The following is a 72,089-nucleotide window of genomic DNA, read 5'->3' as shown; positions in this document are numbered from 1 at the left end:
CACAACTTTAGTAAGAAATATGCAAATCTGGAAAAAAAGTGTTTATTACATGTCTGATTTTGTCTCTTTCCTACCCTTCCTTCAAGATGGCCTTATCTAGTTCTATCTTTAATTTCTGTACATTTTTTCATCTTTAGCTTAAAAATACCATAGAATTCCAGAGTGTACATAATTTTATTACTACTAGGAGTCAAATTATTTGACAAATTCAAATCCAAACTCCTTAACCTGGAGATAGAGCCGGCCACAGTTTTATTCCAAACTATCAACACATTTTTTCCAGTTCCTTATATGCTTGATTCCAATTGAGCAAAACTACATCTGTTCCCAAAACTGTAGCCTTTTTTTTTTCAGCATCTGGAAAGCTCATACTGTTCTCTTCACAAAATGCATTTCCTCTGGCATCACCCCACATCCACACATACACCACCCATCCTTCAAAGCCAATGACAATGCCATGACTCTAAGTAGAAGAAAACAACACTTTATGTGCTTTTTTTCTTTACATGTGTCACTTTTTGCCCAGTGTTTTCTGGAATTATTTTCATTTTAACTAACGTTTTAAACAGCGAATTCCCATAGTTCAAAGTCAAAACGTAGTTTTCAAGATACAGTGAACAAGCTCTCCCTCCAGCCAGCCTGTTCATTCCTCCATCAACCCGTGATTTTTTTCCTTATGATCCCTTTCAGGGAGGTTTTATGTATGTACAAGGAGACACATGTTTACTTTCCCCACCTTTCACACAACTAGTGTCGTACTGTATACTGTGCTCTGCATTTGCGTTTTTCACTTAATACATTTACCCTTGAACCACACACACTGACAAAGCACATACTGTTTATCAAGAACTGTTCTGGGCACTGGAAAAACTGAAATAAATGAAAAGAATTCCACTCTCATGGAGCTAGTATTCTAATGAGGGAGACAGACAAGGAACAAGACACATATGATATACAGTACGTTAGATGTTAAGTGCTAAATTTAACATAACAGTAATAATAAAGCAGATAAGGGAAAATAAGTATTACAGGGGTCACATTTTAGATAAGGTGACAAATAAAGGCCTCACTGAAAATGTACTTTTTAAATACCATCCTAAAGGCAGTTAGGGTACTAAGCATGTGCTCTCTGGGGAAACAGCAATTCAGACAGAGGGAACAAAGGCAAAGGGCTGAAGCAGGATTGTGCCTGGTGGGTTCTAGGAATAGTACAGAGCTTACTGTGGCTGTAGCAGAGGAAACAAGTGACCTACTAGTATTTTTATTCACGTGTTGCTTATTTTCAAGCCTAAAAGCTTGTATACTTTAGTACAATTAGTATCCATGGTTCACCTTAGTTTCCTTTAGAACATAACTCAAAGCTTTATAAATATTAAGTGCTCAAGATGTGCCTAAAGATAAGTGGATATATGAATGAATGAACTAATGAATGAATGAATGATGCATAATCTAACACCAGTGATATTTACTAGATTTAGGGCCTTTGCACTTGCCACTTTCCCAGCCTGGAATGCTGTTCTCCCACATAACTATGAGACCACTGCCCTGAGTTCTTTCAGGTTCTTGCTCATCTGTTGCTTCTCAGTGGGGCCTCACTGGATATTTTATCGATAATTAACCAAACAACAGAAATAAGCAAAGAAAGACCAAAAGGCTGACTAATAGCTCTGCTGATGCTTCTGAACCAGACAACCTTGGCATCGCTACACAATTTTCTAGCAAGCTGATCTGGAAGCAGAAGGTACACTACAAAACAGACACAGCACAAACAACTCCCTATCCTTCCACCATGAAGGTCATGTAGATGTGTCTCATCAGTTATGAGGAACTTTAGAATATTGATTAGGTGGTGAGTTTATGTCTGTAATATACTGACAGGCATGATCCAGTTTTCTCAAACACAAACCTGCCATCCCATGACAAATCAATGAGCTTGGGGTATTTTTCAGTGTGACTTCAGGAGATCTAAATACAAAATGTTTCATTTGTCTCTTACATGCCATATACATATATTTTCAGCCCCTCTAATGAGACTTGTATCTATTAAACTGATATCAACTAGGTCTCTCCCTCAAAAAAATTTCAGAAAGAGAAACAACTGTTGGATTTAACAACCAAAAAGGTGATAGGCAAAGAATGTAAGTCTTAATAAAACCTCAATTCCAGGGTTCTTGCGCTAGGTCCCCACTGAAAGCAAAGTTAGCTCTCATTTGCTGAATCACTGCCAAATCTGACTCTGTTTTTATCTTATTGAAATGGAGGCTTCATGAAAGAAAGCTTTAAATTCTGAAAGTTGTTTTCCCTGCAATGTGCATTAAGCAAACTTGTACAATAAGCACATCTGGTCCCATTCAGCATGCTGTGAGGAGAATCTATACCTTATCTCAATGTCCCAACATTAAAACTTTTGAGATGCTCCTGTTTCACTAAACACATCCAAGGACAGCTCATGTCAATATTTCCAAACCCTTTAAACCATCATGTTATCCTAGGATGCACATTGTATTGTTTTTCTTGTGGTTTCTCATCAGGGCATACAAGAGGCCTGAAAACGCTGTTCCACTTTCTTCAGTATGTCTCAAGTAGAGCACACCATTATTCAACAGATGCTACAAAAGCATGCACTGATCTCCAAGGTATTTAGTACATAGAAGAAAGCCAAAATTTCGCCTGTAGTCATACGTTTTTAAATCCTTAGTTTACATAGCTGTTTACAGGCTCCTCCATTTGACTGCCCTGAAAAGTGTATTTCTCAACAGTAAATCTACTACAAGAAAAATCATGGGCTAGAAATGTACATGGAATAGTTCTCTATACACGCTAATATTACAGCATATTCGTACCTTTTTGAGATCTAATTTGTGACTAAAAGTTATTTTCTTTTTTTAATTACTTTTTATTGGAGTATAATTGATTTACAACGTTGTGCTAGTTTCTGCTGTACAGCAAAGTGAATCAGTTATAAATATACATATATCCACTCTTTTTTAGATTCTATTCCCATATAGGTCATTACAGAATATTCAGTATAGTTCCCTGTGCTATACAGTAGGTTCTTATTAGTTATCTATTCTATTTATAGTAGTGTGTATATGTCGATCCCAATCTCCCAATTTATCCCTCCCCCTACCTTTCCCCCTTGGTAACCATAAGTTTGTTTCTTACATCTGTGACTCTATTTCTGTTTTGTAAGTAGGTTCATTTATACCATTTTTTAAGAATTAGATCTAAAAAATAGATTTAGATATTTTCAATATCTTCTGTATTTATATTGTCAAATATACAGCATGTGCTAAAATTACTTACCTTTATTTGATTTTTATTCATTGCAAGTTCTTAGTCCTAAAAGAGTGAAATAAGTGTTGTAAATTTGAAAGAAATGTTTTAAGTGACTATACAGGTGTACAAGTTATTAAAAACAGGAAGATAATTTCATTTGGAAAGAAAGTTGAAACAATCAGACATATAAGGAAACAAAATCTATGCCTTTATGAAGGGATAAATTAAAATTTTTGAGAAGAGTAAAATAGATTTTGATTCGATGGATAATTCAGTTATAATAGCAAGAAACATTAAAATAAATTTTGAATTTTTATCTACATTTTCATTTTTCTACATTTCTTTTAAAATATTTCTACATATTTTCTCCTTATTCTTCAAACATTAGAAAGAAGTTTCAGTAACAAAATTCATTTTGTCAAAAATGAATTATGTAATTACCAAATATTCATTCAGAATTCAGAAATAATCATTGAATCGTGTGGAAGTCTTCATAAAATTTCTCCTAACACATCCAGTTATAGAATGTGGTTTTCTGATATACTCTGTTTTCATAGAACAGAGTTAAAAGGTTAATTACTAAATGAAATACAACTAAATAAACTGAGGGTAAGTATTTTATGTTCAATTTCTACAAAATAAGGTAAGCACATTTTTCCAAGGCCAATACAAGGGCATACACTCATGAAGATTCAGGTTGAAGTAACCTTTTCTATATTTACAACCTAAAGCCATTTCAGGTGAGCTGCTCGGTAGCACATTAGCCAGTATCATTTAATAGATAGGTGTTTAACCCAGGGTAGAAGGACCTTAGCAACTTCCTTCCCTTTTTATTCATTTAAGCAATATTGTTTAAGTACCCCTCAGCGCTAGTCGCTGTGCTAGCCAAGTATAGGGGCAAACCACACTGAGAGGCTCACATCTCTCAAGGAGTTGAACTTCTAGTGAGAACAGGGAGACAATGAATAAACAAATGAGATCATTGCAGGTGGTAATGAAGGCCATGAAGAAATAAAACAGTGTACTGAAATAGAGAGTTACTAGAGGGTCTCCTAGTACTTTAGATCCAGTGATCACAGAAGGTGACATCTGAAAGAAGATCTGAATAATGATAAGGAACACCACACTCCCCGCCCCCCAGAAAAAGGATACAGAGGCAAAAGCATTCTAGAAATAATAAATACTTAGTAGAAAGGGACTTGATACAAATTTAGCATGTTTGAAAAGATTAAATAAGCAACCTCCAATTTTGGCTATAAAGTTCGAATGGGTATCAGACTTAAAACTCCCATTGTAAGTAACTATAAAACTTGACAAAACTATGTAAAACAACTTTGCAGTCATTGCACAATGGACGGCACTTATGTGTGATCCTTGAGGGCATGTGGGTTGAGCTCCATCTTCGTCCTGTTTCTCGGCCAGGGACACTCTCCAAATCATAACACAGAGAAGGAGACAGGAGCGGTCTGGCTAGGCAGAGGACTTAGAGCTCTGAGTTCAGTGCTACTGAGCAGGCTGGAGTTTGTGGACCGGAAGTTGAAGCGAAAAAAGCTGCACAAAAATCTGCCTAAGAGTCCGCTTGAGTCTTAGGCTTAAATACTAAGCTATGTATGCACATGTAGACAATACTCCATAAGGCATGGCAGCCAAAATAAAACAACCACTACTGGGGTTGAGGAGCTTAAAAGAGATTCCGGAGGTTTCATAGCACTAAGACGTGGGAGTTCTGACCAGCCATGGTGGAAAATCCTTGCTGAACACATCAAACATGTAATTCAGACTCCAAAGAGGATGCACTTTTTGAATAGAGTTGCCCTCATCCTAGAGTAAATGCTATTCTCGAACTGCCATAAAATGAGCCTAAAATCAAGTCTTGACAAGTTCAAGTTAAGCCTCCAATAAATTTACTGCTATCCAGAGTAAGACCCAACAACCGTTAAACAAAGATCACACAATCAAGATTCTCAATAACATAGTATCTATAACAAAGAGCAAATGATAATAAAAAAATGAAATTATTAGACAAATGAGGCCAAAAATATAACCTAAAACTAGGGAGAAAATATCAATCCACAGAAACAATTCTAGAGATGACACAGATGTTGAAATTAGCAGATAAAGGCAATTTTAAAAATTATTATGACTATGTTCAAAGATTTAAGGGAAAAGATGAACATGCCAAGAGAAAAGATAATGGACCTCAAAAGAGAAACAGAAATTATTTTTTTTAAAAAAGAAACAAACAAATGTAAATTCTACAACTGAAAAATATCTCAAGGGGAAAATTCACTTGAGTGCAGATGGAAGACGCCAGAAGAAAAAATCAGTGAACTTGAAGGCAGATCAATAAAAACTATCCAAACTTAAGTACAGAAAGAAAAAATGAGCAGAGTGTCAGTGACATGAAAAACAATGCCAAGTAATAGTTTAACATACATGCAATTGGCATTCAGGAGCAAGAAAAAAAATGAGATAGAAAAAAAATTTAAAGAAAAAAGTGAAAATAGTCTCACACATGATTTTTAAAAATAACAATGCAGAGACATAAGCAGTCCAGTAAATCCACAACACACACACACATACATACACACACACACACACACACACACAACACATGGAAATGTTTAATTTGATGTTGTACAGTTTCAGTTTTTTATTTTTGGTTGCTGGATTTTCTTGTATTACTTTAAATAGTGTTAGAATTTTTCTGAGATGCAGTTACTTGAAATAAGCTGACTCCTTTCTAGGCTTCCTTTTATTCTTTGTTTTGAGAGTATCTGGGGTTGTCTTTAGTCTAGGGCTAATGTACTCCTAACTTCTTAGAATTTGTCTCCGGCACATGTTTAAATAATAAATGTTAACTGCTGTTATATTATTACTTACCTCCTTCAAATTAAAATAGTATGTTACTCAGATATTCCCTATTCAAATTCCAAAAAGTTCATTATCTGCCTCTGACACTCAGAGATGATAGGCTATATAGTTACTATATTTTCACGACAGGTAAGAAAAATGTTGAAGTCCTAAGGAGGATGTGAGAAGACTTTAAAAGCACATAATAACTTTAGCTGCAATTTTTAAACCCATATTCAGATAAAGTGTCCTTTAAATGTTTATTCTGCTTGCATTCTGTATTGTTAATTGGTTTATAATTTAAACCCCAATTCCAAAAATATATAGCGACTTACTTACAATTTCAGAATGCATAATAAACAGGACAGCAAAAGCAAAACTATGTGAATAAAATCTGTCGACTTTTATAAAAAGCCCTTAAACCATATCCTTGTCTTGGGTTTAGTTTATTTTTTTTTTTTTTGGTGGTTATAAAATAGATTTAAATTGTTTTGAATATAAAATTAATATATGCTGATTACATTCCGAAAATTCAGAGAAGAATTTTGAAATACAGCTAATCCTTGAACAGCACAGGTTTGAACTGTGTGAATCCACTTATGTGCATTTTTGTCAGTAGTAAATACTACAGTGCTACATGATCCGCAGTTGCTCGAATCCACAGATGCAGGGGAACCATGGATGCTGTTTGACTATGTTGCACGTGGTTTGTTGACAACACAGAGAGCTGGTGACCCTAAGTCCCCACGATGTTCAAGGCTCAACTGTAGATCTATCCAAGTGTGTTTCTTCTTTCTGTTTCTCCCTCACCTCCCTCTCTCATTCCCTCTTTTTCCTCTGTGTATGTACTTTTTTAAAAAATTGGATTATACTGCACAGAATCTCTTTTCAAGTTAAGCCAACCTATATAGAATTAATAAAGCCTCAGCAGTGAAACAGTGTCGTAAGCAGATGAATGGATAAACAAATGGTGATATATATATGAAATGGAGTATTATTCAGCCATGAAAAATATCAAAGTACTGATATATGCTATGCATGGATGAGCCTCGAAAACATTATACTAAGTGAAAGAAGCCAGACACAAGTGTCACATATTATATGATTTCTTTTATACAAAATATCTAGAATAGGCAAATGCATGGAGACAGAAGGCAAATTAGTGCTGTCAGGCGCTGGGGTAGAAGGACATGGGGATTGATTTCTCAAAGGGGATGGGGTGGGTTGTTCTGAGGCGATGGAAAAGTTTTGAAACTAGAGAGCAGTGGTGGTTACACAAATTGCAATTGTACTAAATGTCACTGAATCATGCACGTTAAAATGGTTAATTGTATGTTATTTGAATTTCACCTCGATTAAAGAAAATCCATCTATCACATCAATGGTTCTTACTTTCATTATAGTACAACACATTACTGAACAAAGATGTATTTTTAAAAATAATGGAGTTGTACACAGTCACTGAGGATTATGTCACTGACAATTAAATCCATAATCCTGGTGTTGTCACTGGGCAAAGGCTTTTCTGGTGACCCAGAGTTTACTGTACCACCTGCAGCTGCCTCTGATGAACTATAGATCCACCAAAAAGGAATGTTGCCACTCAAGAGGTCTGCAGACCAGTTTGAAGTTTTTAATACAACAAATGCAAATGTCTAAGATGTTTACCTGAAATACCTACTGTTAATGGTGGGGATTTTTTATTGTCAGATTTATTTGAAAATCACTTTTGATGTGATAACTTTCCTTTACCGCTATTTGACTCTTGAGAAACTAACTCAATCCAGGTGAGTCCGATCTTTTTCACACCCTTAGTATTCCAGCGCCAGACCTCCCAGAGCTGGTCAATACCTGCGACATACCTGTGAATCTTAATACTCCATGTCATACGTAGTGTGAGGTTAGTGGGTATGTTGGTTTATTAAATCTGAAGCAATCTTTAATGTTAGGCCTGCCCATGGAAACAGTCTGTTTTTGGTTTTCTCTTCCACTATTTACACAAATTCTGACCCATTCGAGAATTTTCAAAGCAAAAGATGAGCCTTTTATTTCCATTAGCACCTTGCACAGTGCTAACCACCTAATAGTTTCTTAATAAAAAAATAACAAATTAATTGTTGACAATATTGGTTCCATGTGCAGTAAAAATCAAGTTCATGTTACACATCTAATTTTTAGTTCCTTCAAATATATGATTCCATGGTTTTTTCTCAGAGAAAATGTTCAGAGCAGCACCAAAAAATATGAAGAGAGTAAAATTACAAATACAGACATCTTAGATTTGGTATCTTTTGTAGTAATTTTTATCCAGATATAAAATTAGACCACAATTCTGAAAAGAATCAGATAATTTCCGAAGAAAAATCTCTGCATTGTGTCAAACTATGAACATAGAAAAACCCTACTGACTTTCTACTAGATGTATACAGCAAAAGGACTCATCTCCGGGGTATAGTTAATTATTCTTTAGAAAAGGAAAAATCCATAGAAATGTAGCAAAGACCACTGTTTCCTGCTTCCATTTTAGTAGGAGTATGTCTGGGGCACATTGCCAGCCTACATTTCCCAGTCTCTCTTACAGTAAGACAAATGCCTTTGTTTGCTCAAAGGGAATGAAAGTGTAAATGGTGAGCACCACTTCAGGGTAGGGGCTTTAAGAGGGAAGGTACTTTTCAACTAGTTACAAATTTTAGTCAGGCTCTAGTAGAGGGCAGTGATGCAAGTTGGAAGAAACTTAGATTCCTAAATCACTGAGTGGAGAAAAGCCACCTTGTAACCATCAACAGCTGCCTTGGACACAAGCAAGAATTAAACTCCTATTCTGTTGAGCCATTATAGAGTTGGGGATATATTTGTTATAGCAGTTTAGTTTATAAGATGTTTTTTAAATAGCTAAGAAATAGTAACAGCAGGGATGAAAGAGAGTAACTGGGACAGACCTAAAAACTTGGGTCAAAATGCAAGCCGTTACAAAATACCATCCCATAATAAAAATGACGACTCAACAGTTTCCTCAAGCACTAACAATGAACTTACAGTTCACAAAGGCAGAGTCATCATTCTGTTAGCAATACCGATAAGGATCTGGTTTCTGCAGGCTTAGCTCACACATCATGCTAAAGCACATATGACCGCAGTGTCTCATTGCAGAGAGCTGAAGAGTTCTTGACTTTGACAAAGTAAACATTGTAAAATAAAGCACGTTGTTATTGGTAACTAAGTGTAGTTATTTTCTTTCCAAACTGCTTTGCAAAACACCTAAATGTTATTCTCTGTTAACCTTCTAGGAAAAGATATGCAAAACAAATCCGCTTTCAGCAAGCGCCCATTCAGAGGTCAAGTTATTCATTCTGATGAAAACTGCATTTATCTGAAATGATCTTCATGAGAAGAGAAAATTCTAAGAAGGCCTTTCTGAGTAGTCAAAGCTTCCTCTCAAGTAGTGCCACTTTAGTTATGTGCCATGGCAATTCACTAGTCCTAATTTCCTTCTTTGCCCTTTTCCTTCTCATGTCTCTCCTTGCAGCTATCAGTTCTTCCTTTTTTTCCCCCTTGTGTTTGCTTGCTAAGCACTTAATTGGGTGCAAATGTTAAGTACTAAGAGACAGCAAAACACTCAGACCTGGCATATTTTCCAGAGACAAGGACCAGAGATACTAAAACTACAGTCTGCCAAAACATGGGAAAGGCAGAGAGAAAGCATTGCTTCTATAATATTCGATGCCATTTGTCAAGGCTACTGTATATGGAGTTAGCGAACTGGGGGGATACTGGGCAGGAAGCCCATTAGGACACTCTCAATTCTAGGCTCCTGGCTCTGCAACAAACTCAGAGAAGCAGAATTGCTGTGTCCATCCAAGAAAAATGATTTTCAATTCTAAAGAAATACATTTCTATGAAGTTGAAAGAAGAGCTAGAGATGCTGGTATTAAGAAGAAAACATGTATTTTAAAAAACTGTTCTGGGAGAGGTACTGATTTGCAGAGACACCAAAAGTACAATGTGCAGGATTAAGAGAATTGATAAGAAATACATGTAAGTAGGTATGAGAGAGCAAGCTAATTAGAATAAAGGGCCACTGTCACCGGACAGTGGACCCTGGTTTATGATAACAAAGGATAGCAGAAAAGAGAGAGATGGACGTTGATGGGCAAATCTTGAAGGAAAGGGTGGGGTTGGAGGGAGTCATACAGGGGTTAAGTTACCTTCAGCAAAAAGCAACCCAGAGACCAGAAACGTCAGTATTTCTGCTTCAGATCTTATAGGAATATGGAAGTAATCAATTTCAGAATAATTCACAGGCTAAGTACGTGCTTGAGGACCACCTAGAGCAGATGATGATGCCCACATGTGCTATCTGGGAAGAGATAAGAAAAGCAGGAAAATTGCAACAGAAAGCACAGGGGAAAAAAAAAAAAACTCGGAGGAAGTCATAATAGAATCACTTGTTGCCTACCCTTAGTCACTAGAAGGTTGTTTGAATGATTGGAATGTTGCCAGCAAGAAGGGGCATTTTTACCTTCCATATGCCACAATCTGACTTAAATTGCCTGTTATTTTTATGTTGATTTTTTTTCCATTTAATCATCTGGCAAGAGATCTAAAAAGAAAATTTCATAGACCTTGTCTTCTCCATGTATTAGACTGTCCCAAGATTGCTTGGGTGTAGCAGACATAGGCTGAGGGTTTAGAGGTTTTGAAAAGGTATGTCACCCAAAATAATGCCTGGTACACATCACTATTACTGTGGTTATTGCCTTGTTGTAATCCCGTTTTGTTTTGCTTTTTGTTTTTTTTGTTTTTTAAGTATTTCTTGTTCTCCTACTCAACTCTGAGCTCCATGAGGTCTGGAAGGCATCTTATTATTCCCTCAGGTAGCCTGTACCTGGTACAGACTTGCAATTCAATAAATGCTTGTTAATTGGGTGAATGAAGGTATCAATCTAGTTACCCAAGGATCTTATAGAAAATTGAACAAACATTTGTGTTAAAAACGTATGAGGATTTTCACTTCCAGGGAAATGGAGGAGATGTATATTTCCTTATGCCTCTCACCAAGTACAACTAAAATACCTTTATCTTTGTTAGAGAACAAACATAGTAAAATTCTGAAAAGTAGGAAGAAGATAGACAGCCCAGAGAACTCAGAGACCCAAGGAAAGTTGTGGTGGTGATTTCCAAGGTGTTTTTCCCGCTTCATATATCCCAGACTTGGAGCTGAAGAAGCCAGATGGCTGGAAATGCCAACAAGCACAGACAAATCAAGTCCCAACATAAAGCTTGCTTTTTCAAGCCAAAGGACCAGGAAGGGACAGCCTAACAATGTAGGAAACTTTTAGACAGTAACGGTTTTACTCTAGTCAAACACCACAGGAAACTATGTCCTGATCCACACCCAGGCTGGAAAAGGCTGAGTAGGGCACTGAGATTACACTCTGGCCAGGTCATAATTGAAACCGTGCCCCACAGAGTTAACAAAGCTGATCGCTAACACAAATTCTTCAGTTCGTCTTGCAGAGCAACAGATAGAGGAACAGCTTGTTAGAACCCCTCTGCTTGTAAACTGCCTTGTATGCTTCCTTTAGTTTCGTTTTGTTTTCTCCTCTCTTTAATTGTATACCTTCCTGGCTTCACATAGCACAGTTATTTTACAGGAACGTAGAGTCAGCTCTTGTTCAGAGTGAGCTGGCTAAAGCTCCTTGGGACCACCAACCATAAAAATGGGCCAATGCAGGTGTCCAGTGAATGGCCTTCTGATGTTGAAGGGCCGGAAAACTCCACCCTCAGATCATGCTAAGTGCCTCCATTTTCGCTTATGCATGTCACCTAGATACACTTGCACAGAACTCCAATTACCTTACCTTTCCCCTTGCCTCCCATAACCTTTCCCCACGCCTAAGACCACCCTCCCTTCTTATCCTATAAACATTCCAACAGCCTCACCTTCAGGGAGGCAGATCAAAGACGTGTTCACCCATCTCCTCGCTTGGCTGCCTTGTGAATAAACTTTTCTGGGATGCAGGCTTTGGCATCTCAGCACGTGGCTTTCTGCACATGGGATAAATGGACCTGGTTCGGAAACATAACGAAGCACCGCAATTCCCCTGCCAGAGTGGCATTAAGTAAGGTTGAATAGAGAGCCTGGACTTAACATCCCCACCTAGCAGCAATAAAGTGGCCATCCCTTTCCCCGATTGGGTGGTATCAGACAAATCGAAGAAGGAGTAAGGATTTTCACCGCTGCCTAGTAGTAATGAGGCCACTCGCACCTCATCATATGCCCCTTTTGGTCAGTGGAGGCCATGTGGGGAGCAGTAACAAGACACTCCTGTCCCTACCAAGCGGCAGGGGGGTATCAGTGGAGCCTAGTGGAGAGTCTGCACTCCCAACCCCACCCAGAAGTAAAGAAGGTGGGAATGTAGAAGTGTGCAGCCACTATAGAAAACAGTCTGACCATTTCTTTATAACTCAACACACAACTACCATACGATGAAGCAATGGCACTCCTGGTCATTTATCTCATAGAAAGGGGAATTTATGTGCACATGAAATTTTTACTTTTTGCCTATTTTAGCAGCTTTATTCGTCACAACTAAAAAACTTGAAATGATCCAGACACCCCTCAGTGAGTGAATTCAACATTCTGGTTTATATCCATACCATAAAATATTACTCAATAATAAAAGGGAATGAACTACTGATACACAAAACAACGTGGGTGAATTTCCCAAAAATTATGCTTAGTGAAAAAAGCCCATTCCAAAAAGTTACATACCACATGATTCCATTCACAAAGCATTCTTGAAATGACAAACTTATGGAAATAGGCAAAGATTAGTGATTTCCATTAGTTAAGGCGCGGGTGAGGGCAGCGAGAAAATTGTGTCTACAAAAGGGCAGTGTAAGGGATCTTTGTGGTGATAAAAATGTTCTGTATTTTAAATGTATCAAAGTTACTATCTGGTCATGATACTGTACTATAGGTTTGCAAGATGTCTCACTGTGGGAAACTGAGAAAAGGACACATAGGATCTCTCTATGTTATTTCTTTGACCAGCATGTGAATCTATGATTATCCCTAAATAAAAAGTTTAATGGAAAAATTGTACTTTCTTACAGAGCAGAAACAATACATAAGGCCAAGTTAACTAGAAATGTAAGGGTCAATTTTTCATGGAGCCATTTATTCATTGTGACTTCCACAAATCTAGGTATTTCTTTTAGTACTATTTTGTCCTTCACCACACAGGATATGTCATTATGATTACTTTTGATATTTTTGCTTTACAAACACTTTAAGATTAGTTTTAATATGTTCTCACTTTTCACAAGAAAAAAAGATGAAGATTACATGTATAAAGTCTATATTAACTGGAAGTGGAGCTATAATCAAGATTTACAGCTGTGTCAGTACAGAAGCGTGACAAACAGTACAGAAGCGTGACAAACAGTACGACATAAAATGCCAAAATTCTCTTGCCGTGAGCATTAAAATCTACTGTAAATCAATTTTTCAATCCAAGATACAACAGTTTTCAACTATTAAAATCTCTAGTTTATACCACTGTCAAGTGGTCTTCTGAATGAGAACCAGTTTCTATTGAATTTTCTCATTAAGTTCATAGGGTCATGTGATTTTTTCGACAGCTCCAGTCCTGGTTTGGGAAGCAAAAGTTATTGAAATTTTTACTCCAAATCTGACTCAGACCCAATGGCTAACTTTGAACAAGATATAGTACATCTTTAGGATTTGCTTTTCCTGTCAGGTTTATAAGAATCACATGTTCAAAGTTTCTTTAGTGTCTCTTTTAACCCTTTTATCCTTCTCTTGGCCAGGCTGATGAAGAATAAACTGAAGAACTCCAGCCAGAATCATGGTCATGGTTGATGCAGAAACAACACAACAGGCATCCAGTGGGAAAATTAAGACACAGCCATCATTCAAATGGAAGATACATGCCTCCCTTTTGTAAAATCAATTTCTGTAAGGTCCCATAGAACCTGCTCACACAAAGGGACAGATAGTGCCCATTTCTTCTGGGACTTTAGGAGGACATACAAGATATTCCTGGACTAATTTTTTCATCTGTTCACTTCTTCTTCTACGGGGGGAATGGAGAGAGACAGGGGAGGGTTGGGTCTATAAAATATTACATTTTAACCCACTGTTAGGCCTCTGACAAGAACATCTCTAAGATCATCAAAACAGGGGAATTGCCTTAGTGAAGAAATGTTTCACCTTACAAAGACTCTATAAGAAGTCTCAGATGATTGCCTACTGGGACTGTTAGGAAACAGTTTAGCAGATCCCTGGAATCTACAGATGTAGACTTAGGACTTCCCATGTTTGAGCCACACTTGACTGAAGAATATTTCTGACCATGAACTACCCAAGGCTCCCATAATCATGGTCTCCACTCTGCTCTCCTTTCCCAAGGAAAGGAAAATAAGCAGAACTATTAAATGTTGGGAGCTCAAGATACTATCGGATGCCTAACAAGGGTAATCTTTTTTAAAACTAGAAGACTTGAATTAGAATCATCATTTCCAAGAACCAAACTAGACTTGGTAAGAAAAAGCTTGTAAGGATATGTATCTTCAGAAGGTAACTATGCATCAACATCTAGGGGATGGAAGGAAGTAACTCCACGTCATGTGTTCTAATCTTGGGATAGAGACCAGGGGTATATTATTGAGACTATAAAAGGTGCTAAACTTCTTTAATTTCTTCATTTGTTTTTGTAAGGGGTATATACATATATGAGCGGTTGGGTGGGGAGCGCACATGTTTCTACCACATTTAGTCAGGAAAATTGAAGTACAAATTATCATTATCTTAGAATGGTGTTTCCAAAGAGTATTTGAGGAATCATCTCATCACAATCACCTGGGGGACAAATTAGAAATCTGAGTTCCTAGGCCCTAGTCCAGATTCACTGAACAGAGCCTCTGAGGCCCAGAACCCAGGAATCTGCATTTTAAATAAGCTACTGTAGTGATTGCTCTGTACACTAAAGCTTGACAATGTCTTTGAGGTTATAACTTTTTTTAAATTTGAATTTTATTTTTACACAGTAGGTTCTTATTAGTTATCTATTTTATACATGTCAGTGTATATGTGTCAATCTCAGTCTCCCAATTCATCCCACCACCCACCCCCTCCTTTCCTCCCTTGGTGTCCATACATTTGTTCTCTACATCTGTGTCTCTATTTCTGCCTTGCAAACCGGTCACCATTTTTCTGGATTCCACATATATGTGTAAATATACGATATTTGTTTTCCTGTTTCTTACTTTACTCTGTATTACAGTCTCTAGGTCCATCCACATCTCTACAAATGACCCAATTTCGTTGCTTTTTATGGCTGAGTAATATTCCATTGTATATATGTACCACATCTTCTTTATCCATTCCTCTGTCGATGGGCATTTAGGTTGCTTCCATGACCTGGTTATTGTAAATAGTGCTGCAATGAACATTGGGGTGCATGTGTCTTTTTGAATTGTGGTTTTCTCTGGGTATATACCCAGTAGTGGGATTGCTGGGTCACATAGAAATTCTATTTTTAGTTTTTTAAGGAACCTCCATACTGTTCTCCATAGTGGCTGTATCAATTTACATTCCCACCAACAGTGCAGGAGGGTTCCCTTTTCTCCACACCCTCTCCAGCATTTGTTGTTTGCAGATTTTCTGATGATGCCCATTCTAACTGGTGTGAGGTGATACCTCATTGTAGTTTTAATTTGCATTTCTCTAATAATTAGTGATATTGAGCAGCTTTTCATGTGCCTCTTGGTCATCTGTATATCTTCTTTGAAGAAATGTTGATTTAGTTCTCTTGCCCATTCTTTGATTGGGTTGTTTGTGAGGTTACACCTTTTTTACTGATTGCACTCAAGTTTCAACCAACAACCTTTGATGGTAAATATAGTCTTTGCCTTCTAGGGAGACAGAGCTCTCGACTGATATTCTCCTACTAATACCGATTTCAAGAATATTTAAAATAAGTAGAACTACATTAAAATGTATTAAATTTACAGCCTTCACACTCAAATCTTCCATAATTCTCTGCATGATTATTGAGTAAACGTCAGTGAAAATCTAGCAGAAGATACCACTTTCTAGGGAGACATTTGTCTATAAACATTCTTTAAAGAAAACTTGGTTTTTCTTTAGCCTTTGCTTTGTGACTATACTAACTGACGTGTCTAGTTCACGTTGCAAAATGATACACAAATTTCTTTCCTTCAATCGCATGATTTCTCAGACAACCTGACCATGTATAGCTAGCAAAAGTCTTCATAAATGGGATAAGGAAACTCATTTGGATCAGGACATATTTGAAGACCCAGGTTTGAAGGAAAAAAAAATCAGGTTTGTGAACATCATGCTGTTCCTTCCACTGCTTATAGTAAGACAGGTGTGAATGCCCCAGAAACATGACATGCAGGTCAAATTTCTCTTTATATAAATGGGATTTCAAATTACAGAAAGGCAATGCGGCTGTTGCAGAACATCATGTGTCCTACACAACCTACAATAGTTTAAGTTGTTTCTATTTACACTATAAATTGCAGTGGTATTAAAAATTCAGACTGTCAAAAATTCAGTCTCAAATCAGTCAACTTCGAGGTCTGTTAGGGGAGAAAGGAGGGACTCTTGAAAAGTTCTCACCAGTAGTAAAGACTGAAAAGGGACAACACTTGACATGAGAAAATCTGCCAAGATACAAATCATCAGTGAATCCATAAGGACTGGCTCCAAAGGATTTGAATCCAAAGATTTCCATCTCGGAAATGTTTCCCATCTAACGTGTTAGTAGGGGTATGTTACGTTCCTGTAAAGTAAGAAATATTTAAAATTCAAAAAAAAATGCACACAGTAAGTAAGCATAGTTGAGAACACAGGTAAGTAAGATGGCACTTTGGAAACATGAAGCTCTTCTCTTTGTTCTTGGAATATAAAGGCACGTAGGCATGTGTCACATTTCTGATAAACAATACAGAAGTTAAATCTTCCCCTGAACGATATCACTTTACCATAAAGAGTAAATAACTGAGTTTTGAAAACAAGTTGAACTTATAGACTAGCCAGGCTGTCTTTATGAGTGTAAGAAAGTTTAAGTTTGAGAGATTAATGGAAGACTGAACTGTAGCTTCTATAAACACTAAAATGCCTTTTTCATGAGTGACATCACAAATGCAGTTGCTACGTATAGATGAGGTGGTTTGATTTACACATGTAATATTCTACAAAAGAGTTATGCAGATTTTTGCTTTTTGGCTTTATCTGTTAGGAACAGGGCAACTAAACCTCAGTCACTGAGTCTTGAGTAAGTGAGAATTTCTCCCACGAACACTAAAAATTATTTCAATAATTATATTCAGACAAGAAAAGACATGAATTTAAATACCAAAGTGATTACCTTATTAACCACATCTAGTCAAATAAAGCTGCCAATCCTTGTATGTAATGTCTTTTATCGCATCACTTAAAATGATGAACATAGGATTTCATCTTTATAAACAAACAGTGACATCGTGAGAAGGATCCATGTCATTCCAGGGCCCTAGATAGTAAAAAACCTTCCATGGATAAGTGCTTTAAAAGCAGGCCAGAGGCTGAGTGAAGTCTGACCCACTTACTAGGGTAGTAGAAATGTTACTGACCAACATTTAATGAGAAAGTGATTGTGGTTACACCAGCGGTCAAGTCCACTGCACAGACAAGTTTTAGCTCTGAGAACCTGTTATGTTTTTCAATACGCCAAAATGCACTCTCATTGGTTTCTTATTTCACTTCTCCCCAGGGGACAGGGAAGCTTACAAGAAAAGCAATATTTATGCAGAATTCAGGAGTGAAAATTCCAGGGAATGAACTATGTATGTTGGCCAGTGAAAAGGAAACTGTCTTCCCAAGATTCATGAATAATCCACGTTTACCCCATAATAGCTATGAATTTATCAAATGCGCACACACACACACACACACACACACAAATCTGCAGGGATCATGACTGAGGAACCAAGTGCTGCCATCTTGCTGGAAAAATTAAATAATATGATTTGTGTTTCAAAACATTCTTTGATAGCCTAGAATTACCAAAATTAAGGATGGTAATAATCTGGTAATTAACAGCAATTTCTTTCATCACCACAGAAATGGCATGATACAAACAGCAGTGACCTATAATTTCTCTCACATGAGATTTGCATATACTATCACCATATTTGTAATTACCCCAGCAGTCACCCAAAATATCACTCACTGTTTGCTCATAAGATGCCAGGGATGTTAAAGTAGACTGGATCCCCTTATTTTCCAGAGCTATTGAACAAAAGGTCATTGCAAAAGGGAAAGCTAAACACAATGTGACATGAACAGTAAAAAGGTAATTAGCACCATTATCTCTTTCTTGCCAACTCTTGGGTAATAGAAAAGTGTGTGTGTGTACATATTTATGTATATAAATATAATTTTTAAAAGCTAATTTATGTTGCCTTTTGTTGTTTCTACTGGAATTAAAACTGGAATTAAATAGCAGAGGGTTATGAAGTTAAACAAAATAAACAGTAACTGGGGCTTCCCTGGTGGCGCAGTGGTCGAGAATCTGCCTGCCAATGCAGGGGACATGGGTTCGAGCCCTGGTCTGGGAAGATCCCACATGCCGCGGAGCAACTGGGCCCGTGAGCCACAACTACTGAGCCTGCGCGTCTGGAGCCTGTGCTCCGCAACAGGAGAGGCTGCGATAGTGAGAGGCCCGTGCACCGTCATGAAGAGTGGCCCCCACTTGCCACAACTAGAGAAAGCCCTCGCGCAGAAACGAAGACCCAACACAGCCAAAAATAATAAATAAATAAATAAAATAAACAGTAACTGAATTCTAATGGAGAGTGATTCCTCTCTGGATCTATGCCTGGACCTTCCATTGGTGTGGAGCCGACTTATGAATGAACACCTTGCTGTCAAGGAACTTTTTATCTCAGCCTCTAGCAGTCAGATTTCTAACTTCTCTAAGGACGCTCTACTCCCTGGCTTCTTATGAAGTAGCCATTCAATCTCTCTTCCTGTAGAATAACAGAGTACAGGACTACCGTATCTTGAGTCACAACTTACAGTCTAATGTTACACATCCATGTTCTATGCACATTTCTAGAGCATCCATCCTACTACCATTAAAAGAAGATCAGTACCACCTCATTACATTGAAACTGAACACTGTAATAGGGAATAACATATCTGACTCCATATTAGATCTGTTTAACTTTTGTATTCTGTTGCAAAACTTCTTCTCCTCAAGATTGAGGAGTATCAAAGAAAAGGGGGGAATTGCAACCGAGCAGGGCCCTATGGGGCCTTCCCTGGACAGGCCTTCCCCCGTATGCTCTGCTTTAGCTCCTCTCTGAAGTACCGAGAAAAGAGTATTTGATGCACATTTCCTGAGTTGTTTTACAGATGTGAACCACCATCCACCCACCACCACCAAATGGAAGATGTTAACTATTTGATGACCATGAGCACATAGCCCCAGGCTTCCTGGAGCCTAAGGACTGATAATGTTAACCCTTGTGACACTGACACTGCCCTGTTACCTGACCATCAACCAATCAGAGAATTGTGCAGGAGCTGATCACACACCCTGAGGAACCACCACCCACCCCAACCTGACTTTTAAAAACGCCTGGCCGAAACCTTTCGGGGAGCTTGGGTGTTTTAGAGCATGAGCCACCCCTCTCTTTGCATGGCCCTGCAATAAAGCTTTCTCTGCTCCAAATTCCCATGTTTGGTTTCTTTGGCCTCACTGTGCATCAGGCACATGAACTTACACTAACAACATCATGTTATGTGAAGCCCCTTCACGTAGGTTTCTATCACATTTGACAGATAGCACGCCTGAATCCAACAGGGCAGCATGGGAGTTACATGCCCACTTCAGAGGCAAGACAGCCTGAATCTCAACCTACATGGTCTGCCTAACCCAAGAGAGTCAGCGAGGGGTGGACCTTGGATATTTCATGGTTTTTATTTGTCCACCATATTTATGTCATCGAAAATTGAGTTTAAAGAAAAAGAAATTTGACTGGATAAAATCCTTTATCATGATGACGATAATGACTTCCCACACGATAAAAACAGATGTCACTACTTACAGAAAGTTAATGAAAGACAAGATTTCAAAAACTAAGGTGTTATTTACCTTAATTTTGTTTACTCATATGCCTAAGGTAATAAACATAGAACATAATGTGTTTCTTTGATTGCCTGATTGGTTAACTTTTTTAAAAAGAAATAGTTTAGATGGCAAAACAAACCAAACAATATAAAAAAGCTAAACAAAGGAAAATAAGTCTTCTATCCTCATTCCCACTCTCATCAGAGCAACACGTCTGATAGTTACATATCCCAACAGAATAAGATCATACACACACACACACACACACACACAACCTGAATGTATGGAGGACATCATTTCAAACAAAAGGTAGCACACTATACACTGTTTTCTTCACCTTGTTTTTCACAAAGCAATAGAGCCTAGATAGTTTTCACTTTAGTATATAACCTGCTTCTTTCTCTTAAGCTCTACAAGGTTTCTATTTTATGGCTGTACCATGTTTTATTGAACCTGTACCTAACAAAGGAACATTTGTGATATTTCTGCCACTGTGCTATTACAAATAATGCATCAATAAATATCTTTATGTAGACATTTTTGTGTAAGTATGCAGATACCCTGGTATTACAGTAGTAAATTATATATATATATTTAAAAAATCACTGTTCATAAGTATGCAAACCCAAAGAATTCTGACCTTGCAATACAGCCTTTATTTATTGAGACTTCTTGAAATTGATAAGAAATGTAGTGTAAAAGAAAATAAGTCAAATTCATATAAACAGAGAGAATAGTGATTGCCAGGGGCTGGAGGTGAGGGAAGGGAGAGATACTGATCAAAGAGTACAAGTTCCCAGTTACAAGATAAAGTTCTGGGGATCTCAGGTACAGCATGGTGACTACAGTTAATAATAGCATATTGTACACTTGAAATCAAAGAGAGTAGACCTTAAGTGTTCATACCACACACACCAAAAAAATGGTAACTATGTGAGGTGATGGACGTGTTTACTTCATAGTAGTAATCATTTCACTTGTATGATATGTATGACAGACCAACACATTGTACACTTGAAATATATACAATTTTATTTGTCAATTGTTTACCAATAGAGCTGGAGAATAAAAGAAAGGAAAAGAAAGAAAAAATTCTCAGGGAGAAATGAGATTCAAGATTTTAATAGTTTAATCTAAATGTAACCTATCATTTTCTAATTTCACTTTTTACTTTCTTCCTATTTCCATTTAATATTTGAAAAACCATGATGGAGAAAAAGTTTATCATTTGTTTCATATACATACATATAAAATTTCTAATTGTGTCTATTAAATATTAAGAAATAAAAACCCCACAAAATTACCATATAAACTGTTTTGATGTAAAAAATATGTATATATGATTAGTAAATTCATTTTTTAAAAAAGTAAAACCTTCCTCTCTCATAGACACAGCTCTGATAGGACCTTCTCCAAAAAATAACCACTGTAAGATTCTTATAAATTCTTCGAGGTAATATCTAGGGGGTGGGGGGGGAGTAAACACAGATAAATAATCTATATATGTGTATATGTATAAATGTATGTATTTTCACACACAATATAAAAGTATGTATATTATTCATAATTTTCTGTATCTTATGTTTCCATTTAACGATGTACTTTGAAGATATTTACATACCAGCACGTACAGATCTACTTCCTTTTTAAAAGAAGTATCTGGTACACCTTTACATGAATAGTGAAGCGTAATTCATTCATCCAGTTCCCTCTGAAGGACACTTTAATTGTATCAGTCTTACTGATACTCTAAACAATTCTTCAGTGAACACTGTTCACTGGGATAATTTTTGCAAATATATCCATAGGGTAAATTTTGTATCAATGTACATTTTTATTTTTAATATATATGTTTTTATCTACATATACTCCTGACAATGAAACATGAACCTGCACATTTCTCCAAATCCTCACTAGTACTTGGTATCATCAAATTTCGCATTTTTTTGGAAAGGAGAAGAAAGACATTTTATTCTTGTTTAGATTTGCGATTAATCCTGAATGAGTTTGAGATTCACCTTTCCCCCCCGCCCCTGACACCAAATTGCCAGTTCAAACCTCTCACCATTTTCTAGTGGGTTGAATTTGATGTCCTGCTTAGCAAGTTCTTTGGCCCTTCTTCCTTCCAGAGTCATTTCCTTTCTAACTTCTTTCCATTTGGAATTTATGTTGGTATAGGAGTGAGGAAGGAATGTTGCTCGATTCTATCTACACAAGCACTGAATGCTTTCCAACCAAACCGCTGAGTAATATCCTTTTTCCCTGAAGATCTGAAGTGGCACCTGTATTGCAAACTATACTCCCATACATATTTGGAACTACATCTGACCTCTCCATCATAGACATTCCTAGTATCTATGCCATTCCTAACCAGTGCTTCTCAACTCCCTGAGGTTAGGCCTAAGGACTTCATTGCCAGGCTGAGACAGGGAGAATAACTAACTATGTGCCATTCCTCAGACTTGCTCATCCTGCTGTGGAGACAGAAGAAAAGCTCTATGTTGCAACTAATGCTGCTAGAACCTACAGGAGTCCACATGAGACGGGGTCCCTGAGAGAAGCCACCTTACTGATCCGCTGACCGACAACAAACTTAGAGCACGAGCAAAGAAAGAAATCTCACTGTGTATGTGCCTAGGATTACAGGTTGTTTTTTTATTTGTTTGTTTTGTTTTTTAACCTAGCCTATTCCCAGTTAATGCACTCTGATTTTCCGTGATATATTTATCTAGTTCTTCCCTATGGTCAAATATATAGTTGTAGTCATTTTTTTTGAAGTATCGTTCAGGTTATTCTCCTCTATTTTCTTCTCAGAATTTTTCTAGCTGGTCTTCTTATTATACTTCTCAAGATAAATTTTAGCATTGTTTCAGGTTCTGAAAAATCACTATCGATATTTTCATAGGGATTAGATGGATGTATAAATTCATCTAGACAAAGTTGACACTTTTTTTTTTCTGTGCTTTTTTTTATTTTTTATTTTTTTTTATTTATGGCTGTGTTGGGTCTTGGTTTCTGTGCGAGGGCTTTCTCTAGTTATGGCAAGTGGGGGCCACTCTTCATCGCGGTGTGCTGGCCTCTTCACTATCGCGGCCTCTCTTGTTGCGGAGCACAGGCTCCAGACGCGCAGGCTCAGTAGTTGTGGCTCACGGGCCCAGTTGCTCCATGGCATGTGGGATCTTCCCAGACCAGGACTCGAACCCGTGTCCCCTGCATTGGCAGGCAGATTCTCAACCACTGCGCCACCAGGGAAGCCCAGCTGACACTCTTAATAGAGGTTCAAAGCAGTTTTCCACATAGCTCTTCACAATTTTTGTTATGTTTACAACGTAATATTTTAACTTTTAGGTTGCTTTTAGAAATGAGATCTTTCAGCTATATTTTCTAACTAATTATTGTTTATATATCAGAAAGCAACTGATTTTTAGATTGATTTTTAGAACTGTTAATTTACGAATTTCTCTTAATCTTATAAATAGTTCCCCACTCAATTATTTCGATGTGTTCCATGTAAATAATATCTCTGCAAATAATTATTTCTTTTCTCTTCATTTCAAATATTTTACACCCTATTTCTCTTATCTAACAATATTAGCTACTATTTTTTAGAACAGTGGTGGAAAATAGTGTCACTAGAAACAAACTCAAAGGAAAGACAGACAAAATTGGAAAACACAGGGAAAGAAGAAGCAAAGGAAATCCACATATGAAACAAAACATGTGAGCTTGGGAATTCATAGAAAAGACAAGGACTTGATTTAAAACTAGAGGAAACAGGCTTCATACTCATGAATTCTTCAGGTAATGGTTTATTTGTAATTGACACACACTGAAAAAGAAGAGGTAAAAAGGTGCCAAAAGCTAGAGTCAATATAAAGCAAATGATATACTCAGTGCTGTTACTGTTAAAGCATATCTAATAAACTGTCTTTTAAAAAATTCCGTTTAACTCATGTGACCCACATTATTTAACAATGTGTTTTGATTTCTCTCCTTAGTTCCTGACTCTCCTGGTCTGTGTCTCCTTCCTTCTTTGCCCATCTCTCTCTCCTTTTACTTTCTCTATGAATTTTGGTGCTATTTCTACTTGCCTCCAATTAACAGCTGTTTCTTTTAACATTATGCCTTTTTGGGGAAAAAAAAGAGTCCTGCTTTTATTTTTTTCCCTAATGCTTCCATTTTGAAACTTTCAATAATGTGGTTTTAGGCAGACTATACTCCCAGATTTGCCCTTGCGTCGTGATAGAGAGCATTTCAGCCCTAGCCAGTGGTGTGCCCATGGAAACTGGGAGTCATTGTATCCTAGGAAACTACGGCAACCAACAGAGACAAACTGAAAACAGGCCCACTGTCATTATTTTTTTAACAAGTAAAAGATGTGAGTATTCTCTACAATGAATCCAACTGCCATTTGCCAAAAAGAAGATGCAATTTAAGTCAGCCCCAATGATTAGAACAATGAAGTATTTGAAAGTGTACATATATGATTTTATCCCTAATGCTTTATAGCAATCAACACTTATTAAGTTGGTTCCTAAAATAACCAAGATTATTAAACAGATATGATCAGCTGTTATGAGCAACTTCTAACACAGTTATTAAATACACTGCACCCTCCAATGTTTTAGCTGTTTATCGATATACACAGATAAGTGGTTGTTAATGTAGCACAAAGATGTCCAGAGATAATTCTGATTTTTTCTGTGGCTCTATATATCTGAAATTATTTGAACAGTGCATTTACATTCCTACCACTCAGTTTTGGCCTCTCCGCATGCATTCAACATTTAGCCCCCAATTTTATTTACAATCTTCCTCAGACTCAACTCAATAGTTTAGCTGCCTAATCAAACCAAGTTAATGAGAAGCCATATAGGTCATCCATGTAGACATAGCATCTATTATTTTGACAAATGAGTTTACAGCATGAAAGCAGAACTCCCACTGCATTGCAGTTTGTCTGAGTTCATTTATTTTGCATATCACAGGAAGCTGGCCTCTAAAACTTCTCTCCCCAAGAAAATCTGGGTCATACCTTTCCTTTTCCCTTACAGAGCTGGGAGAAATGCTTACAAGGGTCTCCCTGTGTGTGTGTGTGTGTGTGTGTACACATGTATATTAATGCTTTTAACCTTACCTTTTTTCTTTACATGTCATGTGACATTTATTAAGCTCTAGTGTCTCCCAGAAAACAAAGACAAGAGAAGAGTGTAGAGTATCAGTGGTGGCGCTTTGTAAACTGAAGGGTGTACCCCCATAAGTAGTGCTACACAAAGGGAAAAATCAGTAAGATCCTTAGTAGAAGCCAATGATAGTAAACAGCTACTACGTGTAGAAGCTCATGCATTTGATAAAATCAGGTCTATTCCTTGGTTAGAGCAGAAAATCAGAAAAGTTGAACATATGAGCATTTTTAACTTAAACGTATTTTTAAAAAGTAATTCACAAATATTAATATGAGACCAAAGCCTTTCCTTTGATAACGAGCCCACTGATTAGAGTTCCCTATCTTCTACCTTGGAATAATTACATTACTTATAATCTCAAGTTTTAGTTCGTTAAGGAACATTGAAAAACTTAATACCCTTGTAAAACCGTGTTAAGTATAAAATCTTTATAGATTTTTACTAGTTTCAAACTTTCACAATTTTCTTGCCAATATCTATTTTGGCATCATTATTTATTGGCAATTTTCCTTTCCAAAATTATATTTCATAGAAAATATTGTCTTTATTTCCAAACATATGTATTGGTTTATATAAAATTCTATTAAATTACATAAGTTTAATCACAAACAACTAGAATAAACAGGTTTGGGAGCAAGCACAATTGATTATTAATAAGTAAAATCAGGAGTGAGCAGAATTATGCAGACACACTAGGGAGTAGCCTACTGTCCATGAACACTCAGAGTAGAATGAAAAATAGTGTATGTTTTAGAGTGGAAATCAAAAGGTGTGAGTTGTGCTGACACTAGTAAAAAAAAAAAATTCTATTGCACACACTCAATTTGGGGGTGGGAGGCTGTATAAGTGGTACCTCAGTGGTGCACAGGTTCCCATGTGAATGCAGGGACTGGGCCAGAAGTTTTGCACATCAACCTGTTCTCCAGTTAATGCTTAATAAGCTTAGGAGACCATCATAAACACAAAGTTGGTAGTCCACAGATGTTGTGTGTTCACAAACACCAAAATATGTTTTACTCAGGTGTAGCTCAATAAGGACAAAATAAAGAATTGGGTCTATTCAAATAAAGTACAAGCCATGAAAGAAGAAATAATATTCTGAAGATTCAAAAGGAAAAAAGTGTCTTTGAAAAAATGGTCTGTATCATGGAGATTAAAATTTCTAAAAACTAGCTGGCTCACAATAATGCAAAATAAAGCTGAGGATAAAACTTTAAGAGATATAACAGATACATGAAAAAAGAATGCTTTGAGTATGTGGTGGGCTGGGCTCTGGGGCTGCCTGCGCAGCCCTTGGTGCGGGGGCAGAGAGCTGGGCACAGGCAATATGGTCCTGGCGCCCTATGAGGAGACGGTAGGAATGGGGCTAAAAAAAATTTTTTTAACAAATGCTTTTAATTAAAAATTTTTAAAGTTTTTTTTTTTTTTAAAGAATGTTTTCCTAAGGAACTAATGTCTTAAAAGAAAAACACTGAAGTTCACTTTGGAGTCAACAAATAGAAAAAGAGCTTGTGAAAATTCAAATCTGAGACATAAAAGGAAAACTCCAATTATGTTTCCCAAATTCAGAAGAAAATAATGGGAAAAAAGTTTATAGACATAAAAGACAGAGAAATAAAAATAACTGGATAATTTGGGTTCCTAGAGACTAGAAGGGAATGAGTGGAACAAAAACAATATTCACAGATATAGAAGAAAATTTCCTGAGCTAACTAAAAAATCTGTGTAGGCAAAGTGAATGGCTCACTGCATCTCTGGGGAAAATTGTGTTCATACATATGGGTTTTGCCCTTCTCCACCTTATCTTATTCCTTTTTTATTTATCTAAAAAGAAGAAACAAAGCAACACTGCCTATCATGTCTAGTATTATCTCATATAATGCTAAAAGTACTAGCCAATGAAATTAGAAACTAAGGTAAAGGAAATTATAGCCTTTATAATAATAATATAAAATTAGTAGTATACTCAGATATGATGTATCCTTGAAAAACTCATAGAATTAACCACCATCATCATAGTAAAATATTAGAACAAGTGACTGATTAAAAATACAACACTAAAGCCATACTGCTTTTTCAAATCCAAAGTCTGTTATATACTTATCTCTAACAGCAGACAATTTAATCTTTTCAAACTTTAGTTTCTTTATATGCAAAATAGATCTAAATTTGTACCCAACTCAAGAGTGTTGGCAGAATTAAATTATATAATTGTACAAAATTCCTTGCCATAGTATTTCACATTTGAGTAGAGTTCAATATGTTAGCTCTTACTAATATTAATAATTTCCTATATGCCAACAATAAATAGGTGGAAAATATGGGGGGAATATTGTCCATAAGTAACAAAAAAATACATATATAAAAATATTAAAGTTTTGCTGAAAGGTGTAAAGGAAGGTGGAATAAATGTTGCACACTCCTGAACAGAAAGACATTGTTTTAAAATGTTATTTTCTCACTAAACTGCTTTAAAGTTTAACAGAATCACAATTCCAGTGGGAACTTCTGAAGAACATGAAAGATAATATTCATGATCATCTAGAAAAAAGAAATGCAAAAATAAACTAGATCTTTTTTTTAAGGATGAGAAATGAGGGGGAAATTATCCCATTGGTTAAAACATATTATAAAGCTACAGTAATTAAAACTCAGTGACACAGTTTAAAAAAAAAAAAAAAGTAGAAGACATATCGATAGATCAGAATGGGAAACCAATAAACAGGCCAAAAGTATATATATGAAAGTACTATTTCAAATTAAAAGAGAAAATGACAGATTATTTCATAAGTTATGCTTTAAAAAACTGTCTAATTATTTGGGGGGGGAAAAGATTATTTACTTTAAATCTTACCCTAGAGTAAATTCCAGATAGATTAACAATCTAAACATGAAAAGAAAACTATGAAATATTTTAAAACATACAGATAAATATTTATATAATATTTGGTGACAAAGTTTTTTTTTTCTTTCCTAAAAATGCGACCATAAGCAGAAATCTTTAAGGAAAAAAATGAATTGATTTGACTATGCACAAACTAAATACACACACACACACACACACACACACACACAGTTTCATTTCCACTTAGAATACAGAAAGCTGTATGTGAACATCACTCCCAACTTAACAGTGAGAAAAAGACAGATAATCTACAAACTAGTAACTTTTCTGGAGCTGAACACGTTTGGCAAACAAATGAACAAAAAGTTCCAAAGAGTAGCAAGCCCTTCCTAGGAGAGGCAAAACATATCAACTGTTTCAGCTCTGACAGAGTAAGAAATAGCCAGCATACAAGCAAGGAAGAAGAAATCATCTGATATTGCTAAAAATTCATAAAGGCCAACGATGGGCTAGAGTTCAAGATGAAATAGCTGGAAACTCCAGACTCATGGGAAGTTGCATTCTCTGGCTAGCTCCTTTCCCACAAAGAAGCCTGGATGCAGGGCGGGGGAGACAAAAGAACCCCCACCACCAGTGTGAGGCCAGCCTGTGGGAGGTGATCCACAGCTGCTGGGGGAGAGGCACAAAATACTACCTACTTCCCCTGTCCCTTTTCTCCTAAGAACTGAATGCTGGGCAGAGGGCACAAACCTTTGTCTCTCCCATCCCCAGGGCCCAGGCAGTCATCCACTGCTTTCCAGGAGGGTCAGGAAGCCCTTCTTCCCAAAGGATATTGCCAAGGATCTATTGCCATTGGACAAGGGATAGAAGCAAAATGTTCTGCCCTGGGGGAGGCACAGAGAACTCAACTCCCTCCTTACGACTGTCACATGTACCCACCCTGGCCTTTTATGTTCACATAACATAAAATTAACCATTTTAATGTATACAGTTCAGTGGCATTCAGCACATTTACAATGTTCTGCAGAAATCACCCTAATCTTGTTCCAGAACATCTTCATCCACCTCCCCAAAAATCTCTGTACCCATTAAGCAGTCACTCTCCATCACCCTAGCCACCATTAATCTGCTTTCTGTCTCTTTGGATTTACCTATTCTTGGTATTTTATATAAATGGGATCTTACACTCTGTAGCCTTTTTTGTGTCTGTCTTCCTTTACTTAGCCTAATGTTGTCAAGGTTCATCCACACTGTAGTATGCATCAGTACTTCATTCCTTTTTATGGCTGAATAATATTCCAATGTAGAGATATACCACATTTTGTTTCTCCGTTCACCAGTTGATGAACAGTTGGATTATTTCTCCCTTTTTGACCTCAGCAATTTAGCACTAGCTGTTGCACTAACTGGAATACTCTTCTCCAAGATCACTACAAAGCCAGCTCCTTGTCATTCAGGTCTCAGCATAGATGTTACCTCTTTAAAGGAGTCTTTCCTGATCACCTTTCCAATACAGCTTCCCAATCATTTGCTGTCCCAATCTCAACATAGCACTTCTCGCTATCTAAGATTACTTTGCACGCATTTCAGTTCCCCCTTCTGACTGCAATTATATCCTTACCTCACGTAAGAAGGGAACTTTCTGTCTTGTTTTACTCTGACACCCCCATCCCTTGAACAGCCCCTGGTACACAGTAGGCATTTCATAAATATCTATTAAATGAATGAACAAACACAATAAAATACACAATGTGTTTTGCCTATCAGCTTGCCAAAAATTTAAAAGAACTCTACTAATCTAAAGAACACAGTGGAACATAAAGAAAAGAGCAGTGCCATACTGCTGGAGAGAAGTCAAAATGACAAACTTTCTTGAGGGCAATTTGGCAATAAGTATTTAAAAGCTGAAAACTGCATATTCTTCTGTGCCAGCCATCAATTTCTGTATATTTATACTAAAGAACAAGATTTCAAAGATGTGAGCTGAAGGATATTTTGCAGCATTTTAAAAATAGCAAGATGAATAATATCTATAATACCCAGCCATAGGAAACTAGTCCTGCTACAGGGCATGAATACAAGGAACTCTACTGGCCATTAAAAGAGATGATATGTGTACGTATCTATCGGTGTGAAAATACATTCATGAATTTTTGTCAATTAAGAAAGCTGGTTACAAAAAAGTACAGAGAGAAGGATCTAATGTTGGTAAAAATTATGTATATGGTAATGAGAAAGGGAAAGTAAGAGACCAAAAGGATCAAAGTTATCGTTGGGCTATGTGATGGTAAGCAATTTTGTTCTTTTGGCTCATAGTTTTTGTTCTTAAGTCTTCTAAAAGTTTTATTATAATTGTAAAAACAAATGTCAATAAATAGGAATAACCTCAGGTATATAATTCTTCTCTTGGAGACATGAATCAGAAGTAAGGCATTTATCTGGGCATGTACATAATTTAAGCAAACACCAAACTGTGTAGGAATTTTCTGAATTTCAGAATATTTAGAGTCTCTGTATTGACTCTCACCATTATTAGAGCCCTAAGTACAATGAATCATTATTTTTCCTCTTAAAATTTTCCTGTTCTAAGGGGTGGGGGAAGGATGGACTGGGAGTTTGGGGTTAGCAGATGCAAACTAGTATATACAGAATGGATAAACAACAAGGTCCTACCGTACAGCACAGGGAACTATACAATATCCTGTGATAAACCACAATGGAAAAGAATATAAAAAAGAATGTATATGTGTGTGTGTGTGTGTGTGTGTGTGTGTAACTGAATCACTTTGACAACATTGTAAATCAACTATATACTTCAATTAAAAAAAGAAAAAAAAATTTTCCAATTCTAATAACAGCACATTATAACAAATTTTCCCACATTACACACAATTCCCTTATTCTCCAAAACGTTTGAATGTTATAAAGTCTGCTCATGATTTCACACCTCAGGGATCCTTTTGGATTCAGTCACTAAGCCATAGATACACAGAGCATATTCAAGGCATTATGCCTATCCTGTCTCCAGGCCAAACTCAAGTTTAAACTTTCTTCGGTAGACTAGAGTCTTACTTTCTGCTACACACTTCACAGGAGGAAAGTACATGAATACCCTTGGAAAACAAAACCCTAGAAACCTGAAAGAGTTCAGCAGCTTGCAAAGACATATCTTTACCTCAGGGTGTAGTTTCAAAGGAAGAAGAGCAGCTCAAACCACAGTGTCCAGCTGGACCAGGTCTAGACAAGTCTTAGTGTTTACAAGGTCAAAACAAGTTGACAAGGTGAAGTGTATGGGGGCGAAAGGGGTGGCAGCAGGCTAAAGGACTTAAGGAACTTGACAATTCTGAGCCACCCGGTGGGTGATTCGTTAGGACACTGGGAAAGAAACCAAGACTGAAGCCTGGGTACAAAGTACACATGAACACTCTGGGACAGGAAAAGTCTATGGCCTGAGACACATCTCAGGCAAGGAAAGGGGATGGGTTCATCTTTGGTCAGCTGAGGAAGGGAGGGAGTCATAAGTGATTTCTCCCAGTAGGGGCAAAGGAAAGCAGACATTGACACTGTAAATGACATAAAGGTATATAAAAACCGATCCCTGACCAGGTAATCATAATCTAATGAGAAAAGAAAGACATACGCAGCAGAAATTTAAAACCTTACATGTAGTGAAAATGGGGTGAGATGCATTTTGATTTGGCGAGGAAGATTAGCCGGGCAAGTCTTGAAGGCTGAATGCAGTGTTTATATTTTATCCTATAGATTTGGGGGAACCATTGAAGTTTTTGAGCATGGGAGTGACTTCACAAATGTAATGTTTTAAAGGGATGGGTCTGATTGTACTGGGTATGGAGAGACAGGCACGTTTTCTTAAAGATGTATTTTTTAAGCGCAATTTCTCTTCCCCTCTTTTGGGTTTTTCTATCTTTCCTTTGAATGTTTTCTTAGAGATTCCTGGTTCTGCCCTGTCATACACAGAGCATTCCAGCATTATAGGGCCTTGATGTTCCAGAAAGGAATATAGTAATAAAAGCTGCAGGTGTGATGACAGCAGTAACAAATATTTTGTAGCCAAGTAGAGCGATGGTTGAGAACAAACTTCAAATTTATTTAGGGATTTGCTAGAGGCAGACAGAATCTGTGACTCTTCACATCTCATTTTCAAAGTTCAGGGACTCTAGCCACTAATGAGAAAATGCCCAGAAGTAACCTTAAAACATTTTATCCCTTGTTGTAAGAATAAGGGAAGCCAGAGAATCACAAGAAAGATTCTCCGCAGTGACGCTAACCCAAGTGTGAGTTAACTACATTTCATTAGGATACTTCTCTAGAGAACCAAGCAATAGACCTCACAAAATGTAATGTCGCTGGCCATCTTTTGTCCCACTTGAGTCTCTTGAGAATATTTTTTTTTAATTAATTAATTAATTTATTTATTTTTGGCTGCGTTGGGTCTTCATTGCCGTGCCTGGGCTTTCTCTAGCTACGACAAGCAGGGGCTACTCTTTGTTGTGGTGTGCAGGCCTCTCATCACGGTGGCTTCTCTTGTTGCGGAGCATGGGCTCTAGGTGTGTGGGCTTCAGTAGTTGTGGCACATGGGCTCAGTAGTTGTGGCTCCCGGGCTCTAGAGAGCAGGCTCAGTAGTTGTGGCGCACGGGCTTAGTTGATCCGCGGCATGTGGTATCTTCCCGGACCAGGGCTCGAACCCGTGTCCCCTGCATTGGCAGGCAGATTCTTAACCACTGTGCCACCAGGGAAGCCCAGAATATTTTTATTTAAAACAAACAAACAAACAAACATATCCTCATCCCTGCATTGTATGTTGCATCTGATGGTCACCTGCTGGAATTCCCATCAGTCCCCGATGTCTTTCTCTCTGGGATTTTGTCCATCTTCCCTTTTATTTCAAGTGTCTTTCAGACTCCTAGACTTGTTCTGCCCTATGCCTATGACACTGCAGGGTCTCAATGTTCCAAGAAGTAGTAACAATACTGTCAGGATGACAATAGAAACAGTCATCAGTAATGACAACTGTTCTGTACACACACTATCACTACATCACTAATTGCAACATGATTGCAAAGCTCTGGGGCTTGAAGGAGGAAAGAGAGGATGAGGTCATCCAGAGCATTCGTCAGTCTCTCTAATTGCTAGCGTGCAGTTCCAAGGTTTCCAATAGAAGCCCTATTTTCAGGATTTTATAACTTGGCACTTGTGATCCACTGTCGACTTAAACTTGACGTGAAAGGCCCCAGGCGTAGGACCATCATCAGCTCATTCTGAGTTATATTAAAAAAAACAGAGCACCAAACATAAACTCCAATCGTTCATAAACGGCACTGTTTACAAGTGACATTTTACAAGTGACTATTCCTCAGGTGAGCATTCTGCCATCAGCGCCATGGCCTTCACCATCCATCACCCACAGAGAATTCTGGAAAGCAGGAACCACACACACCGGCAAATCACCTCTTGGGCTGTTGGGGAGAACGTGTGATTTCAGGCCAGATCTCCATTGTTTCAGGCACGTGAAAATTATCTACTATGTATTAAGGATTTTATTACCATTTAATTTTTCAAAATGTGTATTTGTACCAGCAATCTGATTTCAAATGCATTTTGCAGGGGTTCCAGCACTTTTCTTCCCTCATCAGTGCTGGTCCCCTGGTGATGACTGGAGGCCACAATTAACCAACCAGCTGCCCTTGGCTAGCCTCTGCTCGGGGTGTTCAAAGCCCCTCAGACGATTCTCCACATGTCAGTATCATCGCTAAGCAACAACTGGCTAGAACTGACCCTGCCTGAGTAAAGCGAATGGCGTGTCAGAATTTTACAGAAAAGCACTGTCGTGCAGAGACCTAGCCGACCACCTGAGGAAAGAAAAAAATAATAAAGCAATGCTCATGAAAATAATAATGACTGTAGGGTCTATTTCAGGATACACATGTGAAAAAGAAAGTCTGCAATTCCCCACTACCAGGTGCCAGTCAAGCTGACTGGGGTACATTTTCTTAGTCTACACGCATTTATTGGTCATTTTACACACAGGCAGAATTGTGAAAAGTCAGGACAGAATTCCCATCTAAAGGGGTTCATGATGTAGTTATAAAGATACTACTGTACAGGCAATCATCTATGAAACATCAAGATAATTATTAAATGTTAATTTGTGAGAGTGGAGAGGAAAGAAGATGCGCAAGGCTGGAATAGTGAGGGAGGCGTGGATGAACGGTGGGATTCTGATGCATGGAGCGAGGAGCAGACACTTTCCAAATGAGAGCTGCCTGCTTAGAAACGGTAAGAGATGAGTATGTGTGGGGTGGAGGTGTAGCTTTCACTCCACGGAGCACCTAAGTGAAGCACCTGGATGTCACTGTCACACAGTCAAAGGGCTGCTGCATTCTGACATCCGAAAGCCAGTTAGAAATGGAGACACTCGGGCCTTGTCCCAGGCCTAATGAATGTGGATCTGCATTTGTACAAAATCCACAGGGCATCCTTACACACATTCAAGTCTGCTAAGGGTCCCTATGGACCCCTGAGAACAACTGGGAAGTGTGGAATGGGAGTGGGTGGGTGCAAGTGGGAGGAGACAGGAGAGCTGAATTCACCACCCAGTTCATTCACTTATTTGCAGAGAGAACTTGGAAAACCATTTAACTTGATAGGGCCTCAGTTTCCTCATCAATAGAGTACGGTTGACTAGAAATGTTCATCAGAATTCCATAACAGAAGAACGCTGACTGCCAATCAGAGTCTTACATGAAACCTGAATGTGGAAGACAGTTCCAAGCCAAGCGCCCACTCATCCCACATAAAACGCACCGTGACAGCAAAATCAGAAGGCTGTGTATTAATGCTGCAAAGTACTATTTTTGCTGATTTTTGAGGAAACATCTTAGAATTCTTCTGTTAATCAGAGAGAAGCAGATATAGATGAAGCAGTAGGGAAAATGCCAGGCAGTACTTCCGTTCTATGTTAGGGTACTTCCAGCCATATTTTCCACCTGGGGTTATATATCAACTTCGTTATCCACTTCAGATCGACAAATATTTATTGAGTTATTATTTTGCCTAGAGCAAACCCATGCTCTAGAAAAGAGTTAACCTAAATATTAAATATAAACATAAACACAGATACACATGTGTTGTAGAATGTGGCTGTCCAGGGGGGAAGGACATTAGGAAACTCACACGTATCGAGCATATACCAAGTGCCAGGTTTGGTGCTTAACACTTTCCATGAATTATCTCATTTAGTTTATCAGCAGCCCTACAGGAAAGTGCTATTATCATCATTTTAAAAGGAAGACACAAAACCACAGAGGTTACTTTTCCCAAAATCACACAGAGAGAAAGTGATGGAGACACCCTTGGATCCCAAGTCTCTCTTTCTCTCTAAGCCTTTTCCTTAGCTTCCAACTCACGCTGATGTCAATAAACCTAACCATCAAAGCGGAAAGGATTACAAATTTCCCCAGCAACAGGGCATCATGATTGCCTATGACAATTCTATCTACATCAGTGGTTCTCAGACCTGGTTGGACGTAAGAACCACTTGCAGAGCCTTTGAAAATCCAGATGGCTAGGCTAAACCCCAGCCCAATTAAATGAGACTCTCTCCTGCCTCTGCTCGAACGGAACCCAGGTTTAGCTCTCAGAGCCCCAGGTGAAGTGATATGGAGACTGAAGATCTCAAAGATTAGTTTACTTTCTAACTAGGAAAACTCCTCTAGGGAAAGCTTTACCAGCGTCAATGACTACATAGACAATTACATACACCTCGGGAGCTAGGCATGCTAGGAAGCCCTGACTTTTCCATCTAGTTCTTCAGATCAAAACGTTCCATTTTAAAACATTTTCTAAGACTTCCTAATTCAAGTATAAATGTCTTGCACTTTTTTTTTTTTTTTTTTTTTTTTTAGTTTTGCTTTTGTTTTTGTTTTTTTTTAAATGACTAAATCAACAGTGCCTGGCACATAGTAAGTGCTATTATGATTTTTTCTTTTTTTTTTTTTTTTTGGCTGTGTTGGGTCTTCGTTTCTGTGCGAGGGCTTTCTCTAGTTGCGGCGAGCGGGGGCCACTCTTCATCGCGGTGAGCGGGCCTCTCACTATCGCGGCCTCTCTTGTTGCAGAGCACAGGCTCCAGATGCGCAAGCTCAGTAGTTGTGGCTCACGGGCCTAGTTGCTCCGCGACATGTGGGATCTTCCCAGACCAGGGTTCGAGCCCGTGTCCCCTGCATTGGCAGGTAGACTCTCAACCACTGCGCCACCAGGGAAGCCCCTATTATGATTTTTATTGCCTGATGATGGGCTTGCTTTGCAGGTTTCCATGACTTTGCAGCTGTGGCTGTAAATGCTATGAGGATGACATGGTCCTAGTTCTGAAGGTCAGGGGCAATGCTGGGCAGCTTACCAGCATCAAACTTATTCTGAAGTTCCTATTCAGGATTTCTTTCTTTCCTTCTTTCTTCCTTCCTTCCTTCTTTCCTTCCTTCCTTCTTTCCTCCTTCCCTCCCTCCCTCCCTCCCTCTTTCTTTCTTTCTTTCTATCTTTCTTTCTCTTTCTTTCTTTTTCTTTCTTTCTTTCTTTCTTTTTCTTTCTTCCTTCCTTCCTTCCTCCTTCCTTCCTTCCTTCCTTCCTTTCTTTCTTTCTTTCTTTCTTTCCACATCTGCCTTTACTGTGAGCAGCAGGTGGGACACTTCCAGCAATAGTTTAAAAAAAAATTAATTTACAAAAACCAAGATTCAATGAATCCACCTGGTTGGATCCCTTAGGAGCTCATATGTAGATGCCAACCCAGAGCAACAGGAAGAGAACTCCAAAGTCAATGAATAGCAAGGTCACCAAGGAGATGAGAAGCTTTTTGTACATATCATGAGTGTGCTTGGTGGAGGTGGCTTCATAAACAAAGTACCAGCGAGTGAAGAACCAGACAATAGCCAACAGCCCCATGGTCAGATAGGGGAAGACAGCCAGGTTCCCTGGGATGGTGTATCTGTTCACGGCCTTGAGCTCCATTTTTCTGGACACAGAGTAATCCACCAGTTTGCCCCGTCTGGGTTTGCATCTGCTGCTTTGGACCTTCCTGTTGGGGTTCAGGCAGAGGTTGTGATAGCATCAGGAAGACTGCCCAGAATGATCCTCTGGGCCTTTGCACCTGCTGTTCTTTTTGCCTGGAATGCTCCAGTGACCTCTCTCCTCACTTCACAAATTGGCTCTTCACTTAGCATCATTGGAATCCTGGTATGCAGGCCACCATACTCCTCTCCTCACACATTTTGGTCTCAGACACTTTTCCTTCATTCTGTAGATTGCTTATTGAGATTGAAAAGATGTATTAAATTTCTTCTGGGCCAGTTCAGCTTTCAATGTGCGTAAATCTGAAACTGCTTGTTTTCTCACCTTAATTTCTGTTATCAGTTTCATTTTGTCAGTATCCAATTTTCTCTTAAGTTGGTCAATAGCATGCTGTACTTCAGTGATCTCGATGATAAGGTAATTCTTAGAGTTTGTGATGGTTGCCAGATTCTTTGGTCTCATCTTGATCTCCCTGGCTCCAAGCTGAATGAGCAATTTTTTATAGTAAAGTTCCAAATCTTCTCGAAGTTTTGTTAAAACCTCCTCCAATGATGCTGCAACTTTCTTTGTTTCAAAGTACTTTTTCTTCCAAACATCACAAGCATGATATCGCTTTAATTTGCCTTGTTCCAATAGCCTTTCAACTTTTTTTATTAGTTCTTCTCTAATTCTTTCCAGATATCTTCTTTCTTCCCTTACTTGTTTCATTTGTTCGATAATATTCTCTCTCTCAATCTGTAATAACAATATATCAGTTATTCCTGGAGAAAGAGCAGGTTGACAAGGAACTGAAGGAAAATCAATAAGGTCTGGTAGGCTGATGCACTCTTTTTTACCTAGCTGATTGTCCTCTCTTCTAATGATATTAGTTCTATCATCTTCAGTTTTCCAAAGAAACTGACTTTTTTTGCCGCTAAAATAATCATCATCTGAATCTTCCTGTGATCCTGGCAATTCAGCATTTCCAATTTGATTATTTCCAGTCTGATTTTCATTTGGAGTGGCTTTTCCCCCAGCTCTGATGAGGAAGGTCGACTTGGACTGAGGGACATATTCACCAGCGTCTGAATGGGGTAATCTTGTAGGGTTTTTTAAAATCTTTCTTCATTGAAGTAGTATTTAATAAAGGTTATAACAGATTTTTGGCTTGTTTAAGATAGCATTCCACTCATTTCTGGTCTCTCTCAAATCGGCCTTTCCGGAGAGGGAGAGCGGAGAGGATAGGTGTCTGGTCGCGTTAGCATCCCACCGCTCTGTCTTGCACTTTTAACTAACCAAAGGAACACACATGAATAGGTCCGGGAGGTGTTTGGCTGAGCCTCCCTTGAAAAGCAGTTTCAAAATGAACTGAGTTCATTCCAACTGTTGCCACAACTGCCATCTCCTGTTTATTCCCTTGGCAGCTGCCACCAATACACACGTTCAGTGTCTGAGATCAAGAGGAGGGTGCCCACTGGATTCTGAAATGCCAAGAGGTGGAATCAGAGGATGGACAGCAGAGAAGACGGTACGCTCTAAAACCTGAGCACCTTCAAAGCATGATCTCCGTTTGTCCCAATTAAAGCATCACTTGGCATTGATGGATAAAGAAAATCTCAGACGGGGATTGTGGGCAAGCCTGCAAAATAGCCATTTATCCTATTGCTTTGTGTTCTGTTAGGAGCACTGGTTCCACCTCCACCCACAATGAGGCACAGGGTTGCCGGTTCAGCCTGTGGGTTCTCCTGAGCTGCTCTGATCACCACTGCTTAAGCAGCCTACTCTTTTTTCCAATTCCAAGTTCTTAATTCAGGGTCATAGAATCCAGTTTACTTTTATACGTCATTTTTAATCACTTGTATCTATATTTTCAGCAAGAGTTCTAAGATTTCTCATTGAATTCTGTGATTAGATTTCCATTGTCCAATTCTCTAAATTTATCCTGGTTTCAGTGAACCCTGCCGATCTGTTGACACTTGTTGTTTTCCTTTGCTTTTGGTCAGCCGGATCCACTTTCAAGCACTCTTCCGGGAAAGGGCACTCCGTGTTCTATCCTTTAAATCTAGCAGGGGCTGGAAGACACTAAAGAATAGGCTGCTTAAAATCTGGAGGATGGTATGCCAGTACAAAGACTCTGAGGCAGACGGGGATTATTCAATTATCACCAGACGGTGACTTCGAAAAAAAATTCCCAAGAGGAGCCTCCAGAGGGGGGAGGTAAAAAATGCATGTAAGGTTAACTGTGAGTGTGGCATTGCCTCATTCAGAGAAAAGAGAATGTTCCCAGCATCAAACAAGAGAATGGGCAGGCTGACCTAACTCTAATGGGCACTTTGTCCTCAGAGAGTCACAAAGCACTCCTCTCAGAACCCCACCAGTTCAAGACCTGGCTCCAACACACACCAATTACGTGGCCCTTGCAAGTTACTGACGGTCTCTGAACCCATTGTTTACGATGGGATTGTAGTAGTTCTTATCTCATAGGGTTGGTATGAGGTAATGCTTAGAACAGGGCCTGGCCTATAGTATATGCTCAGTAAATCGCAGCTTATTATTTCTGTCAGTATGTTCCAAACAATTCATCCCTCTAGGTCTAATCTGCGTACATATGACAAGTTAAAGTACTGGTGGTCTACTTATTTCCAATTATCCTTGGAAGCTAATGAGGCAGTGATTTTCTGAAGACCACTAAGTTGAATGTAGCTTTGTTTGGGGGGAAAAAAATCAGAACAAAATAAAAGAACTCAGAAAGCCAGTCGTGTGTGCACAGGTCTCTGGGAACAGCCTCTGCTGACCGTTACTACACAAGCAAAAGCAATCTCAATCCTTTCTCACTCTTGCCACTGACGTGTGTGCTCTCCCCTCACCCACATTCTTCTCATTGCAGCTGCTTTCTTTGGCCAAATCGGCCAACTTGATGGGTATGTTCAAACAAAAGAATCAAGGAAAGACTAAAACCATGGCACAGACACGCTTTTAACCCTCAGCATTTATGCATTTAAGCCTTCAGAGCTTAATCAAAGTTTTGGCTTTTTATAAGAAGTGTTTGATGAAAAAAATGGACATATGCGCTGGGTCAAATGCCCTCAGGGATAAAAACAAAGTCCCAATTCTCTTTTGCTTAACAAAGTATTCTTAGCAATGAAAATCAATTTAGTGCTGCATTAAAGTACGAGGTAATAATGGTATAAATGAGTCAGACTGACTGATACTTTGACCAAGTAGCATTTTTATTATTATTTTTTAAGAATATTCATAGGTATATATAAAGGAAGCAAAAGCGGGTCACCAACTTGTAGTTCAAAAGTAATCTTTCATAAAACATTTAGATAGACCCATTGCATTTTAATGAGAGGCAGTACTGTACTGGTTAGTAATGGCAACCTGGGTTCAAATCCCAGCTCTGACACTGCTATGTGACCTTAGGTGAGGTAATGACTCTTTGGGGCTTCTCTCTAAAATTGGAACAATGATACTAGTACTACCCTATAGGATTGCTTTGATATGAATTATCTTTAAATGAGTTAATTTGAAGCACTTAGAATGGTGCTTATTAATGCTATTTAAGTATTGGCTTTCATTGTTATTTCATAAAATATTGAGGAAGTCAGTCTTTTTTGGAGATGAGTACTGCTGCAGTATTGGCTTGGGTTGGTGGTGGTAGTTCCTTCCTAAGATATAAATAACCACAATCCCTCTTGGGCTGCAGTTCACAATCATGATTTCTTCTCTCAACTCCTAGATCATTTAGAAGGTTTATTTTTCCATCTATCATTTGCTGTTCTGTATGTTTTTACTTCAACATTTAGATCTCAAAGAAACTCCAAGCTTTTTCAAGGAAGCATGACTTTTTGGTTTCCTAAACCCTTTAACATCTAGTACAAAGTAATGCTCTATAAATCTTTGGATGGCTGGATGAATGAGCCTTATTCATTGCTAATTAATATATTTGTAGATAATTTGGAATGAGCCCATAGGTTCATTAGCCAATTAATTGATGACCTAAGACTGTTAGCTTCTTGAGGACAATTTAGGTCACGGACGCGGGTCCTCGACAAGTACGTAGGTACCTCCATGATCAACTTTCTACTTTCTAGCCTTCTTTATCATTTCAGTCTTAGTAAAACTAAACTGCTTATATTTTCCTAAACATATCAGAATGTTTATACCTCTGTACTTTTGCTCCTACCAATTCCCTTGACTTTCTTCTATGGATAACTCAAACTCATCTTCTAACTCAAAATAAGTGACCAACTTATGCAGAAGAAGGTCATGTTAAGCAATATACCTTTAACTAAGAAACCTTCCCTAAAACTTGAATAAGTAGACCAGTTATCTATTTTAGCATAACAACCACACTGAAACTGTTAGTGGTTTAAAACAAGATTGTTTTTATTATTTCTCATGTTTCTGTAAGTTGACTGGGCTAGTTGGATGGTTCACATGCAGAATGTCCTCTAAGGTTGCAGTCAGATGTCAGTAGGGCAGCAGTCATGGAAAGGTCCAACTGGTCAGAACACTGAAAATAGCTCTTTCTCATGGCCAACAGCTAATTCTGGCTGTCACATGGGAGTTCAGCTGTGGCTGGTGATGAAAGCACCTGTACACAGGCTCACTAGGTGAACTGAGATTCTCACATCATGGCAGATGGGCTGCCCAGAGGGTACACTGCAAGCGTAAGCCTTCCCAGACCGGAAGGGCAAGCTGCCAGTACCTTAGTCACAGAGCCCAACCAGAACCAAGGGCAGGGAACAAAGACCTCACCTCTCAATGGGAGGAGCACCAAAGAATTTGTAGCTGTCTTATCTGGCAAAATAGTTACATGTGCTCCTTTAACAATCCACATATACCTATTTTTAACATGGATTATGTTTTAACTAGAACACTTAAGAGTATAACATAAAGGAGCTTACAGTGAAAGAGTCTAAGTGGCTAGCACTGTGCTGGATACAAATTAGATCACAGCCAAGTGATCAAGAGGGAGGTTAGTTCAAGGGCCAGAGAGCCTGGTGTGGAAGCTCCTCGCCTCTTTGTTCCTGGCAATATCACCTTGATCGTGTCACTTAGGAATAAGAACCTGAGGCTCAAAGTAACTAAGTTTTATATTTAAGTGAATTCATACTTAAGCTTGATGCCAGGCACCGAATACGCCTCTTATAAATGGTAAATACTACCTTCTCCTAAAATGCTTAATACACTTTTTCAAGACTCATCTAGTCCTGGTCATATATTTATTAGCTAGCTATGTTCTCACACTTATGTGAGGACACAAGCTTTCTTCAAATATTTGAAGAGCCCTAAAACAACTGCTGTTTTATATGAACGGCTTAATCATCTTTTGTATTGCTCTGAGATGTAGAAATTACAGGTATGCAGATTTAATCTCAAGGTAAGAACTTGTAGTCCATTTCCTCTACAACATAATCCTCTAAAACATAATGAGTTTCTAATCACTAGAAATGCTTAAGTGAGACCAAATGATTATCTTCAGAAAGATTAGACTCATGATCTCAAAGGTCGCTTCTAGTCTAATGTTTTATGAATTAGGATTAAGTACTTTCAATTTATTCCCTTTTGGAATACAACTTCCCCCTTTTCCCATGCACCATGGTCAAAGGAATCCTTTCAAATGGAGCAGAGGGTTTTCAAAAGTCATTTGAAATAACTGAATAAAAAACAGAACCAAAGTAAAAAGTATTTCTTGAACTTGACCTTAGTACTCAGATTCCCAAGAGTGTATCCAAAATAATGAGACATTCTTCTTTAAAAAAAAGAAAAACAAATACCGTATTCTAACACATATATATGGAATCTAAAAAAAAAAAAAAAAAGGTACTGATGAACATAGTTGCAGGGCAGGAATAAAGATGTAGACCTAGAGAATGGACTTGAGGACATGGGGTGGGAGGGAGAAGCTGGGGCGAAGTGAGAGTAGCATCGACATATATACACTACTGAATGTAAAACAGCTAGTGGAAAGCAGCAGCATAGCACAGGGAGATCAGCTCGGTGCTTTGCGATGACCTAGAGAGGTGGGATAGGGAGGACGGGAGGGAGGCTCAAGAGGGAGGGGATATGGGGACATATGTATGCATATGGCTGATTCACTTTGGTGTACAACAGAAACTAACACAGTATTGTGAAGTAATTATACTCCAATAAAGATTAAAAAAAAAAATGATCAACTTTCTCTCTATGCCTGGGCTCTTCAGTTGTAGATTTTATGGTAATATATGGCTACAAAAATCCTGTGCCACCGTGTCTTTGTGAGCTAATCCCCATATCACATATTACCTGATATCATCTTTCTATTCAGAAGCTCACACAAAGCAGACAAATGCTGGGTCAAAACCCTGAATTCACAAGAAGTTATTTAGAGGGAAGGGATTAGGGAGTCCCTGTCAGATGTCATTCAACTCTCAGAAAATCCTTCAGTTCTAGTTCTTCCCATGGAAAACATCAGATAATTTTTATTATTTGTTATTGTGCAGAAAAAAAAATGCTAGATATCCAATACGGTTCCTACCAAACTAGCTCTCCAATGTGGTATGTCGGATGCCATAATGGAACGTTTTTAATCAGTTCCCTTTGGAGGTCACTTGGTTACTCAGAAGCATGTTGGTACATGTCTCTATAAGAAGCAGCAGTAGTTCCTGTCATCTGTCAATCAGGATTTATTCTTCTTTGACAGAGAAAATAAACAAAATATTTTCAAAATTAACAACAATCACTTCTAGAGCTTGATGTTAAGAAGCAAAGCAATAATTTGCAGTTTCAAGCAAAGACTTCAAAAGCATCACAAATGAAATGCACCGAGTTTCTTCCCATGCATTTGACTGCAAACTTGGAGAAAAAGATAAACATGACATGTATTCTCTCTTCTTTATGCCTAGCTTTACTTATTCATGTGGATTAATTTTGATGAATGGATTAAATTTCTCTGAGTTATATCTTGTCTCTTTTTCTTTGCTTACAGCTTACTTCAGTCAAAGAGTTTAGGGATATAGACTCTGATTATCCTCAGCACTGGAACAAATTGTATTAGCTACTTATGAATAGTCAGGGAAACCAGAGAAACCTGCTTTTTCACTTTATTCATTTGCTGCTCTCTCATCCATCCTGCTATGAGTTTGTCAGTCTAGTTTTTGCCCTTTTTGTAGCCCTACTTATTTTGATAAACCTCTACAGCAATTTATATGTACAAAAAACACATAGTCAGACTTCTATTATTAAATAGAACAGATTTAAATACCGTTACAAGGAAGACAATGGCATAAACACACCATTTGATTGAGGTAGTTGTATGAATGTACCTAAAATAAATTGTTATTCTTCAGAAAATAACCATCTCTCCAAAATTAGAGTCCAAAATCTTGTTATAGTTTGTTGGTGTTCATGCCTCTAGGAAAGCTGATCACAGGCCTGTCAGGATACATGTCTGGTGAACGAACCATTGAATGCACTCTCCAGGGAAGTAGTAGACACACTCTAGAAGATTCCCATGTAGAAATGTTTTAGTTTTCAACTTTTCTTTGCAATACTGAAGGTACCACTAATTGATACAGAAGACTATTTAAACAACTATGTTTAATTGTGCTATTAATATACACAATCTGTGATAAATGCATATTCAGTCCAAAATGGTTGTCAGCTACTGCTATCCCTTCCAATTTTCTGATATAACAGGTATAAAATCATTGAGAGAGATCAAACTCTTAACACTGGGAGAAAAACTAGTAAAAATAAGAAAGAGCTATAAAATCTATGGAGTGAATTTGGATTAGTTATTGGCAACGGACACAGGCTTCCCAAGGAGAAAGCAATCTGATTCACCAGCTTGAAAGCAGTCAGAGAGACTCCTTTGGTTGGGCTATTCTTTTGCCTGTCCCCTAACTAGGTAAACCAGCTCTGTACCAGTCAGTTCAGCCACTGTCCCACAGCCAAGAGGTGGCTAGAGAAGTACCATCTAATAGAAATCCCTCTTATAGCCACTGGACAGTTTCAACAATCGCATAATAATAAAATAGGAAGCGAAGGGAGGAAGGGGTCATGTCCCCTTACGTGTGCATAGGTTGAATTCCTGAAGAGTACTCAAAGAATTGGAAAGTCAAGAGTTTTTTTTTAAAGCCTCACAGCAGGACATTCCTGAGATGATGTATTTTCAGATGCTCTGCTGGATCAGACTGCCAAAGAACTGGTGGTAACATGGGAAGGAAAGTTGTTACTATGTCCACTGGCAAACACTGGGTCTGCAGAGATTCTCCCTCATTCCAGGATGAATAAGCAAGAAAAGAGCAAAAATAAAAAGATACTTAAGAAAATATACATTAGGACAATGAGAGAACTATCATCCTGAAAATTCAGAAGATTATAATGGCTATTTGTTGGGTTTGACTACCAAATATCTAATTCCTCTCCTTAACAGATCCCCTTAACATTTGAGGAACTAATACCTTCGTGGCAGAAAATGTGTTTGGGGGTCCTGCTGGTCCCTAGCCAAGAGGCAAATTATGACTCAGTTAAGATAAATTAGATACTCTTGCCTGGTATTTCTATCTTCGAGGGTGGTTGAAATTTCCATCCCTGCCATCAGTTGATGGCTCCTCCCATCAGCCTGTTACTGTGGCTCGTTCCAATCCCACTGCTTCTTTGAGCCACTTACAGTGTTGACTGTGTTCCCTCTTCCTTAATTTACCAAGAACCTCTCTCTGTTGAGTTCAACAAAAGAACCAACTGACACAAAGAACACTCTGAGAATCATTTCTGAGGGCAACCAGAATCAAGCGTCTTTTACCTACAAGCATGTAGAGTAACCTTCATACATTGCTGGTGGGGAGTTTAAATTGCTGTGAAAACTTTAAAACAATCTTCAGCAGTTTCTTATAAAGTTAACATTTTCCTGCAACTCAGAATTTCACTCATAGGTATTGACCCAAGAGAAATGAAAACTCATGTCTGTAAAAAGTCTTGTAGAAGAATGTTTACACCAGATTTTTTTGTAATGGCAAAAAACTGAAAATAACCCAAATGTCTATCAATAGGAGATCGGATAAGCACTTTATGGTATTCATATAAAGGAATACTACTCAGCAATAAAAAGAAACTACTTATATACACCACAATATGAATGATTCTTAAAGACATGCTGAGCAAAAAAAAAAAAAAAAAGACAAAACTAATTTATAGTGATAGATTTAAGAAGTAGTTGACCATGAAATTGAGGATCAACTTCAAGGGAGAATAAAGGGACTCCCTGGGATGATTAAAATGCCCTATATCTTGATTGAGGTGGTAGTTACACAGGTGTATACATCTATGACAATTTGTTTAAAAAAATTTAAAAGCCATTAAAATTCATATTTCAAATAGTTTTGCCCCAAAATATAAGAACAAAGTTAGAGAAAACAATCTTTAGCAGATCCCTATACACATTTGACAGACCTAGTAGATAATAATTTTGAAACTTGAATAATGTAGTTTTAAGTAATGTTAAATGCTTAGATTACCCAAAGAATTTTTTTAATTTTATTTTAAAATTATTAAAATTTTAAATAAATATGAACTAGTTTTAAATAATAATTTTAAATAAAGTTAAATAAAAGTGGTATCAACATGACATCAAAGGCACATGCTGTGAGAGAACTGAATGTGTAGTCAACTGAGGAACAGTTCTTAAGGGGCTTGCACGGGCTCACCTGGCTACCCCTCAGGGCCCAGTACAGAGGCAGCAAACTGAAATGTACCATCTTTCTGTGGAAGAAGCCTATTTGCTTATCTCAACACTTTGGCCCAAGTTGCAGGCATTCAATTCAACACACAACTAGGGGCCTACTGAACTACTCTCCAAAAGAGCAGAGGTTAGCAAGTACCATCTTTGCACTCTTTCTCTGCCTTACCCCAGGTCAGTGGTATCTCCAAGAAAGGAGCTTGTACACGTAACTGGCACCCTAGCTTCTGTGGCTGCCATCCAAAAGACACACTCCTTGATAGCCTGGCTCTGGTGGCCAGCAGGACTTGGGTTCATTGGGATGGGAGCAAACAAGGAAACAGTTCTTAACCAGCTATCAGACCAGGGCTCAGTGCAGAAGGAACAGACAGAAACACCCATCTCCCAGTCTTGCCCTGAAATAGATATATTTGCAAACTTTATAAGCTGCAGCCTGAGGATCCAACAACCAATTAGCTTGAGTCTATATGCTTACTGAGATCCTCCCCTGAGGAACACTGATAGGTCTTGGCACACCCTCAACTACTAGCAACAAAGTAGGCTGCTTGGGTCATCACAAATGTTGGAGAGACAACCAACACCTAGGCAAGGTTAAACGAAAAGTTTCAGTTCCTTAATCGTTGAATCCTCAACTCAACAGTTCATTAAAAGGATCACACACCATGATTAAGTGGGTTTATTCTAGGAATGCAAGAATGGTTTAACATTTGCATTATCAATGAGCTTTATCACAGCAACAAAACGAAGGATAAAAATCACACAGTTATCTCATAGATGCAGAAAAAGCATGTGACAGAATTCAACATTCATTCATGATAAAAATTCTCATTGGGTATAAATAAATACTATACTCTCAGGGAGTATAAAGAGAATGTACCTCAACATAGGTAAAGGACATATATTACAAGTCCACAGCTAACATTATACCCACAGGGAAAAGCTGAGCTTTTCCTCTGAGACTAGAGATAAGACAAGGATGTCCACTCCTGCCACTTTTATTAAACATGGTATTGGTAGTCATAACAAGTAATTAGGCAAGAAAAAGAAATAAAAACATCCAAATTGGAAAGGAAGAAGACGGTGTGATCTTATATATAGAAAAACCCTAAAGACTCCACCAAAATACTCTTTAGAACTAATAAATTCAGTAAGGTTGAAAGATACACAATCAACAAGCAAAAATCAGATCTATTTCCATACACTAACAATGAACTATACAAAACAGAACTAAGAAAAAAATCTAACTTACAATAGCATCAAAAAAATAAAATATTACTTAGGGATAAACTTAACTGAAGAGGTGAGAGATCTCTATACTAAAAACTCGAAATCACTGATGAAAGAAATGAAGAAAACACAAATAAATGAAGAGCTATCCCATGTTCATGGATTGAAAGAATATGGTTAAAGTGTCCTTATTACCTAAAGTCATCTTTAGATTCAATGCAATCCCTATCAAAATCCTAATGCATTTTTCACAAAAGTAAGGAAAAACCCGAAAATTCATATGAAACCAAAAAACTGTAACTAGACAAAGCAATCTTGAGCAAAAAGGACAATGTGAGAGGCACCACACTACCTAGTGATTTCAAAATACACTACAAAACTATAGTAATCCAAACAGCGTGATACTGGCATAAAAACAGATATATAGACCAATGGAACAGAATAGAAAGCCCAGAAACAAACCCATACATATATGGGTAATTAATATGACAAAGGATCCAAGAACATACAATGGGGAAAGGACAAGCTCTTCAATACATGGTGCTGGGAAAACTGAATAGCCACATGCAAAAGAGTGAATAGGACCACTATCTTACACCATACAGAAAAATTAACTCAAGATGGATTAAAGACTTGAATGTAAGATCTGAAACCATAAAACTTCTAGAAGGAAACACAGGCAGTTAACTCCTTGATTACAGTCTTGGAAATGATTTTTTGGATTTGACACCAAACACAAAACTCAACAAGTGGAACTATATCAAACTAAAAAGCTTCTGCACAGCAAAGGAAGCCATCAATAAAATGAAAAGGCGACTCACTGAATGGAACAAAATATTTGCAAGTCATGTATCTGATAAAGAGTTAATATCCAAAATACATAAAGAACTCATATAACTCAATAGCAAAACCACCCAAGTGATCAAATTTTAAAATGAGCAGAGGATTTGAACAGACATTTTTCTAAAGATGATGTATAAATGGCCAGCAGGTACATGAAAAGGCATTCAACATTACTAATCATCAGGGAAAAACAAATCAAAACCACAATGAAGTATCACCCCACACCTCTTAGTTGTCTTTTTAGTAATAGCCATTCTAACAAGTGTTGGAAAGGATGTGGAGAAAAGGGAATCCTTGTGTACTATTGTACACTATTGTATTTGTATTGGTAGCAATACAAATTGGTACAGCCAGCTTGATGGCCAGGTCAGCAGGGTCCCACATTTGGTTTAATGCCCTGCTATCGCCATCTTGAAATTCTTAATTTTGAACACCAGCTCCAAGTACTCATTTTGCCCTGGGCCCTGAAAACTATGTAGCTGGTCCTCCAGGGCAAGCTAAGAACTCAAAGGTAGAAAGGCTTTCCAAATAATGAAGTTTAACAAAGTTCACACTCTGAAATCTCAAGGATTCATTTGCTTGACTTCAAAGGAAGTTCCCTACTAGTGTCAATTCTTCAGAAGGTGGAGAAGGCAAGAAAGGCAAAACAAATGGAAAATTCTTTTTATTTCTGAAAAATAGATAATTTAGTTATTTTGTTCCTGTTAAACATGTCAGAAATAGCCAGATTGATTATTTAAGACAGACTTTTCCTCTACTCTGAATTATTTTCCTAATAAGGTGAATGGAGGACAAATAGGCAGCATAATTAATGTCAACTGTAATGTGATAAAGAGGAAAGAAGGTTGTCCTTTTCTTTTCTAAGCCTTTGGAATAATTATAATGCAGATAGGTAACACATGGACACAATATTATATCAGCCTCATGGCTGAGAATTTCTTTACTTGCCACATAGCCCAAATCCTGAGCCCTTGGCAAGTGTTACCTCAATTCCAATAGATTTAAGTAGGAAACCTAAAATCAGGAGAATGGTTCCATCGTAAAACATTAAGGGTTGTAGAGGAGCAGATCAAAGGGCCGATCAAAGGAGATCTTACATAAGATCAGCAGAGTGGGTGTAGGTCAAAATAGAAATAACCTACCCTACGGAAAACTCCAACCCATTCTCCCATCCCTTTTCCTGCTCTATTGCACTTTTCCTTTTTACCAAACTTTTTAATGTAAGCTCCAAAAAGGCAGCAATCTTTCTTCACTGATATATCCCGAGCTGTTAGAACAATGCTTGGCACATAGTTGGTTGAATGAATGACCAGACCACTGGGAGGATTCTTCATTGTACTTGCCTTGTTCCTGCTGGGCGAACAGCTAGAAATCTAAAGCTCAGAGAGGAAAAACAGGCTGTAGCAAAAAGAGTGATAATTATACTGTAAAAAAAAAAAAAAAAAAAAAAACCCAAAGAACTTGAGCTAGGTTTGAAAATGAGTAGGACAGAAACTGCAGGAGCCTTCTGATATTCATCATTTGTGCTCCCAAACTCTTTTTAAAATGTTAAAACCTGAAACATGTAACCACAAAGCCTGCTTTCCATTTTAGAATTAACTGGTATAGGTCAACGCATGAGTTAAAACAAAACTGTCTTCTAAAAGCCAGATACTTCTAAGCTAACAGGTTAGCTAATGGTACTTAATCCTTGCTGGATGCCTCTGGCTTACTTATGGCTTTGTCGGCTTATTTGTGACTGCTTCTCACATCAGGGGCCTAATTACCTCTTTAGTGCTCCCTGTCATCCTTTCTGGGGGCGGGGCTGAGAGCTCGTAACAGCTCTCAGCCTGGGCCATTCTCTGTCCTGCTCCAACCCCTTCCTTCCCACTGTCTGACCTGAATTTAGTCACAAAATGCACTGGTCCCGTTATTTCTCCTGCTCAGAACCTTCTACGGTGAAGCAGCTTTCATAACCTGGCCCTGCTGGGGTTGTTTAGTTCGGCTGTGGGTGTTTGTTTTATACAACAGAATTGTACTGAGCAGAATACACTGGGAATCCAGAGCTGCTACCACTCTCTTAAGTTCAGTGTCTTCGTACGCCAAGTACGGGTCAAAGCTCCTGCCCCCAGTGCCTCGTAGCTCATCCTCCCGTGCAAGGTTGGAATGAGATAATGTGATAAAAATATTTTGCAGGTTGCAAATGCTAGCCAGGAGGGAACCGGTCTGAGCCTCACTGTTCCTAGGCTTGACTGAAGAACCCACAGTTTGGGTCTGTAGGACTCTTTCATGACAAATAATATTAACCAAATCAAGTTTATGTAAGCAAAAAAAAAAATGAGAACTTGTTACATTCATGATTGGGAACAAAGAGCCAAAATACAGGCCTCAGGAAGGACCAGAAAGTGGACAGCCTTGGGAACATGCTTCATTCTCCTATCTGTGGGTCCACTTTTTTTTTTTTTAATCTGCAGACACTTCCTTTGTGCTTCAGTTTACTCCATGCAGTGTGGTCCTACCCACTCCTGAATTTACATGTGACTACTCCATCTGCCCACTGCTCTGGGTCCCAATTCCCCCATCTCAGTTGACTGACTGGCTATGTCAGAGTCAGGTGTCTACCTCTGAACTTCTCTATTAAGGCAGGGTAAGTGACCATGGCTGCTAGGGACACACCCCCTGTACGGACACCCAGAGTCCCTTCACAGGTTCTAGGGGAGCCCCTGAAGGGTAATCACAACAACTTGAACCTAAGGGAAGAAGAGAAAACTGAGGCATATAGTATGGCTCAGGGTCAAGGAGTCAGCATCTGATTGAGGCCTGATTTTGAGACTGTCATACACCATGCCCTAAACCCAATCCCCAGGAATGGAGCCAAGAGGTAGAAATAATGTCTGAAAAGTCCACCTGTATTACTTTCTTAGGGCTGCTTTAACAAATTTTCACCAACTCGGTGACTTGAAAGAGAAGTTGATTCTCTCAGTTCTGGAGGCCACAAGTCTGAAATCAAGGTGTCCGCAGGGTCACACTCCCTCCAAAGGCTCTAAGGGAGAACATTCTCGAAACTCTTCCAGATTCCAACAGCTCCAGATATTCCTTGCGTTGTGGCAGCAAAATTCTGATTTCTGCCTCTGTCTTCACATGGCCTTTCTTTTTTGTCTGTTTCTTTTCTTTTGTCTCTTATAAGGATATTGTCATTGGATTTAGGGCCCACTTGGGTAATTCAGAATGGTCTCATCTCAAGATCCTTAACAAATACTCTTTTCCAAAGTAAGGTCACATTCACAGTTTACAGAAATCAGGACATAGGCATATCTTTTGCAGGGGCCACCATTCAACTCACTACAGCATCTGTTTCACTAAAGAACAGCATTCCAAAGCTCAGAGGGCTGAGGAAGAAGAGGACTCTTTTGCTTGGGGCTTGTGATTGGAACATGTGAAAACATGGACGGAAAAACCTCGAAAATCAGAAGCTAAGGGTATCGGATACTGGGACTTAGAGGACCTTACTGGCTCCAGAAACAGGATAAACAGCAGGCCTAATGGCCATGAGGACAAAGATTGGAAGGATTCCCCTGAGGAACCCCAAAGTTACTGAATACAAAGATGAGAGGGTGAAGTGCCTCCCTGCCACAAAAAAATGTTTCTTCAAGTTTTCTTATGATTGCTGCTCGTCTATTAACCTCCATAGGCTGGTGTGCTCCGAGCCATCTCAGTTTCCAATACATATATGGAATTAAAGTTTTCAGCTGCTTTTTCTTCTAAATAGCTTAACATGAAATAAAACATCCTAGTTTTGTAAAGGACATAAAAATTTTCTCCTAAGGGAAGCAATATATTAGTCCCCTAACACCTTGATGTATATTTAGTTCACTGGATAATTTTTTTCCCTGAATGGCAGTAAAAACAAAGCCAATAGGCAAGGGATAAGCAGGCATCAATGGGACCAACATTTATTGCTCACACCCTGCTCTTTAAAATCCCTGTGTAGACAAACTGGAGGATTACAAAGAAACCACACCCATTACCTTTGATCGACAGCATCCCCATCCTACAAAAACAGCTCTAGAATATTTGCATCTGAGGGAAACATGAACCTAGACGTGTAGTTAAAAGCAGAGGATTGGGGTGGCTAGAATATAGATTTTGCCTCTTTCACAATTTTGCTTAACATCAAGTTTTATTTGATTAAGCAAAGTATAAAACATCAACAACAGTATTTCTAGGTATGATGAGTACAAGAGATGCAGAGAAACTGTTGCCCTCTTCATGAAGGAAAAAAACATTGCTAAGAGAAGAGAGTAAAAATGCAACTTTTGAGTTTAAGATTTTCTTTCGCATTATCTTCACACAAACAATTGTGGGTTTGTTTGGGTTTTGTAGTGTTTTTATGTAAGTCCACTATGTTATGCAAATACCTGGCTATAAACCTCATAATGAAAACAGTCAAAACTGTTCTTACATTTTCATCTTTGTCAAGGGTGACCAGACTGTAGCGAGAGTGGCTTTGGGTTTTGCTGATGGAGAAAATCTCCTTATTTTAGTTATAACTCCATCTCTAACAGGCATACTATTAAAAATAAAACCTCACATTTCTCTCAAAGTATATTCTCGCATTTGCAAAATCTCATCTGACATGAGAAGGCATTTCCCAACATTCCTTCTCGTTGGAATGTCTGGGCTTGTAACTTTGGGGAGTCATGGTTCATTGTCTGAGATCGCAGACTATAATCCCAGTAGAACAGTTTGAGCCCATACAGCTGCCGTATCTTGTCACACAGAGGACCAGAAAAGGGACTGTGTAACTGAGTGATGAGGGTGGGAGTGGCTGGGATTTGGAGTTGAGGTGGGGCAGACATCAGGGAAGCAATACAGGACACGGCAAGGAGTCCTGTCAGGCAGACAGGTACGCAGAGCCTATGATCCGAATAGTCAGGAGGATCCCACAGGCAATGGTCATCTAGAAGCATGGGAGAGGCCAGGATGCAGGAAGGCCGTAGGCACTTCATCTGGCAAATGACATCCACTCATATGCCTCCCTCACAATTACTGTCATCACCATGGACCTACTTTTCCACTGTAAGTACTTACTATTTTCTTGAAATAGGTATACTTTATTGAAATAAAATTTTAAAGAACTTTATGTTTGTAAATGAGAACACAGAATTACCTGCCATCATTAGTAGGTAACCAAAATAATCAATGTTATTAAATGCTGGCCAACCCTGTTTTCCTGCAGGCCTTTACCCTGCTCTATAGACCTCTAACAAAATGAGATCTTCTCTCTTTGTGAACAAGAGATTAACAGGTTTTAGAGTGTTTGAAAAACATAAGCTGAGCAGCAACTTTCTCCTGGATTTATATGGAAATGTTAAAAGCCGACTGAAATAGACAATGCCCATCCGTGGACCATCAATAGTCTGCCCAATCCACACTTGGGAAATTCCAGACTTAGCATTAACAAGCGTGTCAGCAAGTAGCAAGTTGCATGCACACCAAGTCAGTAACAGGACTCCAGGCCTGTAGATAAGCAGGGCTCTAGAACAAGGGAGGGGGCTGGTTTGCAAAAGAATGGAAGCAAAGTAGCAGAAGAGGAAACAGGGAGGGTTCCAGTGATAAGTTAGAATATATACCAGATCTCTAGTATGATTCACTATGTGTTATATATTATTATATACTCACTATGAAGTATATATTATATACTATACATTACTATGTTACAGTATATAGGTAGTATAAGGTTATGATTAAGTGCCTGGATTCTGAAGTCTGCTACTTAGGATGGAATCTGACCTCTTGTACTTCCTAGCTCTATGAATTTGGATGAGTTAACCTCTTTGAACCATAGTTTACTCATCTAAAAATCCACCTGAAAATGGGCATATAATTAGGATCTATCTCAGAGAATTGTTATGAGGTTTAAATGAGAGAAGTATATATAAGGAACATTAAGAACCTGCTAGATAGTAACCACTATGTAAGTGTTTGCTGGGAGTGGTAGACAGAATAAGGCTCCCACCCAAAGATATCCACATCCTAATCCCTGGAACTTGTGAATATGTTACTTTATATGGAAAAGGGGACTTTGATGGTATTATTAAGGTTAAGGACCTTGAGATGGAAAGATTACCCTAGACTACCTAATTATTTGGGTCCTCAAAAGAACCTTTCATGGCTAAGGTCAGGGTGGGAGGGAGATGTGACCATGGAAGAAGGGTCAGAGAGATACAACATTGTTGAGTATGAAGACAGAAGGGGCCACAAGCCAAAGAATGTGGGTGGCCTCTAGAAGCTGGGAGAAGGAAACTAGTTCTACCCTAGAATCCCCAGAAAGAACAACCCTGTCAACACCTTGTTGTAGTGGCCAGTGAGACTTGTGTTAACTTCGAACCTAGAGAACTATAAAGTAATACATTTGGGTTATTTCAAGCCACTAAGTTTGTGGTAATTTGTTACAGCGACAATAGAAAATACATTGTGATTATTACAAGGTGAGGACTTGGACTCAGCTATATGGCAGGAGCTGGTAAGAAGAATGAGATACATGTTGAGTCTATACTGTGGGTATGGACTACACTTTCTCCTTTCTCCCCTGACTTTTAAAGTCATCAGTCCCAAACCCAGAGGCAAGACCACGTCTTTACATGGAGGTAGCAGGGTAAAGGCAATGCTATCTGTTTAGAATTTTCCTTTCCTCCAGAGGAGGAAAAGAAAAAAAGTGTGTGTTTTACCCATATTACATCTTGGTAAACTATTCTAGACAATGAATTATGGAGAGAAGTCAAGTTTGCCACTTCCAAGCCTGGCCTGAAATACCCCAGATGACCTTCTCAGAGCTCTTGACCCAAGATGCTCTCACTACATAGTCAAAAAGGCAGCAGTACTGAGATTCCTGAGTAAGCACTTAGAGAACAGATGCCTCAGGGGACCTCCCAAATCCACTTCCAAATGTGACTTAAGCAAAAAAAAAAAAAAACACATTTTTTAATTGTATGGATGGGTATGTTTCTCTTATGATATTTCAAATTCTTCTACCAATACAGAACCAGAGAGAGGGAAAGAGCATTATTTTCCTTGCATCAGCCTTATCACAGGAACAGCTGCAGAACCTAGAAACAAGGTAAGGACTGCAGTAGCATCTGCTGATCTGTCATCTGTCTACCCCTCCCATGACTTATCAGGCAATCGGTAGCACCTCTCCATGTCAGGGTCCCATTCTGTTTGTGATGAATCAAGTGAGACAAATAGCTCCTCTCTAGCCCCTCGAAGAACAGACCCCTGATTTAAATACTGCATAGCTAACAAGAGGATAAATCTTAGCAAACCTATCTAGTTTCCTTCTGTGACAGCATTGACGGCCTCCATAAACAATACGTGCAGTCTGATTTGATGTCTCATGTGACCTTTTCAATCACAGAACAAGTAAGGATGGTCCAACTACAGTCTTGTTGATGTGACTAACCAACCCGAGATTTGAACTAAGAGTAAGTATCAAGACAAGGAGATCTGCGTGGGTCTCTCCCATGTGCGTGAATCACGTCAGCAATTCTGCCCACCCGGGGACATTTGACTTTAAACATATTAAGCAATAGTAGAGGAGGTATGTGTATACAGCAAAGAGTTTTGAAGATGTTACATATGAATGAATGAAATAATAGACAATGTTTTCCATAAAATTTTCTCAATGTTTCTCATAAAATTTTCATATATTATTTGATAAAGTGCTATAGTTAGAACTCGAACAGAAAATATTTTAAATGTCAATAACAATTGATGGATTTCAGTCAGGACAAGCGTAAAGTAATACCTAAAGACAAACACCTGCAGTACAAATAGTAGACTAAGAAATAAAGGCCGTACAGAAGTACAGGTGGAAAATGTGTAGGCAACACAGTGGACTTAAATAACAGCAAGAATGGATATTCAAAAGGTCCCTTTATGTGGAAATGTTAGCAAGCTCATTTCAGACCCCTCCCCTCCAGCCTTGTGAGAGGCGATGTTGATGCACGTGACGAGGATTCAAGGGTGGGCACACAATTTCAGGTCACCAAATGCCACTGAAGAGAAAGAACTGGAAATCCATGAGTGGGTCTAGGCACAATTTTTCTCACCTTTTTCAAGACTAGGTTGAGAATGGGGAGGAGAAGGCAGCCAGTGACATGTGGTTGAGAAACACCATTCAGGACATTGCTAGAAGCAGCATGAAGACGGTAGAAAACCAATTCATGTGTGTGTAACCAGCAACTGACTAAGATGCAGAAGATGGGAGCTGATGGCCTATCGGAATGCTAAGAGTAATGCTGACAAGTGAACAAAGATGTGACTCAAAAAACCACCGTAGGGGAGGGAGCAGATTGACATGGTAATGGTGGGGGTAGAGAAGGGGTTGAATGGGGGAGTTGCACTTTTCCGGGTGGTACACAAAGAATGGCGTAAGGCTATGAAATGACTGCATCCCTTGCTCATGAGGAACCTAATGGTCCCACTAAATAAAAGTTACCGTTGCGATACAGTCATCTTCATGAGACATAAATGTTTAATTAAAAGGAAAAAGTGGGCCTTCCTTTGTAATATCCTAACAATGATTTCCCCATATAATTTGTGTACTTTGTTATGAAGTATTAATGGGATTTTTCCGTCAACTAAATACTGTATGCAAATGCCATCAAAATGTAATTAGTGGTAAATTCCAAGTGGCCATGAAATGGAAACTGGTGTGAGAATAACCTATCCCCTACGGATTAATAAGAGCTACCATTTGTTGAGTGTTTACTACGTACCAGGCAGTGTGCCAAGGACTTAGAGCCATCATTTTATGGCATTCAGTCCTCCCATCATCCACATAAATGTAGACACTAGGTTTCCTCGATTTAGGAAAGAAGTTGAGACACAGAGAAATCTAGGGAACCTGTCCCAAATCATTCAGCCAGTAACAGCAGAGTAGATCCAGTCCAGCTTCCTGACTCCAAGCCAGGCACTTAAACAGTGCACTGCCTGCTTCCCTACAGCTCTATCACCGTGGTCTTAGGCAGGAGGAGAGACTGCTTCTTTCTCCCCAGTGCTCCATTGCTCTTGCATGGGCTCTGGAGTATTCCAAGGAAAGGCGTATGCTGACAGGAAACAAGTTCTGCCTCCCATGAATGAACCCTCTGCTAACTTCCAGCAGAGCAGTCGAGCACAGAAGTTCCAAGTTGGGGTCTACCGGCTTTATAACCCAGGGAAAAACAACTTTCGGTTCTCTACTCTACACCTATAAAATAGGGAAGATGATAAAAGTATTTACGTCCTAGGTTGTTGAGATGATTCAAATATTTAATGTGTATAAAACTTAGAACAGTAACTGCACAAAGCAAGCACTCACTAAGTTTAGTCATTGTTTTCACAAGCACCAAACTAATGCTTACTGCACTTAAGGATATAGAGTCTTTCCCGCTGACTTGAAATTCCCGGGGCCCCAACCTGAAGACTCTTTCAAAAGGTGTTCCTCACTAAATGCTAATACCTTCTCTCTCAGGTAGGAGAAGACTAAATACAATCCTGGGTAGCCCTTCTCAAACATAACATTACTCTCCCCTAACATCTCCTGGGGTTTCTCCTTATACCCAAACTCAGGTCAGGCTTTCTAGATCACCTAGACATTGTAGCACAGTTTAAAAGAAGCACTTATCACAGCCCTCTTATTTCCATCTTCAATCTTACTAGCTTCCAAGATACTCAGCCCACATTCAGCTCCCCAGGCCCTCTCATCTGCCCACCTGCCCATCGTTCCCACTGCATTTGTCCCCCGAATAAGTCAATCTCATCCACTGACCTAGGGCATGTCTATGTGTTATTCATCTTTGTTCTTCTCCTATTACTCTGTCTTCTCATCCCGAAATAAATTCCATAGGCATTATTTGTTCAAGAAATGATTTTTTAAACAGAAATCATTAAGTTGTCCTGTGTTAGGGATCCCCAAGACCACCCCAGGTTCAGCTGACTCACAAGACCCAGCACAAAGACATCAGTGAAAGGATACAGAGCAAAACCAGCAAAGGGAAAAGGCACATAGGGTAAAGTCCAGAGGAAACTAGGTGCAGGCTTCCAAGAATTCTCCAGCTAGATCACAGAACACATGCTTAATTCCACCAGCAACAAATTGTGACAACAGCTACCAAATGTTGTCTACCAAGGAAGCTCAGAGACTCAGCATCCAAGGTTTATTGGAGGCTGGTCACATAGATACCCTCTACCTAGCATGGACCACAATTCCAGACTCCCAGAAAGAAAGCAGTTTTTCCACATAAAGTGTGTTGTTGGCACAGTCTAGACACATTGAGCCACCCTTACCATTTAGGAAAGGCCTCCTAATCAGCGTAGGGAACTCTTTTTCAGTCAAGTTCCCAGATGCCAGCGAAAGGCCACCTTTACAAATAGACCTTTCAATAACAGCAATCTCAGGCCTGGCTATGTTAACCTTTTTCTGCACTGGCAAAATAAAATATGATATCTAGAATGCTCCTTTCAGCTTCTTGGAGTTCTCCTTTTCAGGAGTAGTCTGTAAAAATGTGAGAAGATCCCAAGTAACTTAGTACTAATCATCATTAAAATCGCAAAATACAATTACATAAATTAATGAGAATTCAACGCCATCCAAGAGTAGCGGTACTTGACTGCTTTCTGCTAAGATTTCTTTTATAGGAGAGAAAGAGCTTCAGGTACAGTTAATGCCCTGAGACTTGCACTGGGCAGGTCATCATACTTCTCATTTGCTGCAGAAAAGGTAAGTTCAAAGTCTGATTTAGTCAAGCTCCCCAGTTAAGAGATTTAGAAACTGAGGCTGAAGAAATGCTTTCCTCATTCTCAGGTAGCTAATAAGGGGTAGGTGCACAGTGACAGGGATGTTGCCTTTGAACCCAAAGGAGTCCCTTATCTCTAGACCTTTCCTTATTTTTATTATAGGGAATAGTGGTTTTGCTTGTTTCCTTATTTCAACAGTCTCTTGGTGATAGCTTTCCAGAATTTTTTCAGGTCAACTAATATTTAACAAGGGAGCCAAGATTACTCAGTGGGGGAAAGGATAGTCTTCAATAAATGATGTTGAGAAAACTGGATAACCACATGCAGAAGAATCAAATTGGCTCCTTATTATACCTCTCATAAAAATGAACTCAAAATGGATTAAAGACTTAAATTTAAGATCTGAAATCATATAACTCCTAGAATGAAAGGGGAAAATGCTCCTTGACACTGGTCTCCACAGTGATTTCCTGGATATGACACAAAAAGTACAAAGAAAAGCGAAAAACCAAGTTGGACTACATCCAACTAAAAAGCTTCTGCACAGCAAAAGAAACAATCCACAAAATGAAAAGGCAACCTATGAAACTGGAGAAAATATCTGTAAATCATGTATTTGATAAGGGGTTAATCTCCAAAATATATACTGTTAAAAACAAGATACCAGGCCCGAAATTGAGTCAGTGATGCTAAACCCCACGTCACCAAACCAAGACGTAATTACAGTTTTGACTCTCCCAGAAACTGAATCTTAAATGAGTCCATCAGGAATCCCCCGATCAGCACTAGCTAGGTAATCTGCTTCATAGCCCCCTGCCATCCCCTAAAGAAAGTAACCTTACCCTAGACATCAGAAGTAGGTTGATTATGACAGCTTCCTTGTTCCCACTTCCTTTTGCCTATACAAGTCTTCCATTTCATACTGCTCCTCAGTCAGTGCTCCTTTCAACCTGCTAGATGGGATGCTTCTTGACTGAATTCATTTTTGCTCAAATAAACTAAGATTTTTAATATGCCTCAGTTTCTTTGAACAGTTCTAGAAACATCAGACTCGCAATGGCCCCCAGAAGCAATGAGCAACCAGGTGAAGGTAGAGCCCCTTGAGCTCACAGCTTGCTCACTGCCACTGGAGGTGGTGGCCAAGTCCCCCATGGACCCTAACTTCTCAGTTTTTGTGTTATGAGCTTTCCAACTTGGAGCATTTCTTGTTGACACAGGAGGGCGTGACACAAGGGGGCCCAACACAAGGAGCCTTAATTTTTAGGCTCAAGAAGCAGATTAACCGTACCAAGGATGATCTTGGACTACAGTGGCCACAGTGAAGAACTTTCAACCCAGGTAATTCATCCATTTATGAGGTGCCCAAGAGAAAAAGGAGTCTCGGCAAAGCCCTCACCATAAAGAGCAGAAGGAAAATTCTTTTTCCTCCTCTACAGTTTCTCCTCTACAGTTTCCTCCTCTACAGTTTCTGGAGATAAGGAGGAATCCCTCTGGACACTCCACTCACTCAAAAGCTGTAGACAGGATCCTGGGAAAACTTGGAAAAGCTAGCAAAGGGTGACAATTCTTAACAAAGTCAGCTCTCTCCAGATCTTTATCTGTGGAGCTTGGTTGGGAGAAAAAGGTAAAATTTCACTTGTCCCTACCTTCCCAAATTCAGATTGGCAGGCCAAAAAAAATTAAAAATTAGACCTTTGAATTTGCTTTCGGGTGCCCACTGGTTATGGATCCTCTCTCCCAGGGACAGCACTGCCTTCCGGCCTCACTCTGTGTCCTGAGAACTTGACCTGGCACATCAGGTGGGGCCCAGAAATATGCAGAGAAATGTGGGTTGCACCCCATTTGTGGCTCAGGTCCTCCTGACTGTTGCTGGCTCTCAGGAGACTTGTCTTTCTTTTGGTTATCTCTGGGAGTGGCTCTGGATCTTGGGAAGGTAGCATCTTTTGTATCTCTTTAAGGATGCCTGTGGCATCCATGAGTTTGTTCAATACTCTGCCAGGGATGTTTACTGTTTGTCCTGGCTGAAACCTGACAAGATGTTTGAAAGACTATGGCCAGGGACTTCCCTGGTGGTCCAGTGGTTCAAAATCTGCCTTGCAAGAAAATTAGTTATTTCTGAGATATACATTTTAAAGTAATAACTAGGATTATTACTTATAACATTATACCAGAACATATAAGATTTTTAGACGTTTCCTGTAATGTCTGAAACATTTATATTAACATATTTCCATACATATTTCCATACAAATACAAATATAAGATTTTTAGAAATTTCATGTAATGTCTGAAACATTTATATTAACATATTTCCATACATATTTCCATACAAATACAAATATAAGATTTTTAGAAATTTCATGTAATGTCTGAAACATTTATATTAACATATTTCCATACATATTTCCATACAAATACAAATATAAGATTTTTAGAAATTTCATGTAATGTCTGAAACATTTATATTAACATATTTCCATACATATTTCCATACAAATACAAATATAAGATTTTTAGAAATTTCATGTAATGTCTGAAACATTTATATTAACATATTTCCATACATATTTCCATACAAATGCAAATATTACTGGACTGAATGTCAATGTTATGACATAGTATAAGTGTGTTTCATGTTTGGTAATTGCAATCATTGTTGCTTTTGTTGTGGTCATCCATGTACAATGCTTGGTGTCAGTCTATCTATCTCTTGTAAAAATAAAATACAGTGTGTGTGTGTGGGAAAAAAAAAAAAAAAAAAGGTTCTGATGAACCTAGGGGCCGGACAGGAATAAAGACACAGAAGTAGGAAAAAAAAAAAAAAAAAAAAAAAAAAGCTGATGTGTTGAAAAGGGCAGAATAGAAGTATGGACAGAAACTGGGGCCTTGATGCTAGATGAGCCACTGAATTAACCAACCCCTGCAGCACCCTACCTCGAGATCTCTTTTTATGGGCGATGATAAGGACAATGGTCTTTACTGTCCAAACCATTCTGAGTTGAAGTTTCTGTTTCTTTCAGCCAAAAGCAGGCTCAAGGAGCCATGCCCTGATGAGACTTTGTCGATCTACTTCTTGGCTCTGTTTCAGGCCTACATCAGTCAAAGTCAAATTGTTGCTGCCTTTAGCAACAATTGGTCACATCTGGTCCTCGGTCCTGAACTAGCCTCACTATGTGGAATCCTTCCAGATCGAGAAGAGCCACATGAAATAAATAATATTTTTGACATAAAAAAAAAAAAAAAAAAAAGATGACAACAATTATTTTCAAAATATGATTGAATCAAATACAAATTCACCACTACCACGAAACAGTTCATACTGTTCCACATCCTGGAGACACTTGATACTATAAGACTTTTTTTTAAACCAGTATAGATGACATAAAATAGTATCTCATTGATATTTTTATTTTCATTCTCCTGATTAATGAGAAGTTGAACATCATTTCATCTTTTCATCTTCTTTGAAATGCTATTTGAATTTTTAATGTGATTTCTAGTAGCTTTGCTTTATATAGTGATTTGTGAGAAGGTCTGAGACATACTTGGTACTAATTCTATCCTAATTATATACATGTTCCATGTCTTATCTCAGTTTGGGTCCATGCTTGTTCAAAATCCCCTACCTCTTCTCTGTCAAGTCGAATCCAGCGTTTCTTAATATGATGCCACAGTTCTATTTCAGTTTAGAATATTAAAGAGAGAAAATAAATAAATAAATAAATAAATGGATGACTTCTTCATCCAAGGATGATTCAGTTATTCAAAAAAAAAAAAAAAATCTGCCTTGCAATGCAGGGGACATGGGTTTGATCCCTGGTCAGGGAACTAAGATCCTACATGTCCCAACTACTGAGTCCGTGCACTCTAGAGCCCGTGCACCACAACTAGAGAGCCCGTGCACTACAACTACTGAGCCCGCGCACTCTGGAGCCCACGGACCACAAATAGAAAGAAGCCCTTGCGCTGCAATGAAAGATCACGAGTGCCGCAACAAAGAGCCGACACAGCCACATTAATTAATTAATTAATTAATTAATTATTTTAAAAAAGAAAGACCATGGCCAGAAGTTGACCATACTGGAAGCTGATATTAAGAATATCCACCAAAAAAAAAAGAGTCAATTCTTAAGTCTTTAAGTCTTCAATGAATGAGAAAAGGAAATAAAGCCTAGAGAAAGGAAGGGAAGAAGGAAAATGAGTGGATACAGGAAAATAGAAGAGGTTCTCCTGTTATTTAGGATCAAGTGGAAAGAGGACCTAGGATTGTATGAAAAAGTGAATTCTCAGGGAAATTCAGTGAAAAGAACCATACCCACTGCTCTCTTTCGTAAAGCTGCTGGTCACTCTTTTTCCTGTGGTCCCATAACACTTTGTTTATTCTCCTAGTTACATGCAGTCATCACAAAAATAATGTATTATGTCTGTCTCTCACACATACACTCACACAAAGCAGGGGCTTAGTCCTAACAATTTTGGGTCATCCAGATACTACCACAGAGCCTGCAAAGAGGAAGGAACACCTAAGGCTCTCATTAAAATGAACTGTTGAAGTAGGATAAATACACAAACAAATGAAAATCATGGATGAATGAAGAAACTGAATGGTGCTTTGAAAAAAAATGCCTGAATGGAGTCCAATGGGACACCAATTCTCTACTGTGAAGAACACAGTAATTGTAAAAACTGCTAAGAGAGAGGCTTCTGGAGCTTTTCCCCTCCTTTCCTAGACATCTTTCTTTTGACCTCAACTGTTCCTTTCATTTAGATCTATTGGAAATGTTTCTACTTGGTTCTCTTTAACTCTAGTTCTGAATCCACACAATACCGTAACTGTGTGCGTGTGGGTGTGTGTGTGTAAAGGCAGGAGCGAAGGTGTGTAGGCGTAAATGTCTGCACATGTGTTTTAAAGTCTCATTTTATTTCTGGATGGCTAGTGCTAGTCATGCTAATCAGAAAACCATACAGTTGTTTTTAAGCTTAAGTCCCAAGAGTAAGCACCTCCTACAGCTAAAAATGCATTCCAGCCAGCATCCAGAGGTCTACTCTAAATAACCATGCATCTGTCTGCAGATGGCTGTAAATCACGAGACAAACTTGTACATTCTGCTCCTTGGCTGAGGGAAAGTCATTTTTAATATAATTTCTCTCTGAGTTTCAATTACAAATGAATTTTTTAATTTCAAGTAATGAAAAAATAAGCAAAGCAGCTGGGCTTGCAATAAATCACCAGATATATGTGCAAAAACTGTGTAGACCAAGCAAAGAGACAAGCACAACTGCCATCGCTGGGACATTCCATTCCATGCCAACAAGGCTGATCTGAGACACCAACCACCTCACAACGAACAGCACTTCTCAGGTCACTGAACCCTGAAAGATCTACTTCTATAGACAAAAATGATACCAAATCAGAAGGAGAGTGCTATTCTGAAAAAAAAAAAACCAAAAAAAGTCAGCTAATATTTGAAGTTTCTCTGGCTTTCTAAGCCCATACTTCTATCTTTAGTTAATACACAAGAGAACACAATCTTCTTTGGCTTTTTAAAGTCATTAGCACGGTGGAGGCAACAAATCTGAAAAGACAGAATAACCTAAAGCAGGTTCACTGAAGATGCTTTCTGCAACCTGCACCCACAAGGATGTCCTCAGGTAGAGAATAAGACTTTGTAGACCTAAGTTCATTCCACACTTCCCCCTGTTAGCTGGGTTCACCACTGTGGATCACAGCCAGCACCTTTATGGTAGACAGCTCCAAGACATACAGGACTTCTACCAGACACTAATGGGAGATAAAGGGCACTAGCAAAGGGAGAGGAAGGACAGGCATGGCTGATGGTTTACACCCCCTCTTCTATTTCAATCCACTTCAAGGCAATTGTAAAACTGGCATTTCCTACCTTCTATTTCCATCAATCTGCTGAAGGTAACATTGTTATTGTATAGCCAGAGGGGTTATGAACAATTAGAACCAACAGGTAAAATAGAAGAGACAGGTTTTTCATTTCAAAGTTACTAAGAAGCTACATATTCCACGTGTTAATGCTTTTCAAGCCGTATTCTACCTAATCTGACCTGAGTTCTGATTATAAAAATAAGGCAGTTTGCAGATAAAATTAGGAAGATTGTCAAAACCCACATGTGCTTAGCACACAGTGAATACATTGTATCAGTTCAGTGAAATAATTGGTTTTAAATATGTTTAAATATGTTTAAATTCTCATGACACACGATAGTTGATAAAATGTGAACCTTTTATAAACATTCTGTTAGAGAAGACTAGGTCTGTGTTGTCGAGTAGAAATTAAGACGGTGTTTATTATATTTGATTAAAACAGTCAATTGGTATAGCTAAAACACATGTGAGCACACACATGCCCGCTTTTCCTCAAAAACTTTTAACTCTTTCAGGCTAAGAAACCACATACACAAAACCAGAAAGCTGCTTCTTAACTCACTCAAGGGAGTGTTTTAGGCACTGAAGGAAACTGGCTCCTTAAGTAGCTTCTTATAAATTACTAGCATGCTGCTTTTGAAATAATCTCTTTTCTCCCACGTTAACATACTTCCCGCATTTCCCTTCCTGCACATAGTGGCTCAAAGCCCTGAGTGAGACGCCAGAGCATCTTTAAGACAGAAGAGAGCTGTCAGCCACAGCTGAGAATGCCCTTCCCTGGGCAGAGAGCAACTATGCAACGGGAAGAAATGGGGTGGATGAGAAATTTCAAACGAACAGATATTCTTTTAAGAGTGTCTTTAGCCAGAAATATGTCAAGCTCAAAAGAGCATTAAAGAATTATCAAGCAGACCATCAGAAGGGAGCTGTCCTTTCAGTTTGGGGGGGGCTTTGTTTTGTTTTTTAAGAGCATTAAGTTGATTCTTTTAAAGTAACTTTTGGTATTAATACTGACAGTCCCAAAACCAAGCTCTTCAACATCGTCAACTGTGTATCCTACCCACCCAACCTAGTTTGTTGTGACGTAGTTTAGAACCATTTCTCTCAGGACTTCATTTCTTGAGTTGATCTGATTTTTCCTACTGTACAGTCCAGCCACCAAAACTCCTTTTATTCAAACCTGATACCCACAGTAACCACAGAGAAACTCACATGACATTTTTATTTGCGCTTGGATGAGTTCCTTTTAATACATAAGTTTCTCAGGAGTTGTGTTCAACTTCCTACGTGTTCAGTAATGAGGGAGTTCTGACACTGACTTAGGAGACATAATCTCAACATTCTAAGAAGATTAAGCCATCGAACAATACATTCACGATTTGAATTGCATCAAGCAGGTGCAGGAGAAACACTTACTTAACTGAAAAGCATATGTGTTTGTGTTCTCTTTTCAAGTCAGTATATAAAGATATGCCCCCATCTAAGTTCTAGCAGAGAGATGATGGGGATCTAGATGTGTGAGCTCTTATTTCTATCCAGGAAAAAGGCAACCTCAGAGTCAGTTTCTCCCAGTGTACATAACGTGATGACAAGAAGTATGGGTATCAAACATCCAGTCTTCCCCCATATGGTGCTTAAACGCAAAAGGGTGGGGGGCTATTCAGGATTCTGGCAAAGCAATTTCAAAATCTGATGATCAGGGGAAAGTCGCGTCAAGACCACAAAGTGTCACTCACCATTCACCATGCTGCATATTTTGACTTGTATAAAAGGAGGTCTTAAAGCCTTTAGAGTTATAATAAGCCAAAGAGTTCAGATCCCCTATGTGTTATATTCCATTTAATTGCAGCCTTTGCAAGAAACATATTGGAAACAGACTACACTTTGGAGAAATACTTTAAACACTCAGAAGGACAAGCTTATAAGAAATCTTGATTTGAGTATGTAATCTGTTATGATGACATTTCATTTTATGGAAGCTCATGCTTAGAAGTTAACATTGGAAGGTTTATCAAGCCCTTAAAATAAACATGAAAGAGAAAGGAAAAATATACATACTGTACATTTATATGTATATGCATATTTTAAATATACATATACACATAAACATGTGTGCAACAACATATAGTTCCACATGGAATGGTCTTCAACATCAACTTTCAAGTAACTTTCAGCAATGAACTAAATCTTCCCCTTTGAAAAAGCAAAGTAAGACGCAGAAGACCAAGATACTCAGATTTTTAAGTGAAGTGTTCTTGAAACACCAGTACATCTGACTTTAAAAAAAAAAAAAAAAAACTAATAGTCTTATGGGTTGACTTTAAAAATCATATTCTAAGTTTATTCTTGGCAGTGAATAAAATAGACAATGGTGAGTTTTCATAAAAACTAATTGAAAGAATTTACATGGAGCTCACATCTGTGCCATATACAATTCTCTTTCATTTCATTCAAATAATTTGAATTTGAGGGAAAATTTACTCTATGTTATGATTCATTTCCATACAAATCATTAAAAAACACTGAGTGATGCAGTTTCACAAGTATTTATTAAGTTTTTGTATTTCTTCCTTCAACCACAGGAGGTGGCACCTTGCCAAGAAGACAAGAACTTACATATGGTGTAACTGCTGCTCACCTACCCAGGGGGTGGGAAGTTTGTGGGCTACTGAGGAAGGGTGTTTTGAAGAGTAATGATGTACCTACGGGTACACTTTGAAGTTGGTAGCATTTTCAGCTCATGGGATTGGAGGTGTTGAAAATCTAAGAGCGTTAAATAATATTATTCTGGTTGGTTCCTGTATACTAATATATACTAGGGTTACCAAAGTATATAAAAGGAAATACTTTACCCATGAGAAGTGACAGATGTTAGCTTTGTGAATTATGTCTTCTACTTGAAATTAATCATGTCTTTGTTATTGGTCGGTTTTCATTTCACTTTTAAGTGAGACTTTTATTCCTGGCGGAAATGTGCTCACCCACCCGAATTCATTTATCAGGGTACATTAAGAGTGGGAGAGCCCTCTGATTCACAATGCAAGAAGCTTATTAAGAAAAATGATGGGGCTTCCCTGGTGGCGCAGTGGTTGAGAATTTGCCTGCTAATGCAGGGGACACGGGTTCGAGCCCTGGTCTGGGAAGATCCCACATGCCGCGGAGCGACTAGGCCCGTGAGCCACAACTACTAAGCCTGCGCATCTGGAGCCTGTGCGCCGCAACAGGAGAGGCCGCGACAGTGAGAGGCCCACGCACCGCGATGAAGAGTGGCCCCCGCTTGCCGCAACTAGAGAAAGCCCTCGCACAGAAACGAAGACCCAACACAGCCATAAATAAATAAATAAATAAATAAATAAATAAATAAATAAATAAATAAATAAATAAATAAATATTTTTTTTAAAAAAAAAGAACCTAACGCTGGAAATGGGGATGATGGAGTATATTTAAAAAAAAAGAAAAGAAAAGAAAGAAAAATGATGGTAGAGAATCCTTGTAAGAGCCTCTCTAACTCATGGTAATCTCATCATCAGAACTAAACTAACCAATTGCTTTCTCTCCATAGACTCTTAGTACCTATTCCAGGTTGCTAAGTGACCTGCACTTGACAGTAGAGAAGGTAAGAAGCAGTAGTCTCTAGTCCCTGATGCTTATACAAATTGGCTTGACTTAACCACCATGAGTCTGAACCTCATTTTTTGTGCTGTGATACTCTACAACACTTGATAACACTACTACTGAGGGTAGAGGGAGGAAGGAAGAAAGAAGCCTTTGTGACCAATAACAGAATAAGGTGAGGCTGAAATAGAATCATATCAGTTATAATCATCACAGTTTGGTATTTGAATTATACTCCAAAACCAAACCCATGTATTCTGAGAGGATCTAAAACTTAATTAACAGCAAGGCTAACATTGCCCTCTGCTCCAGATTTTAAAACTAGATTCAAATGCCCTTTTAAACACTTAGGAAGCCCAAGAAACAGACCTCCTTAACATAGTAAGATGGCAGCAGGAGTATGAATGCAGCCTGAAGGGAGGTCCATGTGACATGGAGGAGAAACTCAGGAATTCATGGGAGCTCCTTATTAGGCAGCATAACTCTCTCTGGGAGGTGGGGGACCTTATTTCAGACCGAATCACGCAGTCAGGGCTTAGAGAGGTATAGATGGGAGGGAAGATTTGCAACTGAGACCTGCTAGCACATGCTAATACCACAAAGTCCTTGGACTGGAGTTGTCTTTATCCTTAAAATTATTGAGGCTCCTCAAAGAGCATTTTTACGTGGGTTCTCAGTATTTACCATATTTGAAATAAAAACTATTTAAAATTTTTATTCATAGATTTTAATAAACCTATCACGTTACCACAAATAAGATCTTTTTATAAAAAGTATTTCAAAATGAAAAAATTTAGTGAGAAGTGTGGCATTGCTTTACTGTTTACATCTTTACAAATTTCTTCAATGTCTGCATTAATAAGAGATAGCTTTCTATTGTATTTTCTTACTTGCTTCTGCATTCAGTCTATTGCAACATGTTGTTTTGATGGAAGTGTAAGAAAATATAGCCTTATTAGAAAAATAATTGTGTATATTATTTTTGGATACCCCACTAAAACCTGGCAAGTGGTAGTTGCAATTTGGAAATTTGAAGTGATAGAAATTAATTTCTCATGCTTTATTATATGAAAATTCATCTGTCTGTCTTGCACTTGGAATGGATCCTTTATATCTACTTGATAGGTTCATGGAAGTCACGCATCGGCCACTTTGAAAATATTAGATCCCTGTGTTCAGAGGTAGATCTTCCAAATGTTAGCATATTATACCTTATCAATTATACCTTATCAATAGAAATCACATTTGTTAATATTAACATCAATGTCATAGGAAAAAGCTTTTAAGTATTTCAAAAATGTCAAGCTCATTTTTGAATGCCACTTGAATCTATCATAGTGATAGACTCAAGTTTTCAAAAAATTTTTATTTGAAAGCTTAAATTTTTATCATCAGCAACACTGTCAGTTGTTTTCTTTGAAGTGGTATTTTGCATAAATTTTATTTAAAAAAATAAACCTAGGTCTAAGTAACCAGTTTGTCAGTTACACTTTCAAATAAAAGAGTATATGGTTCTTAAAAATAAGAAGGTGCTAGTTCAACTCACAACTCAAAAAAAAAAAAAAAATCAGATGTCTCTTCCTCAGGATAACCATCATACTTCACTTGCAGCAGAAGTGTTTGTGTACTTCCCACTTTGTCACACAGAATATTACAAAGATGTTTATTCATGTGTCAATTAATCCTTTAGACTGCTTTATCAAGACATTACTTCAAACTAGCCCTTTTTTGTACTATGAGTACATAATATTGAGTTTGTGCTAAGATGTCAACAGTTTTACCCACCATTGGATTTATACCATTAGTGCAAATGTCTACACAAAGCAAAAAGCAAGTTAGGTCTTAGTATTACTATAAAGACTGTTTTGACCCCCTACAAGTTTCCTGGGAAACGCTTGAGAATCACTAGCTTATATAAAGCTTTGGGATGGATGAGATGTGTGTGCAATGGGAGGGGTGCCATAATATAGTGCCCAACGGATCTTCCTTTGATCCTTTTAATTTTTCAGTTAAATAATCGGCTTGCAATAATAACTTGATTCTTTCTTCAAATATTATCATCCCTTTTGTTGTTATAGTATCTAAGTGCATTAGCAAGCATACCCTAAACATGGTAAGTCAGTGTTGATAACAAGCTCTCTTCAAACTACTTACTATTGACAATTCATCACGTGTTTCACCATTAAGCTCTATACTACCTGTTAGTTTGAGATACCTATTTTTTAATGAATTTTTCAATTACAATTTTAATTAAAATTACTTTGAGAATAGATATTCAATTATATTAAATGCATTTTTGGCATTTAAAGAGCTGATCTAATGTCTGTTCACACCTAAGACCATAATATAGTAAATACAGTAAAGTCATAAGAAACATTTTAATATCTAACCAGATATGTATTCTTAGAACAAACCCTTCATAATGGACATACCATATTAATGCACCAGCATCCCTTTCTTTGAGAGGCTACCTCTCCCCCATTCCATGTTATTTTACATGTTTACTTTGCCCCTCAATTGTTGCCAATAGAGAAGGGCACAGAGACAAAGCCTAGAAAAAAATTAAGTGGGTTTAATGAGACAGAAGCGAGCATGCGACACTAAGGTCAGAGTTCTCTCCTGGGT

At 38.4% G+C, this 72,089-nt stretch overlaps 2 protein-coding genes across 2 annotated transcripts; both read right to left on the bottom strand.

Annotated features, from left to right (window-relative positions):
- Positions 1–37,118: 37,118 nt before the first annotated feature.
- Positions 37,119–37,358, bottom strand: LOC130706705 (transmembrane protein 258-like). Its single transcript, XM_057539408.1, has one exon. It carries the CDS (start codon positions 37,356–37,358, stop codon positions 37,119–37,121), a length of 240 nt encoding a protein of 79 aa, XP_057395391.1.
- A 297-nt stretch (positions 37,359–37,655) lies between these two features.
- On the bottom strand, positions 37,656–51,032 carry LOC130706706 (spermatogenesis-associated protein 1-like). The gene is made up of 4 exons (XM_057539409.1): positions 50,961–51,032; positions 50,337–50,567; positions 50,180–50,208; positions 37,656–38,520 (listed from the first exon to the last, which is right to left on the bottom strand). The coding sequence occupies exons 1-4, from the start codon at positions 51,030–51,032 to the stop codon at positions 37,656–37,658; spliced, it is 1,197 nt and encodes a 398-aa protein (XP_057395392.1).
- Positions 51,033–72,089: the final 21,057 nt, after the last annotated feature.

Source organism: Balaenoptera acutorostrata, unplaced genomic scaffold (genome assembly GCF_949987535.1).
Source record: "Balaenoptera acutorostrata unplaced genomic scaffold, mBalAcu1.1 scaffold_1115, whole genome shotgun sequence".
Lineage (NCBI taxonomy): Eukaryota > Metazoa > Chordata > Mammalia > Artiodactyla > Balaenopteridae > Balaenoptera > Balaenoptera acutorostrata.
The sequence above is the reverse complement of the archived record's forward strand: the minus strand, read 5'-3'. Positions and strand labels throughout refer to the sequence as shown.

Excerpts from the sequence above, each read along its gene's own strand:
- LOC130706706 (XM_057539409.1), bottom strand. The coding sequence starts at position 51,032 with ATGGCCCAGGCTGAGAGCTGTTACGAGCTCTCAGCCCCGCCCCCAGAA. Across the intron at positions 50,209-50,336 it reads GGGTTGGAGTTTTCCGTAGG|GTTTCCTACTTAAATCTATT; the intron begins GTAGGTTATTTC and ends TCCTGATTTTAG. Across the intron at positions 38,521-50,179 it reads TTAAATCTATTGGAATTGAG|AAAGATTTTAAAAAACCCTA; the intron begins GTAACACTTGCC and ends ACTTCAATGAAG.
- LOC130706705 (XM_057539408.1), bottom strand. The coding sequence starts at position 37,358 with ATGGAGCTCAAGGCCGTGAACAGATACACCATCCCAGGGAACCTGGCT.